Genomic DNA, 72,089 nt, shown 5'->3' with positions numbered 1-72,089 from the left:
ACATGCTTGACTTATCAATGATCTCATATCATCATATATCTCATTAAGCAATCTCATGCTAACACATAATTCAATAAGCAATCTCATGCTATCAAATAATCTCTAAGCAATCTCATGCTATCAATACTCAATATGCAATCTCGTGCAATTATATACTCAATTTGCAATCTCGTGCAATCAATTTGATCATGCAATAAAATGAACATGATGCTTTAGTATAAGTATAGATAGATATACATATACACTCTTTGTAAAAAGAATACTTTCCTATGGAGGTTTCTTAGAGTCACAATGACTCGCTTTCTTTCTCTTGAGTCTCTTGACTCGATTTCTTTCTTTACTCATGAACGAGGTAGGACTTCACCATAAGGTGAATGGACCTATCTGGGTTCGGCATCTAGCCGGCCTAATACTCATCTCACCCGCAGAACCACTCTCTTGGTTCTTTTCTCAAACTCTGTGGAACCAGGTATCGAACTATCAGTGTGCCCCATGACCAGGATTCCAAGCCTGGCGGGCAGTTTCCAACCTAGTAACTCGGGAATATCTACCTCATTACTTCATATCGGATCGCAATGTCCGTTGCTTTCTTTACTTTCTCTTTTCACTGTTTTGTCGGTTCTTCCTGATCTTATCTCTTTTCTTCCGAAAGGACATCGTCCTAACGGTCCTCCAAAACCTCGGATTACTCACGCTAAATACATATAGGTATAGCTCATGCATTCAACTCATGCAACACTTTACTTATGCAAACTTATGCACATAACTCCTCAACAATTTCTCAATGCAACCAGAGAATGACTTTCTAAAATAGATATGAGTCTTTGAAAATAATACTTAGGCTCAATTTGGCCGCTTATTCATTTTAAAACATGATATGCTCAAACATGTACTATATTGTAGCATATACCTCAATTCTCCTTTCACTGTGAATTCTCAACAATTCCATAAACATGCTCATAAATCACAATTTAGCAAATCTTCATTGGCAAACACTTAGCAAGTATTCAACATGTACTTGAACTCAAAATGCTTAACATAATCTCATCTACTGTAATCTAGCATTCAAGGAAATATGCTCTGTACACTTCAACAGTTAATAATCTTGGCAATAATTAGGGATGTCAATTGAACCCGCACCCGACGGGGAACCCGATTCCCCGCCCCTATGGGGACGGGGATGAGGACAGAAATAGGGGATCGGGGATGGGGACAATTTTGAATTCCCGTCGGGGACGGGGGCGGGGATGGGGAGTACTCTCCCCGCCCCGCCCCGTCCTCGATATATATATATATATATATATATATATATATATATATATATATATATATATTGCCACACAACACACACAAATGTAGTACTTTGTATATAATATATATAATTTTAGAAGTATTCTTGTCATTGTATGTCATGCATATTTAAATAAAATGTTTAATTGTAAAATATTGAATACAACTTTGAGTTGGGGATGAATATATATGCGTTATTTATTTAAATATTTTTTAATGTTTAATTTTAATTTTTTTTATAACTTATTAACGGGGGTGGGGATTCCCCGTCCCCGAATAATCCCCGTGGGGATGGGGATGGGGGGAATTTTTCATTCCTCGGCGGGGATGGGGGTGAGGACGGGGAATGGGAAGAAAGTCAGGGACGAGGATGAGGGGTATGTCCCCCGCCCCCAGCCCGCCCCGTTGACATCCCTAACAATAATCTCAACAAGTCATAATAGACATCTAGGCATGCTTTTCTAGCAAAACATAACAAATATGGATCATATTTCATTATCTAACAATCATATAATTGCCATGCTTCTCAAATAAATAGCCAAGACTAAATACTCAACATTTTCCTTCACTGAAAACTTCATAGACAACTTCTATGGCCTTTTTCTTCACAAATTCTAACACATAATGCTCATTTCTACTTCGAATGTAATGAAATCAATTTCTACTCGTGCGTCGTCATGACCTCGAGTGTCCGAGCCTCAAGGGCCCGCGAGTCCCGGTTTGAAACGACACGTAGTTGAGCCACAAGGGCCTGGCCACTGCACAGACCTTGCCTGGCGGGGCTTGAGGAGCCCCGCCGCCTGGAACCGCCAAGCGGCGGCCTAGGGCCACGGCTCTAGCATAGAGCCGTGCCTGTAACACCCCGTGTTATGATCCCTAAAATCAATTAAATCATTTAATCAATTACCCAAAAGAAAGAATTAAATCACAAGAATTAATTAGGAAAGGCCCACCATAGTCCACGGGCCCTTATCCCTAAACCCAATCCTTAGTCCCAAAAGAAATAGAATTAGCAAGCCTATAATATTAGTTCCTAACTAGGACTCCTAAATATATAAATAGGGGACTTAAGAGGCACCTAGAGCCCCCCACCACAATAAACGTCCCACCACCCCAAAGAGCTCCAAGAATTCCCTTAGAAGAAATCAAGAAAGCAAGAAAGCTTAAAGAAAGACCCTTCATAGCCGAGGAATTAATTAAGGCTAAGAGGTAACCCATGTCTCAACAAAACCTATTTTCATAGCTATGATTCCCCTCTTAGGATTTCCCCATATTATTGTGTATTGATTATTTGTGATATTATTATTGATGATTGGTGGGATGATTCCATGGGTGATTTTGATGAGGAGAAGTTCTTGATAATTATGGTGTTCTTGATGACTATATGACGTTCTTGATAATTACATGGTGTTCTTGATGTTCTTAATGATTATATGAGGTTCTTGATAGTTATATGATATTCCTACCGAATCTTGATTTTGAAAGATGAATTGTGTTCTTGTTGATTTAAAAATAATTAGAACCCTAGGTTATATCGTGGAATTTGTATGGTATTATTCTTGGTATATTTGGGCGGGATTTCGCATGATTGGGTGTTTATTATGTTTAGAAAAGCATGACAGGTTATGTACCGTTTGTTTCTTGATTTCGATCCGTTAATTGTCTACGTGTGTTATCAATTGCGTTTGAAAGTGTCTGAGCATGGTTTCGGGTTCCACAAAGGTTCCCGGGGCGTTTTTGGTGAAAAGAGTCAGTGGGGGGTAGGTGGGGGTAGGGGACCCGCCACCTACCCGCGGCCAAAAAGAGGAGCTCCGGCAGCGGGCAGCCGGCGGGCGTGCAGCTGCCCGTCGGGCACCCGCTGCCCGGAACAGTAAATACCGGCGGGTGAACCCCACCCACCGGCTACCCGCTGGAAATTCCCACCCTTCGGGACCCTGGCTTCCCCGTTTGATGTTCCCCCGACCCCCGTGGTGTCCCAACGGACTCCGTCTATTGTGCCTTTGTCTAGTTTGATTTTCGGGTACCGTTCATAGGTCGTATGAGTCTTGTATATTGCATGCTAGTTGAATTGGTATCCCGTTGGCCTAGGTGAAAGAAGTATGAACCCCTTAGGACTATTCTTAGTATGTGAAGGATCATGCATAGGTTTTGTTATACGTTTCTCCCCCCCCCCCCCCCCCCCCTTCCCAATGTGTTAATGTGGGTTGCATGTGCTTGCTATGTGTTATGTGTGCATGTTACCCCGATTTGGTTGAGATCAATCGGGCTATACGGGCAGTCGGGTGGGCTGAGAACCATACCGGCTGTTAACCAGGCTGGTAAAGACCGGTCAGGTATATAAATATTATATAGGACTAAGGTCTACTATACGGGCAGTTGAATGGGTTGAGAACCATCTCAACTGTTAACCAGGCTGGTAGAGACCGGTCAGGTATATAAATATTATATAGGACAAAGGTCCACTATACGGGCAGTTGAATGGGTTGAGAACCATCCCAACTGTTAACCAGGCTGGTAAAGACCGGTCAGGTATATAAATATTATATAGAGCTGCGGCTCATCGATCGGTTGCAATCGACCCCTCCGTAGTGTGAGACGGGGCAGGGTGCTGCGGGGTCGTGTCAGAGCTATATGCGCTGACCCTCATGTATAGGCATGCGATTGGTCCTGTGGCGCCAACAAAGTGTGCTATATGATGAGATAAGAAGGATTGAGGTGGCGACTGTTATAGGGCTCTTGCTAGTGATGCTTAATTGTGATTATTGGTTGTGCTTACCTATAACTGTGCCCTATGTGAGAATTGTATATGCTTGATTATGACTGTTGATTGTGTGTGCCCCTATTTGTCGAGTCGGTTCCCTGATTTGAAAGCTAGAGTCTCTTAGGATATATTTTCACGCTTCGAAATGACTTTTCGTATATCTATGTATATAACTATATGTATTGTATTTCAACGCGTTGGAGTGGGTTACCAGCATCTCTCGCTGAACAGATATATTTGGCTTTCAGGCACAGAAGAATAAGTCACTAGAGCGCGCTAGAACTTGGAGTGTAGAAGTAGATAGTTTCCTTTTCGGCCTGCGTGCCATGCTTATGCGTTTACATTATTGAGGATATTAGTTAGTTAGCCTGTGCACCTGAGTTCTCTAGCTCAGGTGTGGCATAGCACCCCGTACTCTTGTATTATGTTTTGGGATTTAATGAGATTTCACCTTTATTTTATAAGTTTTAAATGTCTTGAAAATCTGGGGTGTTACAGTGCCCTAAGGCCGCTCCTCCATGGGCCTAGCTAACGGCTCCTCCCTAGGGCCGTTGGCTAGCTCCGTGCCTCATCTGGTGCACACTGTGTTGTGCACCAGTGAGCTTCTTCTTCATCTGTAAGGCAAAAACAAGCCAAATAACACTCCCAAATCATCAACAACACATCATAGATCAACAATAGATCATTTACTAGCTCAAACACAACATTATTCTAGTATTTCTACTCATTTCAAACACAAAACAATACTTCACAGAGTCTAAAATAGCTTTGGGAGTCCATGAGGTTATACCTTTGTAGATTCCTCCTCTTGGCTGGGATTCCACCTTCTTCCCAAGCTAGCTACACCCTCCTTCACCTCCTAAACAACTCAAACAAACCAAAACAACAACCTTAAGACTAAGTTCCCAGAGAAAGAAGCTAAGAGGAATAAGATTAGAATGGAGAAAGATGAATTGATGGAAATGAAGGCTGAAATCTTACTGTGATGTTTCTTGTTCTTGCAGAGCTGAAAAATGTGGGAAGCAAAGTGTGGAATCAGGAAGAAGAATGAGGCTATTATCCCTTTTATATGGGTGCAAAATCCTAGGAAGATCTCCCATGATTGGTGGATGGCAAAATAGTAAAAAGACTTGGCTAAAAGATGAAATCAGATAAAGGTTGTAAGTTTGTGGTCTACCATGCTTCATGAACCAAGGTTAGAATCAGGATTTAAAATAGTTTGGGGTTGAAAATGAATTTCCCAATAATGACTTCTAGATAAACTCTTGTTTTACGCTTCTAAGATTCCTCCCGGTTTCACTCAGAATTATTTTTCAGTTCAAAACTTGGTACGCAATGTACTCAAAAAAAAAAAAATAGGATTTTAGATTTAATTCAAGTCTTGGTGTTGAATTTATTTAAAAGTGGCTCAAAATAATTTATTCAAACACCGATTTCATTGCAAAAAAAATTTTATAGAGTGAAAAGTGGCTATTTTGAAATTTCTTAAAACCAAAATTATAAAATTAAATTTTGGGTTGTCACACAATGACAGGTTATTTTCATCATGTGGTTCCACAAAAAAATGTCTACATCAAGAACATGTGAGAGGGAGTAAAAGTTGGGAGTATAAAATTGGTGTACACCAAGTATTTTTCGAGTAATTATAGTTAAATTGAAAATCAAGAATAAAAATTGGTAAATGTCAATGGACCATTCATAGAATTAAGGGTTCGTTTGAAAACTTAGAAAATGACTTCCAGGCCAGTGTTTGGGTACTCATGAAAAACAAAGTCAAAGGAAAATATTCATTTTGGTCAACGGAAAAAGGTCCAATTTGGCAGAAAATATCTTCCTAATTTTATAGTTGGGAGATATTTTTCAGATTCTTTATTTTCCATCTCTATTCCCTTTTTTTTTCTTTTTCTTTTTTTAAAGTTAATTTCTGGATTATTATTATTACCACCACACCACAACTAACCCACAACATCATCGCCACCACCACCACCACTACTACCACACAACAACGATGACCACCAGCACTATCACCAATACCACCATCGTCACCGTCACCACTACCACCAACATCACCACAACTCAAAATATTTTTTAAAACATATATTTGTTTACTTCAGAGTTATTATACTTAGCAATTTATATATTTTTTTTAATAATAAGTTACGAATTAAAAATTACTTATTTACATCTTTTTATTATAATTTTTGTTAATCTTTATAAGTTATTAACTATATGAATTTAACTTATAAATTTAATTTAATATAAATAAAATCATAATATGAGTACAAGGGCACCATGTTTTAATTCTTAAAAATAATTATTGTTGTCATTATTAAAATAATTAATATTTGATAATAAATAATTTTATAATAAATTTTTTATTCATTTTTGAAAAATAAACCAAATAGAATTTTTTTATTTTTTATTTTTTATTTTTTACTTTCATTCAAACAAAAAAAAAAAAAACAAACAAACAAATTATTTTTTTAAACTTTCAACTAAATACCAAAAAATAATTTATTTATTTTTTCAGAAATGGGTTATTTTCTAGACCCTAAGTTACTACTCCAAGTCTATCAGGATATTATGGCAGCTAGTCCATCAACTTACAATAATAATCAATTTCAAAAACTGATCACTGTAGGTCAATTATTAAGTCATTATTATATGTTTATCAACTCATTAATCATTATTATACATCTATCAAGACATATCTGTAGATTTATTTAATTACTATTACCAGTGCATCAACTCACTAATAAAGGTTAATCAAGTCACTAATACATGTTTATTAAATCACTACTATTTTTGAAATGATAATTAGAAATATATTAATATGAGTGCCGTTTAAAATATTTTAAACGATATATATTTTAGAATAATGGGCAAATAGATTACTCCATTACACACAATGCAATTGGGTCATCCAATTTTTATTTTTTATTTTTTATTTTTTATTTTTTATTTTTAAAAGTGCAACTGACCACTAGAAAAGTTAAATTTGTGTAATCAGACAAAAAATAACATTCTTTTTTCTCAAACATTGTTATGCCCTAGATCAGTAACATTTCTATCTTGTTTTTTTAAAAAAATGACTCTCACTCTTAATCTTCAAGTTGTATAGCATAATAATGAATTTAGTCTTTTAAGTTATGTGTCTCAAGGTGGTTAAACTTACTATTTTTTCTTCAAAACAACCAAGTAAATTATGGCTTAAAACAGAATTTAACCTCATATATTCTTTTTCTAATCCAAATTGCACTTCAAATTCACAATTTATGATATGTTTAGTATGATGGAATTACAATTCCATTCATATACTAAATTCTATGGAATTTCTATTCCAATATTTGGTTGGACGCAATTCCCTCCAACTATGAAGTTACAAGTCCTAGCCCCCCACTCCCTCGGAATTGCAATTCTGTAATAAATTACAATTTTACCGTTTCTTGATCATCATCATACAAGGATATTTTAGTCTTTATTCACTTCTTTCTTTTCAATTTTCAACAATTATATTCATGTGTACTAAATAATGAAATTTGAATTTTCATCTTATTCTTTTCTCACGAAATTATAATTTCTTTCCCCTTAATTTTCCCCTTCCAACCAAATGCCCCATTAGTGATCAGGAATGCAAAGCATTTCACCTCACTTGAAAAATTTGGTTTAGTAGCTAGAAGTGAGTTGGCATCTAAGTTTTAATCACTAAGTCATAAATTTTAAGTGTGATTTGAAGGGAGAAGGAAACTAATGCTATCATTATCCTTGTAAGTGAACTCCTTTCAAGATGATATGAAAATGGTATTCACTTTTGAAAATGAGAAAATATTGCAGGAATAAAAATAACCTAAGAGATAACATTTCATTATTACCCTTAGTTAAGTATGATTTCTAAAAAGTAAGATAAATTTTAACTGACTCATTATTAGAGAAATTAAAACTGACATTTCATTGACAATCTGAGGACTAAAAATTATGACACTTAAAACACAAACTAAATTTACAATTTTTTTTGCCAAGAACTTGTGGTCTAGTGACACCAAGTTACACTCTCATATGTGAGGTTGTGGGTTTGAGTCTCAGTGTAGTTACGAACAGATTCTAATAGAGTCAGTAGTACTTAAAAAATTTACTATTTTCTATCTCTCAAGGACCCCAAAAAAATCTCTTTAAAAATTGTTTAATATATTTCCATTTTTATTTCGTATTTTTGTCCTAGATTTATAGGTGTCAATTCATTTTTAGTCTTTCTTTATCATAACATCTCCATTTGGTTATAATATTATTATTGCATGATCATTTTTGGTCCTCCATCAACAAAATCGTTGAAATGTCGTTAAATACAAGGACATTTTGATCTTTTTTATACAAAGTGGGTTAACCCGTTATATTTTTATTTTTTATTTTTTATTTTTTATTTTTTATTTTTGAAAAAAAATCATAATTGAAGACCTAAATTCCCTTGTATTTTATGATATTTAAATGTTTTTATTGATAAAGGACCAAAAATGGTTATGCCACAATGAGGATGTTTTGAAAAAAAAATAATAATAAAGTGAATTGACACCGATAAATTTATGACAAAAAATAGAATTATATATATATATTTTTAAAGCACAAGAAAAGGAAAAAGTAGCAAACCTCATTTATGTATATATGCATGTGATATGTTGATGCTAGTGAGCCACTGATAGAATGAAATGAAGGTGTGGCAATAATGAGTGAAGTGAAATGGTTCACCAAATTATTCAATATTATTATATTCTTAATTGCAGTGATTTCTTGGCCTATAAGGTGGGAACAGCTCAGTATATACAAATGGGTGGGTGCATGCAAAGTTGCCAACGCAATCATCTCTATGCATCCTGGAAAATGACATAATTCAAATTGACTACAATATAATATAATACCATTTGAATTTTGAATGTATTATTTCTGGTGGTCAGCAATTAAAGCCCCCAATTAAAAATCTTTGGCACAAATTTCCACTAGACTTATTCTTAATTTCTTGGGAAAATGGTCAAATAGGCCCTCGAACTTTAGCTTAAAAGTCAATTAGGCCCCTAAACTTTTTAACGGTGCAATACACTCATCAACAATTCATTTAGGTGCAATGAAGCCCAAAAATAAGTTAATGACCTGCTATCACAGGTTATTAGGGTTCAGGCCACCTTCCGGCGAAATTTTCGGCAAAAAAAAAAAAAAAAAAAAAAGTGACCGACGAAATCTCTAGCAAAAAAGTGACCCCCGGTGACAGTTCGTTAGTCGCCGGTCACTTTTTTTTTTGCCGGAAATTTCACCGATCACTTTTTGTTTGCCGGAAGGTGGCCTGAATCCTAATGACCTATGATAGCAGGTCATTAATTTGTTTTTGGGCTCATTGCACCTGAATGAATTGTTGATGAGTGTAATTGCACCTTTAAAAAGTTTAGGGATCTAATTGACTTTTAAGCTAAAGCTCGAGAGTCTATTTGACCCTTTTCCCTAATTTCTTATACATGGCTTTGGATTTAATATGTGTTTATTGATTAAATTCTTCTCTTTTTTTTTCTAAAAAAAAATAGAAAATTGGAAAAGGGAAAATAAGAAAATGTGTATTGATAAGTTTTTATTTCTAATTGAAAAATGAAAATTTGAAGTAAATGTAATACCTCATTTTAATTGTCTTGTTTAATAATTATTGGTTGAATCAATTATTTTTTTTCACTTATTTTATTTAATGTTTTTAATAATTTTTTAAATTCAACTTTTTGTATTTAACTAGACTCAGAGTATTAAATTATATTTTAAAATTCTTAAATGATTAATATTTTTTAAAATAATGAATAGAAATATAAGATTTGTTAATAAGTAGGAAGAACATCATCATTTTATTTTACATTATTTATAAATTTTAGTGTGTTATTGATGGGGTTATTGGGCAACCCTACTATACGTATAATATGGATACTAGTCAAGTTTTTGGTTTCTTCCTAGTCTCATATCCTTATATTTCTCCGGTCTTGAAAGTGTTAGACTATGCTTTTATTATATATTTTATTATGTAACTTATAATGTATAGTTGTGTAGCTCAGTTAGAGATCTAGTCTTAAGCTTATTAGATAGCTCTCTCTCCTCAGAGTATAATTGTAATCTGAATTCAGTTATTGAATGAATCGATCACTTCCACTCTCATTTGGTATCAGTTAGCCAATAGGAATCCTGTGATTCAATCCTGTTTGGTTTTCTCTCTCCCTCTTTCGATAATGTCACAGAGCTCGGAGCGTACCCTCACCACCACCACCGTCTCCTCCCCAAACACCAACCCCAATTCCCTACCTAGTGCGCACCATTTTGTGTCACTAAAACTCAGCCACCGAAATTACCTGTACTGGCGAACCCAAATTATTCTGTTCCTACATGGTCAACGCTTGCTTGGATTCATCGATGGAACTCGGCCATGCCCGTCGCCGATGCTAGAGCTTCCCGCCGGCGACTCCTCTGACGGCGCTGCTTCCACAACGACCAATCCGGCTCATGAAGCGTGGATAGAACAGGATGCCTCCATCCTTTCGTTACTAATCTCCTCGATCTCTGAGGAAGTAATGTACCTCACACTTGGTCAGACCACGTCTCGTGGAGTGTGGCTTGCAGCGGAGACAACCCTCGGTTCTTCATCGCAGGTTCATTGTCTTAATCTGATGGGGCAGTTCCAGTCGTTGAGGCAAGGAGACGCCTCCACGCAGGAGTATCTCGGCCGAGCGCAACACTTGGTTGAGGATCTTGCCCTCGCTGGCTGGACGATGACACTGTCGGAGCGAAATTTGTACGTTTTCCGGGGGTTGCGGACGGAGTTCCGGTCTATGGCAGCCTCCCTGGCGATCACTGGTACGCCGGTGACAATCCCGCAGCTGGCCGACTACTTGCAGGCTCAGCAGTTCATCCATGAGGATGATTTTCCGGTGCAGCAGTCGGGAACGACGAGTGGATTACCCTCGGCGTTGTACGCTGGTCGTGGCAGACGGCAGTCCAGCGATGGCAATCAGCGCGGTGGACAGTCCCGGGGTAGAGGCGGCCGTGGAGGAAACCAGCGCGGGGCCGCAGTGGACGTGGAGGCAACCAACGCGGTGGCGTTCGCTGTCAGATCTGCTGCTCTCAGGGGCATTCTGCCGCCTTCTGTTACAAGCATTATTCCGAGCCTCAACCTTCCCAGGCGCATGTAGCAGTCACGAGTGACGGAGGAGCACCGACGGTGACATCTTGGCTGCCGGACACGGGAGCCGGCAGCCTCTGCACATGCAACTCCAGATTCTGACGTCCTTGGGCAGTCAACGGAATATCACGGCGATGATGTTCTAAGAGTGGGTAATGGCTCAGGTTTGGCGATCTCGCGTGTTGGTCATGCAGTAATTCCTTCGGTTTCTAAATCTTTAAAACTGTCTAATATTTTACATGTCCCTGAACTTTCTGTCTCGTTATTATCGGTCAATCGTTTTACGAAAGATAATAATTGTTATTTTGAGTTTCATCCCAGTTTTTTCGTTGTGAAGGACTGCACCACGCAGACGGTACTTCTTAAAGGACTAAGTTTCGGGGGCTTGTACTCGTTGTCAATTCCGAAGTCTCATTACGCGTTCGTCTCGGCTCGTGCCTCTTCCGTTGTCTGGCACCAGAGTCTCGGTCACCCACATGGTCAAGCCTTGTAGCGTATCTTGCGGGATTGCCCGGTTGAGTCAAATAAAAGTATAATGCCCAAATTATGTAATCCTTGTCAACTTGGAAAATCGTCCCGTTTCCCTTTAGATAGGGTCCTTAATTCAAGTAATAATGTACTCGATCTCATTTACACTGATATTTGGGGCCCTTCGCCAGATATCTATAAAATATTCAAGCTTTTTCGGGCGATGGTAGAACGTACCTTTTCACGTTCTATCAAGTCCATTCAGTCTGATTTTGGGGGGTGGGGGGAGGGGGGGGAGGAATATAAAAAATTACACAAACTCTTCTCATCCTTAGGGATCATACACAGGCAATCGTGTGCCTATACACACGAACAAAACGGCCGTGTTGAGCGCTGGCATCGGCATATTGTCGAGACCGGCTTAGCTTTGATGGCACAGGCGTCTATCCCGCACCGTTATTGGGATCACACTTTTGAAACAGCCACTTTTCTTATCAATCGCTTACCGTCTGCCTCTCTCCAGTTTGATACACCACACTACCGCCTTTATCATGAGCCACCCAATTACACATGGCTGCGTGTGTTTGGTTGTCTGTGTTTTCCTTATCTACGCCCATATAACCGACATAAATTCGAGTACCGATCAAGCCCGTGTGTCTTCTTAGGTTATCCACCATCTTTTAGAGGTTACCGCTGCATGAGTTTACACACCGGGAAAATCTATATCTATCGCCATGTCCGCTTTGATGAAACTAACTTTCCTTTTGCAACAGTTGGTTCTTTACAGGCAAGTGGTGATCTACCCGGGCCCAGTACACCATGGGCCTCTAGCCCCGTTGCTCATCACGGTGGCGAAGCCGTCCCGGCTCTACCTCCGCCTGACACTTTGGTTGAGCCTCCGGCTCATGCACCTACCCGGCGTAGACCACGGGTCCGGCCACAAGAACAGGCACATGTTATGCGCCTTCGCCACCAGACGCACGGCTCCGACGAGCAGTTTCATGCTCTTACTGCGACTATCGCCGATCCTACTTGCTACTCGCAGGCAGTCGAGCATTCCCACTGGCGAGATGCCATGGATCAAGAATTCAATGCGCTGCTGCACAATAGTACGTGGCAACTGGTTATCGCCACATCAAACATGAACATTGTAGGATGCAAGTGGGTTTTTCGCACTAAGCGAAATGCCGATGGAACAGTCGAGCGCTACAAGGCTCGGTTAGTAGCCAAAGGTTTCAATCAAGTAGCTGGCGAGGACTTCTTTGAGACGTTCAGTCTGGTGGTCAAACCCACCACAGTCCGGATTTTGTTATCACTAGCCGTGTCTCGCGGGTGGACTCTACGACAGTTAGATGTCCACAACGCCTTTCTTAATGGCCACCTGTCCGAGACTGTCTATATGCGGCAACCACCAGGGTATGAGGACCCTGATCGCCCCACTCACGTCTGCCACTTGCAGCGTTCTTTATATGGTTTGAAGCAGGCGCCACGGGCCTGGTTCAAACGTCTGCATGATTTTTTACTTCACACAGGTTTTTTAGCTTCGAAGAGTAATGTCTCCCTGTTCCACTACTTGGATGGGGATTCAAGAGTTTTTCTTCTTGTCTACGTTGATGACATCATCATGCTTGGGGATGATGCTATCCTTATTGATCGTCTGCTTAGTAAACTGGCTACAGTCTTCAAGATCAGGGATCTCGGTACACCCACATTCTTTTGGGGTATAGAGACGTTGAGCATTCCCAAGGGCATGCTTCTTACTCATCGTCATTACATGCGTGACATCTTACAGCGAGCAGGTATGACCGACTGTAAACCTCTTGCTACTCCAGCGTCGGTCTCCCAGCCGGTCAGTCAGTTCTCCGATTTGTTTGGTAATCCGACACAGTATAGGCGTCTCGCTGGGGCACTTCAGTATCTTACCATTACTCGCCCAGACCTATCATACTCTGTCAACCGCCTCTGTCAATTTATGCATTCGCCTACTGAAGAACATTGGGGTCTACTGAAGCGTGTGCTCCGCTACATACGGGGTACTTTGGACTATGGTCTCCGCATCTCCGCTTCAGCGTCCTCCGATATTCATGCTTATTCGGACTCTGACTGGGCCGGCTGTTCTGTCGATCGGAAGTCCACTAGTGGGTATGTCGTGTTCTTAGGGTCGAATCTGGTCTCCTGGGTCTCCCGCAAGCAACGCACCGTGGCACGCTCTTCTACAGAGGCTGAATACAAGGGTTTAGCTGATGTCTGCGCTGAAGTCACCTGGATTGTGTCGTTACTACGTGAACTTCACTTGGGTCCGACGTCTCCACCGACACTATGGTGTGATAATCTAGGGGCCACATATCTCTGCGCAAATCCGGTGTTTCATGCACGCACCAAACACGTCGAGGTTGATTATCATTTTGTACGGGATAAGGTATTTGCTGGGGATTTCCAGGTTCTTTTTGTGTCTACTAAAGATCAACTAGTGGATATATTCACGAAACCACTTCCACCTTGGTTTGGGGTTCTTCGTAGCAAGCTCAATGTGATTTCACATCCACCTTGTGCTTGAGGGGGAGTGTTAGACTATGCTTTTATTATATATTTTATTATGTAACTTATAATGTATAGTTGTGTAGCTCAGTTAGAGATCTAGTCTTAAGCCTATTAGATCGCTCTCTCTCCTCAGAGTATAATTGTAATCTGAATTCAGTTATTGAATGAATCGATCACTTCCACTCTCATCAAAAGAGAGGTTGGCTAGGTGCTAGGCTTTAGCAAAAGAGTTGTAGCGTATCTAGTCAGAAGAGATTTTGGCTTGATTTTCATTGTCTACTTCATTGTGTTGACAATTCTTGCACAACAGGAAGTGGGGGACTAGTGATGGGTTATAGGGCAACCCTACTTGCCTGATAAGATGAATATTGTATATATGCTTATGGTTTCTTCCTAACCTTGATATCAATAGACTTCTCAACCTCAATACCAGTAGACTTTCCAACCTTGATATATTAGTATACTTCTCGATCTTGATATAAGTAGTCTTTCGACCATCGCCATTACCTAGGTTAATTTTCGTCATCACTTCACCAGGCATCACATTAACATCTTACACGTTTCGTAACCTACTTGAGTGTCCAATCAATGAATGCCACCTCAACTATGCTAGCAACTTGCCATCATTATATCGCCTTATCACTTAGTATAAATAAGACATCCTACCTAGTGCAAGAGGAGTTTTTTTTTCCTCACAACTTGTATTGTAATGGTTAATTAGTATTATCTTATAATGATTTAATTTACATATGAAGTAATCTGTAAAAAAAAAAAATATATAAAGAAATGGGATCCATAATCGCCTCTCCCGAGACTCGAACCCATCACCTCCCACATAGGGGAGCAACTTTTATTTCTTTTAGTAATAATAAGAACATCCTCAATAGTTGTAGTTTTTGAGGAATTGTTGCAGGTCTAGGAAAGAGAAGATTGAAAGGAAGGAAAAAGGTTAAAAAAAATCCGAAAAATAAAATTAAAAAAAAAAAAAAAGTGTCAGGATAACGCTCCTATCGGGTGCGTGGAGCCCGGCTAGGAACGCCTGGAGCGCATAACGCACACCAGAGAGAGTTTTGTTGATTGCAATGGGGCTCACATATCTAATAAAAACCTAAGTTTCAATGTAAAGATTAAGTTTATTCTCTCTTTCACCTCAGATTCCTACCTGCAACAAACCAAGCAAAATCTCTCTATTAGAGATGCTCTAAACTATTATTAAGAATTCAACGCGGAGGTTTTTGAATTTGAACGCAACAATAATAAAGAATCTCTTGACTTTAATCAACTCTTGGACCAATTCAAAATGGTCCATTTCTTGACCCCAAAAAACACGATACATTGCGTGATTATGACTTTGGCAGTTCTGGGCGGCTCTTAAAATCACCAACAATATTGAACAGTTGACCACCCCAGCCCAGCTCACCATTCAACAATCGTTAATACACTGAACCATGATCCAAAATGATGCAATTTTTTTTTAATGAAAAGAGACCGTAATCATTACATTCTATGCAGCATTTAGTTTTTTTTTTTTTTTGGGTGATATTATAATGAAACTACATTGTATATAAAATGAAAGTGAATAAAATATAACATATTGATGAGTGTATATTGTTAAATGAAATTGAATTCGAATTAAAATGATACTTTAGTGATGCTGTAATGAAACTACAGTATGTATAAAATGAAACTGAATAACATGTCTCACATATTGAGTGCATATTGTCAAATGAAACTATAGTTGAATAATAAAGATATTTTAGTAGTGCTATAATATAATGAAATTACATTGTGTATAAAATGAAACTGAATAGCAATTCTCATATATTGATTGTATATTGTCAAATGAAATTACAATTGAATTAAAATGATACTTTAGTAGTTCTGTAATGAAACTACATTATGTATAAAATGAAACTGAATAATGAACGGGATTTCTACATGGGCCATAACAAAATTTTCCGTCTACCATTGTTAACGGAAAAAATTTCAAACGACGTCGTTTTTCTACCTGGTCCACGCTGCTACGTGGACCACAGTCCACAATAAAATTTGTCACCATTCAAACTGCCCTTAAATTTCAAATGTTATATCACGAGCCATAATCCACCTTACAAAATGCCTCCTAATCCAAAACGATATACCATTTCGTAACTTATATAAACGGTCCCCTTAGTGGCACTATTTTTTTTTTCACACAATCAAAAACAACATTGATATGTACTACAAATATCTAATATGTTAACTACATGTGAAAGTGGGATGATGACCACAAATCAAGAAAGACTTTGCCTAACAATAAACAAGATGCCAGGAGGAGATAAAAGGAAGATAATAGTACATTATTAGTACTAGCTTAGTGGGATGAACACAGATCAGTTCTAGCTTTATCAGTATAATAACACAACCATCATTGTTTGGATTACAGTGAAAAATTTAGGGAATGGAAGCTGAACTGTGGCTTACAAGCTTGAGAGCTCAGCTGGCAGGCTAAAGCCACAGACTCTTTCATTGACTCAGGTCCACAGATAAACACTCCTGTATATGAACCCCTGGATTCATTTGTAAACTCTGCAAAGATATCTGCAAGTTCATAATATTTGGATGTTAGCATTTTTAACACTATGCAATGCTATTGTTAGGATCTCAAGCGCTTACCCTTATGCCAAAGTTATAGCTGGTGGTGAAGACGGAGCTTTATTTCTTTATATCGTTACATTTTCGAGAGGCAAAGTGTTGGACTTGCCCCTTCAGGCCTCCGCCCAATAATCCCCTAGTTACCTGGTGCTAGACTTTGCTCTTCATGTAGTAAAAATTTTGTACAGTTAAGGCTGGCAGGTGTTGGGTGGAGGCCGGTAAAAGGCCAAGTCTAGCAAGTGGCTATGGGGATTGTTTGACGAAGGGCTGCCTCTAGAAAATGTGACGGGTATAAGGAAATAAAGTTGTGCATTCGTTGTAAGCTATAACTATTGACCGATAAGCGTTTGATCCTAACAGCTAAAGAAACGAAAATTTGGAAATGGGAACCTTGGAAATTTGGCCTTGCTCCAAAATGGATTTCAAGTTCCTGATCATGGCTTCTGTTCGTTTCTGTTAACCGCGGTTTCAACGCTATACTTTCTTTGTCTGCGAGTGGTAGCATATCTTTTCTAAGGCATTTCCATCTCCTGACAGCAGCTATTAGAGCGACGCAGAGCAAAGCCATAGCGAAAGAGCATAAAAGGAAGAGATCAATTACTGAAGAGGGAGTTTCGTCCTTTGATGACTTCTTACCAGTGTGAAGAAAAACATGGTTGAAGGAAGCAAGGAATAGCATAAAAAGAATGGATGCAGTTGCAGCAATGGCTGCCATCCAGTACAAATTCTCAGGTCCATATGGCAAGTAGCCTGAGAACTTGGACTCAAAGTTTCTCAGTTGTGTTACAGATACCTCATGATCAAGCATTTCCAGCAAGGTTTGATTAGTCTGCTTTTCTTGGGTCACATAAACTTTTAGTTTCAAATGGATTCTCAGCTTAGAATCGAGTAGTCGAGACAGAACCGGGTTTAACATACAAACATCTTGGGATCTTTTAGTTGCAAAGATTATCTGTACTCTTCCAGGGAACACATTTCTGTCACCAGAGGCAATTTCTTGTAGTATGCTTAAAATTGGAGTAATCCCAATTCCTCCTGCAACTAGAACTAGGCTATTGTATCTGCATAGAATCATCAGATCATATTGGGGTTGGCTCTGATACCAAATTGAAGCATGTGTTCCATCTCAACTAAAAGAATAAGCCGATAGTTGGATTGCACATTTATGTTTATATATTATATATATGCTCAACATGTTTTACCTCAGAAACTCCAGCGTTGCAGGCCCGTAAGGGCCTTCTACTGCAACCGGGATGAGCAGGGGTTGATTAGCTTCTGAATCTGTGGGTGCAGAAGTGATGAGGTTATAGAGAGAGCTTCCCCACCATCCTTCACATTTGATCATAATTGACATTGTGTGATCATCAACACTGGAGCTAGAAGTCAGGCTAAAGGGGTGCCACTGAAACTCAGAAATGCTTGGGATCTTCACAAATATTACGCTTGTAGGTGTATATTTCAGTCCTGAAAGTATATACATATATATATATAGTAACTATATAACTACATTCTTCTCAAGAATCAAAAATGTTGTTTCTGAATATCAAATGGATGGGTTCTATCTCAACTAAAAATTTGAACTAACAGTGAGACAGCACATTTGTGTGTGTGGAGGCTAGTGAAAGGCAAGTTCAGCACCAAGTGGCTAGGAAATTGTTGAGCGAAGGCTTGAAAGGTCAAGCTCTGCATTCTGTCTCTCAAAATTGCACCTTTGTTACTAGCTATAGCTTTTGGCATAATGGTAGTTAGGTCATGGGTTCAAGTCCATTAATTAGGGCATTCACAACAGTGGATTTTAAGTGATTTTTCAATTCCTAAAAATTTGAAATTGGTTTTTCAACAAATGGGAGTGGTTTTTTTATGGTTTTCATAACATAAGGGGTTAATTTTTGTATCTATAGTGGGACACACCAAGAAAGAAAAAAAAGCAAAGTTGCCTCGCGTGAGGCGCAAATCTCGCACCCAACCGGGCGTGTAAATTTTTACTTTCCCTTCCTTTTTTTTTTTATGTTTTGATTTTTTTTTTCCATTTTCCCTTCTCTCCATCTTCTCTTTCCTAGTAACACCTGCAAAAACTTCTCAAAGGCTGGCAGGTGCTGGGGGACTAGGGGGAATTGGAAATTGTTGGACAAAAGTCGATAAATGACCAAGTCCGGCACCAAGTGGTTAGGATTGTTGGGATTTGCACTATAACTTTTGGCGTTATAACAAGTGCTTGATCCTAACAAGTAACAACATTTATTATTTATATAACATACTTGGATCTTTTGGTAGAATCAGCTCTATGGCCTTGGAAGGGAAGATTCGAGCAGAAAGAATGCGTGTGTGTGGTCTTGACTCAATGATCCGGAGGAGCTTGTCTATGGCGAAGAGAAAAATCCCAGGAAAAACCATGTAAAAGTGTCTGTCTCCACCATGGAACAGGAAAAACACCAAGAAAACTATGTACAAATGGTGTGTGTAATAGAAAACCTCAAAACATTTCCTTCTTATCTGTGGAAGTGATGTGACCCAAATAATTAAACCTGTAACCAGTGTGATCTCGCCAGCAAGGTATATCCTCCCCACCTTTTGCCACCTCCACATCTGCTTATTTGCCATAGAGAATGACTGAGTGTTGTAGGTAAAAAGTCATATTTTCTAACTATTTATGAGTTATGAGTTGATACCTGATTTAGTTTTTAACTATAGTTGTTTTTATTCATTTAGTTTTGAAAGTCTTTTTGTGCTTAAATGAATTTTGGATTTCAATGATTTTACCTAATTGAGTCATCGGCAGTTAGAATTAAAGATTAAATCAAGAAAAATTATTATATTCAAGGATTAAAGCATATAAAACGACTATAATCGATAACTAAATTGGATATTAATAGAGAAGAAATTACTAAGCTATCCTAACAGAGCACTCAATTACGTAAAACTATCGAAGTTCAGACCCAATTAAGCACAAAAAGACTTTGAAGACTAAATCTAGAAAATTCATTATAGTCTAGTACTAAATTGAGTATTAACTCAATTAGGTAAGTGTTCGATTTCTTAGAAAGAAAATGAGTTACTACCCAATTTAGTCATCGATTATAGTGGTTTTTCTGGATTTAGTCCTAAACGTATTTTTGTGTTTAATTGGATCTTGGACTTTGATAATTTTACCTAATTGAGTCGTCTGTTAGGATAGTTTGATAATTTTCTCTCTATTAATATTCAATTTAGTCATCGACTATAGTTATTTTACTCAATTTACTCATTGACTATAGTGCTATTTCTCGATTTAGTTCTTGATTCTAACCGCTAAATATTCAATTAGGTAAAACAATCAAAGTATAAGACCCATTAAACACACACAAAATACTTAGAACTAATTTGAGAAAAATCATTATAATCAACACTAAATTGAGTATTAACTTGAAAATACATTAGTGATTGAAGATATGGACAGACTGAGTACCTACCTCTTCTTGAATGTGATGTTTGATGCCCCATATGAAGAAAGTGCCTGCACCGTGCAACGTGGCAAAGACTATCATTGCAGTGCCAAGCCAGGTGTGGTATCTCACTGAAACTTCAAACTGGAGACCCAGCAACCGGAACACAGCCATCCTTCTCAACACAGGAAGAAGGAGAAGGGCTAAGCAGGCCTCTGTCAGTAAACCAAACCGTGTAGCCACTCTCAACATTCTGTATTGCCATCTGAAAATTGCACAAAATAGTCAGTCTTGGGACATAATCACTGATGGTGCTGTGTTCGATGGAGGCTCGTGAAGGGCCAAATCCAACACCATCAGATTATTAGGGAATTGTTGGGCAAAGGTCTGAAAGATCAAGTTCAACACTCTGCCTTTTAAGCGTTTGATCCTAACATATATTGGTTGTAGTTTGACAGTGTTCTTCATGGTGCAGTGTTGGGCAGAGTTCGGTAAAGAGCTAAATTAGCACCAGGTTGTTAGGGAATTATTGAGCAGAGGCCTGAAGGATCAAGTCAAGCACTTTGTTTTTTGAAAATAAGGTTACGTCTTTGCTATTAAGTCTTTCCTAACATGATGCTGGTTGTAGTTTGACAGTGTTCTTTATGGTGTTGTGTTGGGTAGAGCCCGGTGAAGGGCCAAGTGCAGCACTAGGTTGTTCGAGAATTGTTGGGCAAAGGCCTAGAGAGCCAAGTCCAGCATCTTTAATTTTAGCATAGTGGTAAGTGTTTGATTCTAACATGATGCTGGTTGTAGTTTGATAGTGTTCTTCTGATCTACTTACACTGCCAGCTTGAAATCTTTGGTTTGAACCGTTTTCCTGAAATCATTAGAAATGCGAGTGTAGAAAGTCCATGCCAGAAAGATGATGAAGAGAGACACACCAAGGATTTCAATCCCAGATAAGATGCCAAGAGAACTCTTCACAATCAAAGGATTGCTGAGAAAGGCTAAACATCTCCTTTCTTGCCTGGAGATTCCTTCCTTCTGCTTCTGCTTCTTCTGTTCCAAGTAAACGAAACCGACTATGGCGAAAGCAATGACAGGAAACGTGTAGACAGCGAAACAAAGGCCTGCACGAGACAAAGCCGTAACGCGTTTATGCATCAAATAGGCATAAAATTTAGCTAACATAACATTGGATATATTCCATTTACCATTATAGCCAAAAACAGAAGCTGATGCTTTTTCTTCTGCTGCCTTCCAAGTTCTTGTCCATACTTGTGTTGGCTTGAGAATCCAGAGAGAAACCCAACCAGTAGATACCAAGATAAGAAGAAGTTTTAGAATAAGAAGACTGGCTTTAGCCATTTATTATGACTGAATTGAATTATACTTTTTTTATGAGTCTATGGTTCAATTCAGACAAATTGTGTTTATATAATGCACAAAAATGAGTTACTGCAGCCTGGACAAAGATATGGTTAGGCTGCTTCTTTGGGTCAACAACTTATTAAGTTGTACTTATTTCCATCAAGAACGTGGCATTAAAATCACAGCTTATTAGCACAGAATTTTAATGCTAATCCCAGAATCATGGTGGCAGACTGGCACCTGTCATATAACTCACTCATTGGATTTAGTATAAGCAATATGCATGGTTAGCAGCAAATCCAAGAACCAAGTGGTGGATATATGGTCCATCCCCACTAGCTTTACCTTTTCCTTTAGTTTCAGTATGGAAGATTGGGTCCGCACGAGCAGTTTAGTTAATTTCTGGGTGATAGATTCTGAGTAAAGACGTAAGATCTAGTTCTGACAGTTACAATATGGAGTTATATCTAATGTGATTCTTACTTAATAAACTATAGAGTCACGTGATTTACTACCTCTACAAATCCTGTCCTATTAGCACGGAGTATGGAATCCGAAATAAGAGATAATGAATTTTGCCTTTTATTGACAATAAGAAGAGATTGGATCATATCAATATGTCATTCAACCAAACATATAACTCTGTACAATGTATTTGTGGGACTGGATGATCAGGCTGATGGGCCCATAAAGTTGTCATAAAGCACAATGCATTGGTGTCATGCATGCTAATCAGCTGCTCAAAAGGATATATACAAAAAGAAATTTCTTCTTGTCCTTTCTTTACTTGTCAGGATTGAAGTGGACCAAAAGAGGGTATATTATGGCCCTGTTTGGTAAAATGGCTGTTAGCTGATAGCTGTTTGCTGTTAGCTGATTGTGCTAATTAGAAGGTATAAATACTTGAAAATATTAGTTGATTGTAGAAAAGTGTTTGGTAAATTAGCTGTTAGCTGATAGCTGTTAGGTATAATTTTGTTTCTCAAAAAACTAATTGAAAAAGTTGTTAGGAGTAACTTTTTTAATTTTAGCCTTTTGGAGTTGCAAAAAGCTAATTAACCAAACATTTATATTGATATTTTAACTAAAGTAAACAATTAATAGTGGTCAAATAAGCCAAAATTGGCCTATAGGCTAATTTTTTACCAAACAGGGCCTATATGTGGAAAAAGCTTATAACCTTTGGAGTGATGCACCCAATATATTCTCAATATGGACTAAAGTGTATATAAAAAAAAAAAACTATAGGTGAGTCTAATTTTGATTATATTGGGAATAATAAGTTCAATTTTTCACAAACTCTTGAGTTGTTCCGTACTTTGTATTTTGTTGATCCAATTATTTTCTTAGTCTCTTTCAGTTTAACAAGAAGTTTCAAGTTCGAAAGCAAAGCAGTGATATGCTTATAGTTGCTTTATGAAAGGGGTTGGGAGATGAAAAAGACACGTGTGGCATATATCAACTAAGATGTTTATTCAAGCCTAAAGTAGAGCAATGCCAGTAATACCGAAAGTTTGCAGATTCACTGTCAAATTAAAGATGCTTAATTATTCCCCCACCCCCCTCTCTTTCTGCACCATGCCATGCTCCATAATGATGTCTTGATCAATCTTTGACCATAAGCAAGCTTCAACTAACAGTCACACAAATCAAATAGGGTTTTGAATGTGAATATAATGTGATATAAGCTAAGATTCCTCTAATGAGATAAAGATTGCCAAAGCAACCCACTAACTTCAAGCTAGGTCAATTGAGGGTTTGATTTCTAGGCCGAGCCATCCTAGAATTATAAGCTTCAAATTTTTTATACTCCGTAACTAATATTGAATACACGACTTTATTCAAATGACAAGATGTTTGATTAGCCTCTTTAGGCAAATTTTTATATGGACCATTAAAAAAATATACATTTTAAATACATTAAAGGTACATTATTTGTGTACTGAATATACATTATTTTATAATACATAGAATAATATACATTTAGTACTCAAATAATATACTTTCAGTACACAAATAATGTACCTTTAGTATATTAAAAAGGCAAATGGTCAAATAGGCCGTCGAACTTCACCTGAAAAGTCAATTAGGTCCCTAAACATTTTAAAGTTGCAATTAAACCCATCAACATTGTATTTTGGTGTAATGAAACCCAAAAATCAGTTAGTGACCTGTGATAGCATGTTAATAGGATTCTGACGACAATCCGATGCTATTTTTAACAACAAAATGATCTATGACCGTCGAACCGTCGCTGATCACCATTCATGGTCCACACAGGATCCATGGAATAATGATTGGGACCTTCAATCTTCCACCCAACAATCCTCTTTTAGTATTTGCTAACATTAAGTCACAGTATGTCTTTAATGGAATTTGAGCCTATGAGTGGGAAACCTCTATCGAAAAATTCCCTCATGTAGTCTCAGTATCAACTACTCATGATTTGATACCAGTTATCATATCATACAACTAAGTCAAAAGTTAGAGTTGCGCTACTAATAGAATAACAACTTTATTTTCTTATATTTTGTAATAGTTAAAGTCATATTCCAATGGCATGATACTGAACTAGTATAAACTTCCTAAGCCTAACAGTAAACACCCATTGTGATAGCAAATTATGGGCCACACAATTGTGTGAACCATAAATATCAGGTACATTTTTAATATATTAAAAGTACATTATTTTTGTATTAAAGGTACATTATATAAAAGAATGTACCCTTAGTATATTAAAAATGTACTTTCAAAAAATGTACCTTATGTACATAAATAATGTACCCTTAGTATATTATAAATGTACTTTTTATTTATGGTCCACACAATTGTATGGACCATGCTCCATGCAATAATGATTGCATTGTGATGGCAAATTATGCTGCGCATTCGTATGCACCATGCAAAAACGACGCATGTTTTGATGCAAAACGACGTCGTTTTTGCATCCGGATGCACCATGCATATATGGTGCATATAGATGCATAGCATAACGATCCCATTGCAATGCAATCGTTATGCGTTGGACCCGTGTCCAGCATACTTGCTGGACACGGGTAACAGTGCCGTTAGGCACTGTTATCTCCTTTTTTTTTTTTTTTTTTTTTAAATTTCAAACAGCTTCGTTATAGGAGTATATGTTCATAATTTTATTACTATATTATTAATAACTGTACATTCATAACTCCATAACTGTACGTTCATAACTCTATAACTGTACATTCATAACTCCATAATTGTACATTCATAACTCCATAACTGTACATTCATAACTCTATAATTATACATTCATAATTTTCGAAGCTCTATGTTCACAATTTTAGAGTTCTATGTTCATAATTTTATTACTATATGTTCATAATTGTAAGTTCATAATGTTAGAGCTCTTTGTTCATAATTCGATCAATAACTGTACATTCATAATTCCATAACTGTAGATTCATAATCTCATAACTGTAGATTCATAACTCAATAACTGTACATTCATAACTCCATAACTGTACATTCATAATCTTCGAAGCCCTATATTCACAATTTTAAAGCTCCATGGTCATAATTTTATCACTATATATGTTCATAATTGTAAGTTCATAATGTTAGAGCTCTGTGTTCATAATTTCATAATTGCATAACTGTACATTCATAACGGCATAACTGTACATTCATAATCCAAAAAAAAAAAAAATAACGCCGTTAACAGCAAAACGCGCGCGATTTTTTTTTTTTAACTAAATGACGCGTTTTTTTTTTAAAAACGACGTCGTTTTGGGCCCGTGTCCACAATTCACTGTGGACACGGGTCCAGGGCATAATTTGCCATTGCAATGGGATTGGGCTTAGAGCATCCACACCAAAGGTGAATGAGGAGTTAATGTCAGATTAAAAAACTTGGATGGAGATAATAAGAGATGTGGAGTGGAGATAATGGAGGAAAGAATCCTCCTGCAAATACACAAATAATGTCAGAAAAAGATAAAATAAAATAAAAATAAGCAACACAGGACACCGCCTGTGGCCACACGGGCGCGTGCAGTGCACGCGCCTGACGCTTCAAATTTTTTTTTTTTTTTTTTTTTTTTTTTTCTCCCCTCCCACTTTCTCTTTCCTAATCACTCTTACATTATCCTCCAATTCTCCCCAACTGATGTGGATGCTCTTAAGGCCGGTCCGAATAACCCCAATTTATTATTATTTTTGAATGTCCCAATTTATTATTTATTATTCCAAATAAAAGAAAGAGCATACAAATTTGTGTTTTGCAGAAAACTAGAGATGGCACTTTGAATATGACATCTCCAGAAGGCAGCAAATGTTGAGAAAGAGGAATAACTTTTGCTCCATCTATCTATCTGCTTCTTTTTGTTCCTTTCTAAGCCAGCTATAATCTTCCCATTACTGAACTTGCCAGTGCAGCCAGCCAGCATCTACTCTGATCTTTTTCTGATCACTCACCCACTCTGATCTGATCTAAATTCCTTTTCCTATTTCATCCTGGCAGAGATAAAAGGATGAAGTAGTAAAGGCAACCAGAAAACCAAATTAAAGGAAAAAGATGTCAGGGGAAATAGTGGAAATTGGAGAAGACAGCTCCGAGAGTGCAGAAAGTCATCATCATCACCAAGATGTTTATGTTGCAGTTGGGAAGAATGATGAACATGTTGTTCAATGGGCAATCGACCATTTCGCCTCCCCGCGCCCGGGAACACGCATTTTCCTTCTGCATATCTTCCCTTCCCTCTCCTACATATCTACACCAGGTATGTTAAATCGCGAGCCGCCCCGTCAATTCTCACTCTTTGCCATTACATTTTGCATACAAGAGGTTTTCAATCACCTCTGAACGCTCAAGTTTCTAAAGTTCTCAGTCACATTCGAACTTCCACACTCTCACTGAAACAAGCTAGACTTTAGAGTGATTGGTTAAATTAATTAACTTAGAAAGGCTTTAAGCTTTAGGCTTTAGGGTGTGTTAGGATCAAACGCTTACCACTTAACTTGTAGCGAAGACGCAACTTTATTTTCTTATAAACTAGCATCACATTTTCTAGAGACAATATGTTGGACTTGACCCTTAACTGACCTCCCCTAACAATCTCTTAGCCACCAATTGATGGATTTGTGCAAAAATATTTAGCGGTCTTCAATTAACAACAATTTATTAATTATTGTAGCTGGGAAATTGTCAAGAAGCCATTTGAGCAAAGAGCAGATGCAAGTGTTTGTAAATGAAGAGAGCAACAGGAGGAAGAGTCTCTTGGAAAAATACATTCGCCAATGCAATGATGCCAAGGTTAGTCCAACAAATGCATACATCATGGAAATTCTAATATATCCTAAAGTATTGTGCTTTATATTATTTAAATATATTGTACTTTTTAAAAACAATTTTTTTCATTTTAAAAAATTCAGATTCCAGTTGATACAATGCTTGTGGAGAGCAATGCACCGTCCAAAGCAATATTAGATTTGATTGCGGTTGTTAACATCACCAATCTTATCATTGGGATGCGGAAACACTCATCTTATAAGAGGTAACTCAATACAATTTTTTTTTTTTTTTTGTAATTAATTAGTAATTAGTGATGGGTGGATGTGGGGATGATTACGGTTTGGTTCAATCGAATCAAACATTATAGAAATCAAATCAGAACCGAAATCATACAGACAGTTTAGTCAGGATTTAGAATCGGGTCTCAAAAGGTTCATGTTTCAATTTATTAAAATAAAAAATTGAAACTATCGGTTCTAATTCCAAACCAAAAAAAAAAAAAAAAAAAAAAAAAGGAGAGATAATATTGGGCCAGTATAGCCCATCAGTACTGATGGACTGAGTTGGACTTTACATTATTACTATGCAAGTCAAGTCAAATTAACTGGCAAATTATATCATGCACCGCGTCAGACATTACAGTGTGGCTAAATATTAACACTGTCAAAATGATGTTATTTTATTTAATGAAAAGAAACAGAATTTTTGCAAAAAATAACTCTGTTCTTTAATTTCATTTTGTATACACTGCAGTTTCAGTTCAACACAACTACAGTTTCATTTCGATATAACTACAGTTTCATTCAATATTTATACATTCAAATATGTGAAAATGTTGTTTAATTTTATTTTATATACACTATAATTTCATTAAAACACAACTACATGATCATTTCAATATAATTACAGCTTCATTGTCCAATATACACTCAAATATGTGAAATGTTATTCAGTTTCATTTTATATATACTGTAGTTTCATTTCACCACAACTACAGTATCATTTTGATATAACTGTAGTTTCATTTGATAATATAAAAATAATACGTGAGACAGTGACAGTTTAGACACACTGTAGTGTCTGACGTGCGGTGCATGATTAATCATGCACCGTGGTGCATGATATAACAACCGAAATTAGCTTTGCCCATGAAAGTAGGCAAATTATGTTGTGCAACCATGTGCACCATGCATAGTGCACACGGTTGCAAAAACGACGTCGTTTTGACTAAAAATGCGCGTTTGATTTTTTTTTTTTTTTTAAATCAGTTTTAATTCCCGTCAACAGCATTATGTTGTGCATAATTTGAACTATATATCCAGAATGAATGAACTAAATATCCAGCATGAATGAAAAAAAAAAAATCAGTTCCGATTTTCGTCAACGGCGTTATGTTGTGCATAATTTGAACTAAATATCCAGAATAAATGAAAAAAAAAATCAGTTTCGATTTCCGTCATAATTTGAACTATATATCCAGAATGAATGAACTAAATATCCAGAAATTTTTTTTAAGTCAGACGTCAAAACGACGTCGTTTTTGCACATGGTTGTACAGCATAACGACTCATGAAAGTACAACAATTATATCGTGAATCATAGTCCACAAAGTTTTATGGACCATTGTCCAAAAATAGTGTCGTTTCTTTAAGTAAAGAAATGACAGTCATTACAATTAAGGGAGCGCGTATTTTTGGTGTCTTAATTACCAAATGAAACTACAGTGTATTTAAACTGATATTGTCTCACGTATTATTTTTATATTATCAAATGAAACTACAATTGAATTGAAATGAAATTGCTGTATATACAAATTGAAACTGAATAATAATTTCACATATTTGAAATTTGAGTGTATATTGTCCAACGAAACTGTAGTTACATCAAAATGATACTGGAATTGTGTTGAAATGAAACTGCAGTGTATATAAAATGAAACTGAATAACATTTCACATATTTGAGTGTATATTGTGCAATGAAACTGTAGTTATATCGAAATGATAATGTAGTTGTGTTGTAATGAAATTATAGTATATATAAAATGAAACTGAATAACAGTTTCACATATTTGAGTGTATAATATCGAATGAAACTGTAGTTATATCGAAATGAAACTGTAGTTGTGTTGAAATAAAACTGCAGTGTATACAAAATGAAACTTAATATGTTATACAATCAAAGTTACTTTTTGCGGATGACGTGAAACATGTGCCGTTTCTTTTCATTAAGAGAAACAACACCGTTTTGATACCTAGACCACAATGCATTATGTACCGCGGTCCACAGTATAATCTGCCATGAAAGTAGCAATCATTATTCGATAGACCATGGTCCACACATTTGTGTGAACCATAAATAAAAAGTACATTTTTAATATACTAAAAATACATTATTTGGATACACAAAGTTGAATGTACATGATTTTTTTTTATTATCAAATAATATACATTTAGTACACAAATAATGTATTTTTAGTATGTTAAAAATGTATATTGTACTCATAGTCTACACAGTTATGTGGACCGTGGTACACACAATAATTTGGCCTGAAAGTAGTGGGTTGCTGCATTGCTGCTACTATGGCAAATTATTCTGTGGACTTGGGTCTACCCTGCAAGGTGGGCCCGCGTCCAAAGATACGGCAAATTATGATGTGCAATCGTGTGCACCATGTTCTATGTTCATAATTACTGAATTATATGTTCATAATTATAAAGCTATATATTCATAATTTTTTAACTTCATATTCATAATTATTGAACTCTATATTCACAATTACAGAACTCTATGTTCATAATTATAGAGCTATATATTCATAATTTTCAATGTTCATATTCCCAATTGTTGAACTCTATATTCACAAATCACATAACTATATGTTCATAATTTGATAACTATACAGTTTAGAAATTATGAATCTACAGTATAGAAATTATGAATCTACAGTACAGATATTATGAATCTGCAGTATAAAAATTATGAATCTATTGTATAGAAATTATTAATCTACTGTATTTAAATTATGAATCTACGGTTTAAAAATTATGAATCTACAGTATAGATTTTATGAATATATACAGTATAGAAACTATGAATCTACAGTATAAAAATTATGATTTGGAACCGTGCGCAACTTGCATGGTGCACACGGTTGCACATCATAACGTTCTCAAAGATATACAATTTACATACCAAATGTTCATAATTTACCTTTTAAAAATTCACAAATTATGATGACACATATTATATTCATATATAAATTTTCAAAACTTAAAAACACAATTTATATTCTAGAAGTTTACAATTCCAATACTAAAAATACACAATTTAGGACCAGGGTTCACCTTGCAGGGTGGACCTTGGTCCATGGTACAACAGTTGTGCTAAATTGAGCTAGTCCAATTTTAAACGATTTGGTTCATATATATCTTTTTATTAGGATTTTGGATAATTTTATGTAATATTGGATGTAAAAATGTTATATTTTGTGTCATCAACATAAGATAATTGTAAACAAGAAGATATAAATTTTTAAAATTAATTTCCCTTTTCCTCTTTTGGTTTAGGCCCGTGTGGAAAGGACAAGGAATAGGAGAATATATTGAGAAGAATGCACCAGATTTTTGTGAGGTCACCATTGTTTGTGAAGGTAAGAAAATGATGAATGGAAAAGTGCAATCGGAGAACTTCCCTTCATCACTTGGGCCTCAACGGCGGCCGGAGATTACTACCCGAAACTCGGAGAGAAAATTCTTTGAATGTGTATGCTTTTCAAGCAAGTTCAATTGAAAATTATTAGAGCAAATGTTTATAAGTTTAACGACATTCTCATATGTGATGACGATGAGAATATAATTGTGTTGTATTTAATAATAATGTCTGAGAGTACAGGGAGCGGATATATATAGATGCTAGATAGAGTCCTAGTCTAACACGAATAATATAGTCTTAGTCTAATATGAATAATATAGTCCTAATACCCCCCCCCCCCCCCCCCCCCCTCAAGCATAAGGTTGGCTAGCCAAAATATTGAGCTTGTCACGGAGAGAGTTAAAATGAAGAGACGATAGAGACTTTGTGAAAATATCCGCTAGTTGATCCTTGGTTGAAATAAAGTGCACTTCTAACTCCTTTTTGGCTACTTTATCGCGAACAAAATGATAGTCAATCTCAATGTGCTTCGTGCGGGCATGAAACACTGGATTGGCACATAAATAAGTAGCTCCCAAATTATCACACCATAGTCGAGGAGGAAACGTAGGAGGGATGCCGATTTCGTGTAACAAAGAAACGAGCCATGTAACTTCTGCAGATACATCAGCGAGTCCCTTGTATTCTGCTTCAGTCGAAGAACGTGCCACAGTGCGTTGCTTCCGAAAAACCCAAGATATAAGATTACTGCCCAAGAACACAGCAAAGCCACTAGTAGATTTGCGATCATTCGGATCGCCAACCCAATCTAAGTCAGAATAGGCGTGAATATCCATAGATGTAGACCGAGAAATACGCAGGCCAAGATCTAGGGTGCCGTTGACATACCGCAGGACTCTCTTTAGAGAGGGCCAGTCTATAGTAGTGGGAGCATGCATATGTTGACACAAGAGATTAACAGCATAAGATAGATCCAGATGAGTTACCGTAAGATACTAGAGAGCACCAGCAAGACTCCTGTATTGTGTTGGATCGACATAGGGAACGGCCACGTCGTCTGTGATTTTCGCAGAAGAGACAGGCGTGATTACTGGCTTGCAGTCCACCATGCCAGCACGTTTGAGAATATCCTTCATGTACCGTTGTTGGGATAAAAGCATACCGCCAGATAACGGGACAGTTTCTATTCCGATCCCAAGAATAAAGAAGGCACACCCATATCACGAACCTTAAATTCAAGTGCTAATTTATCAATAAGAGCAGTAACACGATATGAGTCAGAACCCATAATTAAAATGTCATCAACATACACCAAGAGATAAAGATAAATATTGTCACGAGAATAGATAAAAAGAGACACATCCGTCTTAGAAGGCGAGAAGCCCACAGAGACAAGAAAATCATGTAACCTTGTGAACCATGCACGTGGAGTCTGTTTGAGACCGTATAGAGATTTTTTAAGCAAACATACATGATTAGGTAACGACTTATCCTCATAACCAGGTAGCTGTCGCATGTAAACAGTCACAGCTAGCTCGCCATTTAAAAAGGCATTGTGAATATCCAACTGGCGAATAGACCACCCACGAGATATGGCTAAAGATAAGAGAAGACGAACCGTAGTGGGCTTAACCACAGGACTAATGGTCTCAAAAAAGTCCTCTCCAGCAACCTGATTAAAACCCTTGGCTACTAACCTGGCTTTATGAAGGTCTATTGAACTATCGGCCTTCCGTTTGGTTCTGAAAACCCACTTGCAACCAACAACATTCATACCTGGTTGAGATGGAACGAGACGCCACGTATGATTATGGACCAAGCCATTGAACTCCGCATCCATTGCATCACGCCACTCAGAAAACTTGACTGTCTGAGAGTAACAGGTAGGCTCAGGCAATATAGTGGAAATAGTGGTTAAGGCAATATGTTTATGCAAGCCGGAGCTGATATGAACCTAGTCCAAGATTCAAATAAGATGGAATATTGTCCCAAGAATGCTCTCAAAAGTAAAGATAGAGATGGATCAAAATACCTTAAACCTCACGAGAAACCCTTTGTCTCGAATCCTCAAAGGCTTAGAAGAATCCCATTGTAGCTTCAAGTACCTCGATGATTCAATCTTCAATCAACTAGAGTCGGATCTAGTTTCCTTCGACTCAAGAACGAGTCCACGAACCTAAATCTAAGGTTGAAGAAAGGAAGATTGATTCGAGTCCACGAATAGCCACTAATTGAGTCCACAATTAGCCATTAGGTTTCTTACACAAGTGTAAAGAAAAACTTAAGAATTTTATTGAATTAAAGCCTCCTCAAAACTGATATGGATGTGCCATATTTATAGGTATAGGGCAGCATTGTAATCCTAAATACAATGGGAAAAAGAGTCCTAAACCTAATCTAGAAAACAAGTAAATATAGTCCTATTTAGAAAGGGATTTAATGAATCCTTTTCTAAATACAAAAAGAGTCCTAAACCTAATCTAGCAAGCAAGTAAATATAGTCCTATTTAGAAAGGGATTTAAGGAATCCTTTCTACATACAAACTAGTGTTTTCTCTTTAATTCCAAACAATTTAAAATAATGATGACCACAAATAATAAAGCTGATTTGGGCCTTGGATATTGTGAGTGGCCCAATTTGTACTTTTAATGGATCTTCATTATGTTGGGCCGCATCATCCTCCCCTTCTTGAAAAATGATTCGACCTCAAATCTTCTAAACATTGTCTTCGATCTGTGACATCACTTGAAACGGGCCACTTATAATATTTTCCTCTATCGAATGGAATTTTTATTAGACTTTCTTGTTTCTTCCACCATTGATGCTTTAAGGATGTAGTTATGGGCCTTGTGATGAGCCCACTATTTACCCTTACTGGATTCCATGTGTACTGGTTCCTATTATTCTCCCATTCTTGAAAAGGATTAGTCATCAAATCTAAATCTTCAATGAAAGACAAAGTAGCAAGCTCACTTTCTGTTTTATCACGCTCATGGAACTTTTTCTTGGGATGCTTGACACGAGTCGCTCCAATCATCATCCTACAATCAACAAGTAAGGCAATTAAGTCTAATGACACGTCATGGAATTTAAACATTCTGGATGGTAATAATTCAACAAAATGAGACATATTAAATCTAGGCATCTTGTTTGGATTGTCAACAAGCACAAAATCTTTCCTCCTAGAGCTTAAGGTAAAATCAAACAGAAAATTCATGGAAATATCAAGTAATGATTTAGATGTATTATGGTGGTAAGTAGCACAATTCTGAACATAAGATTCTACATCTTTTTTCTTCATTGGCCAATGAAAATATCCATGCAAAACATCATCACTCTTCGGAAAATCAAAATGTCCCTTATGTGAATCAACAATTAAATCATTGCCCAAAACAAAGCAAAAAGTGTCAATCCCATTGACTTTGAACCAAAACCCCTTGTGCAAGTAGTATTTGCCATAAGAAGTTTTCAAATGTGCCTTATAACTTCCAAGTGATTCCTTATCTCTATCAAATAAAGTTTTAGTAAAATCAAAATTAAGGAATCTTGGATGTATGGAGGCAAACAAATTTCTAACACATCTAGCAAGTAGGTCATTAATAGAAACATGGCAAACAAATCTAGAGAATTTTAATGCATGCTTTTGAAATAAAAGTGAGTAAATAGTTACTCCCCTTCTTTTCTCTTGCTTATTATCCTTTTTTGTTAGCAAGCGAGGCTGCACTTTGATAGCTCTGGCTGGTTCTTTCCATTGTACCACTGATAGCGGTTCCTTTGTTTGGCTACAATCTAAGTTAGAGGACTGGAGTGGTGACTCCAATTCTAAACGTGGAGGTTCCAGTTTGTTCTCTTTGATTTCTTCTTTCTTCAAGGCTGGTTTGAGAGCTTGCTTCGATCTCAGTTGAATTTCTTCTACTTGTTTTGGAAGTAGAGGCTTAAGCACATGTATAAATCTATTATAGGTGACATTGCATGTGTTGTTGAGTGCATTATAATAAAAATGTCTATCATGTTGCCATGACCTTCCAAGTGAAACATGTGCAGTATGCATTGGCACAATATCACATAGACCCTCATCATAATACTTGCCAATACAAAAAGGAATAATAACTTGTTTAGTCACTCTCACATCCCCTGAATTAATAAGATTGTATGGTTGGGGGTGATTGATAAGAGGTAACTTAAGGTAGTCCACCATGGCTGCACTAGCTAAATTCATACAACGGTTCTGAATTGATGACGATAATGCATCCCTTTCCATGAATGTTTCCCCTAGTATAGAGTGGCAGTTGCACTCGCTTAGGGTGGTGCTCTAGATTAGTCATTCGAGTGCTTAAACCTTCCATGGCAAAGGCTAGAACATCTATTTTCTGCTCTAATCTCTTACGTGTGTTTGGAACCTCTTCAGCCATCTGTTGATGAGAAACAAAATCTAAAAACAAGAAGATATGCGAGTATTCATGTTAGTGAAACCAAAAAGTTGGCTCGCTCCCTCACTATTCTCAGCTCGCAGGTAAGAGGTGGATTATATGGCTCTGGGGGTGCACTACACACTCTTACAAACACACACTCCACTCGTGTATCGCTCAAGGTGGCAAATACTCTCACAAGCCTTTTTCCGTAAAGGAAAATTCTAGTCCGGAACTCAAGTTGATATGGATTCAACCTCAAAGTTCAAGAAAACGTACCTTGGAAAACTTCACAAGCCTTTGAGAGTAAGGTGTATCGCGAGGTAGGTAATAAAATTGAGAGCAAGAAGCAAAGAAAAAGGACAATACAAGCAAAGAAACTAAGCAAGATTTGAAAGAAAAAAGGGAAGCAAAGAAAGAAGTATGGCAGAAAGATATGCAGGACCAATATCAGAAGATAGACACAAATAGAATGTAATAGGGGTGCAAGTGTACCACAACCAAATAAGAATATATCAAAAACTCCTTCCGAACTTATACTTTTCCCCTTCCTTATCCCTCCAAAATTCTCATACCAACCAGATTCTTTCCCCAACCTTATTCTTCTTCTTTATTGCTTTCTCTTTTTTTTTTTCAGCTTTCTTGATTTTTTTTTGATAAGTAACCTCCAAATAACTACTGTAAATATCAACAAAAATTTTAGACCAAGAAGATCTACACAACCCCTTCAAAACATAATCAAGAATTTCATGAATCACCCAGAAAAATAGAAACAATGCCTTGAATTTGAAGATCAATATCTCAATGACCAGAAGGAATTAGATAGTGTATAATATATCAAACGAACGCCCCAGAAGATATCTACAACATATCAAAATTTCATAGAAATCGGACAAGTAGATCTCGAGATATAGTTCATTCTCTGAAACTGGTCACAGAATGTGGAAATCTGGACAGGGTATAATTGCGTCGTGATTGCGCGTAAATGCGCTTTTGATATAGGTAAGGAAGAGATGGGGTTGTTTTCTTGACAGAATTATGGGTAATATGGTGCTTAGGAGGTGTGAGGTCTCGTTGATATGGAACAGGAAAAAGGGAAAACTATTTCGGGATAGTTTTTCAAGAAACAAAAGAACATGTATCAAGATTCAAGAACACAATAAGAGTTATACTTGCATCCTGTTGGTGTGCTTTTGTTGTGCGTAAAGAGTTAGATTGTGTCAAACGTTTGTGATTAAGCGTAATTCCTGTAGCATCGTAATGGCGCCAAGAAGCAGCATTTAGATTCGGGGCATTCATGGAGTGGATTTTCCAGTCATCGGGACACATCAAATTCAAGGAAGCACGCAAAGCCAAGGCAAGAGAAAAGATGAAGAAGACACGAAACAAGTAGAGAAGGAGTCAAGACTCAGCCATCACGATCAAGTCAAGGGTTTTCGAGGTAACCAAGGCACGGGGGACGGGAAAGATCGCCCAAGTCAAGGCTCAAGTGTAGAGAGGAAGAATAAGACTAGGGAGAGTCACTACTATCGCATGAAGTACGAGAAGGATCATCCAAGAATCAACTGTAGTGGGAACCCAATAAGGTGCTTCAAGTGCGGAAGGTTGGGCATCGAGCCTATGAATGCTACGCAAATTAAACAAGGAACGCCTTAAGTCAGGGACCTAACGAGAGTGGACGTCAGCTAAAGAGAATATCTTATCGTAACCAGTCTGGAAACAAGAATGACAAGGGTGGAAAAAGGGGCAATCACGACAGTATCAAGAACAAGGGAAGTGGGAAGGAAAACCAAGACCAAAGTAGCGGTGGTGGTAATCAGTTGATAGTGAAGAGACCTTTAAAAGCTAAACTCAAAGAGCAAAAGTTAAACCATAAACATAGAGAATTGAAACTTAAGATTGGGTTACTCAAAGGTAAGGCAGTCCCTTCTATCTATAAGAAGATAAGGAAGAGATGAGCTAAGAGTTGTGAACTCCGAAAATAGTAAAGTTTAAGATTCTGGCTAACAACCTCAATCCTTGAGATATGATGGGATAGGAATAACGTTGTACATAAGTCATAAGATCCTATGAAGTGTGAAGAACTAAGGAATGAATTAAGTAAGGAAAGACAAGTAAAAGAATGGAGATTTAGGAATGATAAGATGTGTGAGAACTCAAGGGAGAATTATAGTAATTAGAATAAAACAAGAGATAGTTGAATTCATGATAGAATGATGGAATGATTAGAGACTAAGTTGGGTAGGAGTAAACCTTAAGGATTAGTTCGATTGTTGAGCTTCTTGAATAAGAATGAGACTTTGCATAGAAGAATTTCGAAAGAATGTATCGTTGGTTAGGAAGGGAAAGGAACTATTGCCAAGAATTTTGTTTGAAAGGAGGTGGCAAAGATTAGTAAGAAAGGAGAAACCAAAGTTGAAGTTTATTGAAACATAAGAAATCTTGGAAAAGATTGGAGAAAAGGAGAGAACTGTGGGTTGGCAATGCCAACTAGAGTGAGCAAGTATTTAAAAAATAGTAAGGAGTATGAACTTAGTTATCGTGTGTGAATTCTCTTTGAGTAGAGAAAGTAAACAAGACTAATAAGAGGTAACCAATAATTGGTAAAGTAGCGAGGATAGTTAAGACCTTACGTTAATGGAGGCGTAACACTCTAAGAATTTCATGCAGAAGTATAGAAGTTCAAAGTATTGAAATTGAAGAAGTGGTAAGAACATAAGAACAAGTGAAGTAACAAAGCAATTTTGAGTTAGTGAGTTCTAGTAGTTAGATTGAGCTTAGCGCCTTAGTTGTTTGGGTGCTTGTTTGGAGCTCAGAGATTCCATTTATTCCTAGCATTCCAAGAGAACTTCTAAACCAATTCTTGAAATTCTTGCCATCTTTTTGAAAGCTTCCTTTTTGAGAAAATCCGTCCGTTCTTTCTAAGTTTCGGGACGAAACTTCTTTTAAGGGGGATATAGTGTAACAACCCAAAATTTTATTTTATAAATCCAATTTTAAGAAATTCCAAAATAGCCATTTTCACTCCATTAAAAATTTTTACGATCAATTAGTGTTTGAATAAATTATTTTTGTCATATTTTAAACCAATTCGACACCAAAATTGATTCTATTCGAAATTCCTAAATTTTTGGGTACTTCGCGTACCAAGATTTAAATCGAAAAATTTATCTGAGTGAGACCGGGAGAATTTAGAAAGACTTTAAACAAGTATTCATCTAAATAGTTTCTTGAGAAAATTCATTTTTAACCCCAAAGTATTTAAAATAGCATTTCTAGTCTATGGTTTATATTGCATGGTAGACCACTAGACATCCAAAATCCCTTTCCTGATTCATCTTCTAGCTTATGAAATTACTCTTTTGCCCTCATCCAATCATTTGCTTTCTCCCTAGAGTTTTGTACCCTATAAAAGCCACCATATCTCTCCATTGTTTCCTGATCTCGTTTCCCTTGCCTCTCCAAGCCAAGTCTGATAGAAGAAAACATTCACAATAAGCTATTCTCCATCCATCATTCCTTCATTTTGCTTTTTGAGTTATTTCCTTTAGCTTTCCAATCTCTGAGATACTTAGGCCTAGCTTTTGTGGTTGCTTTGAGGTGCTTAGGTGGTGAAAGGAAGTATTGTTTGAGTAGAGTGGAGGTTGAGATCCACACAAGGAAGAAGATCAAGGGAAGAAGTCTACAAGAGGTATAACCCCATGGATTTCTCTTTAAAAATTTGGCTTTGTAAAGCCTTAGCTTTGAGTAGAAATGAGTGGAAACTATGAGATTTTATTGTGTTTATGTTTAGAAGTGATTTAGTATTTGTTTGTGAGTTGTTGAGATTATTTTGGGCTTGTTTGGATTGGATTTTGCAGATGAAAAACCTTCTGGTGCACAACACAGTGTGCACCAGATCAGAGTCACGGCCCTAGAGGAGGGTCGCCGCCTAGTCCCGGTGGAGTAACGGGGCTCATGGGGCGGACCATGAGGAGTCCCGCCCCAGGTCCCTGAGTATTGTTCTGATGAGATTTTGTGCAGTGGCCGGGCCCTTGTGGCTCAGCTACGTGTCGTTTCGGGCCGAGTGTTACGGGCCCTTGTGGCTCAGCTCTTCGGGACCGTCTTGACGCACGTTTTGGCTTTGATTTTGTTGAATTTGGATCTAAAATGAGTATGTTATGAAGGAAAATGTGAAGCAATACTACACAGAGTATATATTTTGCTATGTACTGTATATGAGGAATTGTTATCTTTGTGATTTGTTTGATAGTTTTATTAAGTATAGAAGCATGATCATTTGAGAATGTGATTCACTTTTATAGCATGATTAAATTGCATTATTTGATCCAAGAGAATAGAAGTATATTTGTTGAAGTGAAATGTATAGAAGTTGCCTATTTGCAAATCAAGCATGACATTATATTTTGAATACTTCATGGTATTTTATACATGATTTAGAAGCATGTTATAGAGCATTTTGGCATTTCACATATGTCATATTTCAAAAATGCATAAGGGCCAACGTGAGCCCGATTATTATTTTCAAAAATCATGAGCATGTGTATAGCATTCTTTGATGCATTTGAGAAGTAGAAAAGTTGTTGCATGCATAAGATTGATGCATGAGAGATATATTATGTATTATCTATATTGGTGAGGTTTTGGAGGATACCGTTTTGACTATGTCCTCTCGGGAGATATTTATGGACATTACTGTCCCAGATTTATGTAACGCGGCGTATTCCCACATTACGAGGTTGGAAACTTCCCGCCAGGCTTGGAATCCTGGTAGGGGATGTGCACACTGAAAGTTCGATACCTGATTCCACAGCGCGCGAACCATGAGATTAGTTCCGTAAACGGTAGAAGATATCGGGTCGGATTTACGTCATTCCCGATGGGGGCAACTCACGCTATGGTGAAACCCTGAGCCGTCTACGAGCGAAAAGAAAATGAAAGTGAGTAGATTCTCACGAGAAATAAAGCGAGTCTAGATAGACTCAAGAGAAAGGAAGTGAGTAGATTCTCACGAGAAAGAAAGCGAGTCTAGATAGACTCAAGAGAAAGAAATTGAGTAGATACTCAAGAGAAAGAAAGTGAGTAGAGACTCACTAGACCTCCACAGAAAGTACTCTATTTTTACAACGAGTGTATATATATATATATATATATATATATATATATATATATATATATATATATATATATATATATATATATATATATATATATATGCATGAGTATATTGTTGCATGAGATTGCATATGAGAATGAGTATATTGTTACACTAGATTACATATGAGTATGAGTATATAGTTGCACGAGATTGCATATGAGTATGAGTATATCGTTGCACGAGATTGCATATGAGCATGAGTATTTTGTTGCACAAAATTGCATTCTAGTAAAGTATCGCATGAGATTACATAATGTGAATGTTGATTTATAATCGTTTGTGGTATTAGAAGTCTTGTTTATGAAAGCATGAGTATACCCGTTATATGGTTTATTAGCATGATCCTATCTGTACGTATGGATTGTTTGATAAGTTATTTGAGAAAATATAATGTTGTGAACCTAAGTGAATAGTCTTATGTATATGAGCATGCTAGTTGATATTATAGGGTCCAAGCATCTAGAAAGTGCATGATAGATCTAAAGATATTTATGAGATGAGTTTGTTGTATACCTGTGAAATCAAATGTTTTCAAAGTATACTCTATAGTATTTTACAGGGTTGAGTGTGGTTATACTTAGCTTCGTGCTAACGGGTGTTTTCCTATTTGTCTATGTGTTGCTTGCAAAACCCTTTTCAGGTGGGCCCAGCTTTCGAGAGTGATCGAGTTAGACTAGTCTAGTAGTTCTAGATGTCTAAACTCTAGTTGTTGATGATTTTGTCTATGGATTTTAGACTTTTGTTGATATTATGGTTTTGAGGATGATGTAAACTTTTGGGGTGACGTTTTTCCCCCTTATGATTTCAGTATTTAGTATGGATGCCAGACATTTATTTTATTTCTAGTTCTACCCCTTAGCCTGTGCAATCACCACGGAGTGGTGGTTGTGGCGGTGACATTCTCACTAGTTATCTTTTTAGCTTTTATTTCCGCTGCTTAGTTTATGTTTATTGTGGTTTAGAATCGTAATTAAGATTAAGAAAAAGTGGGGTGTTACAGTTGGAATCACCATTATCACCATAGACGGCCACATTAGCCTGAAAACCCAGAACTCCTGAATAACGCCAAAAATAGTTGGCTCCCGTGTGACCAAAACGTTTACAAATTTGACAAGGATCATCATAGCGCCAAAAACAATTAGCTCCCGTGTGACCAAAACGTTTACAAATTTGACAAGGATCATCATAGCACAAAAAACAATTGGCTCCCGTGTGACCAAAACGTTTACAAATATGACACGGATCATCATAACGCCGAAAAAAATTGGCTCCGTCGTTTTGGTTGCTTTTCATATTCAGAGGCGAAAATTGATTCGGAATGCAACAATTTGGAATACTTCCCACCACTGCAAGTACAATTGTGTAGCTACAATTCTTGAATTCTTTCTATCAATTGAAGTGCTCATTTTTCAATTCTTTTGTTTATTTGCACGTCTTGAGAAGGAAAGGCAGTGATGGACGACAGCGGAAAATTCTAGAGAAAAAAACTTTAGACAAAAACCCTAGCTAACTGATACCAGATGAGAATATAATTGTGTTGTATTCAATAATAATGTCTGAGAGTACAGGGAGCGGATATATATAGATGCTAGATAGAGTCCTAGTTCAATACGAATAATATAGTCCTAGTCTAATATGAATAATATAGTCCTAATAATGAGAATTTAAAGTAACCAAAATATTTGATACTAACGAACATAATTTTAATTGAAATTTTTACGATGCTATGATTTTAAAATAGACAACATTTTATTTGAGAGCAATTATACCATATACATTTTATTAGAATTTATTATAAACATTGAAATGTACTAAAAAAAACCAAAAAAGGAATTTTAAAATTAAAAAAAAAAATCAAAAAACAATTTTTTTTAAGTATCATAATAAAATAGCTAAAAAAAATTATGAATGTTATCGAGGACCTTGTGGACAATTGATACTAAGTTGCTCCCCTATGTGCGAGGTGATAGGCTCAAGCCTCGGTAAAGGCGATACCGAGGCGATTATGGCTGACCGTTTTGTTAGAATAATAATTATTATTATTATTCTATGGTTCATTATAATTTATTGTGGCTCATAATTAAATATCTATTTATAATTTAATAATGAGATAATACTATGATTGATCAGTTAAGAAGATAATATTGCAGTTTCAACTGCATATCATCAGGTTTACGTTGATGGAACGTAATATTAATTATATTTCATTCTGAGGCTCTGGTCATCTCCCCAACCTCTCTGAAACTAAAACTCTCTCCATCAAAGAATTAGATTAAGTGAATGTTAAAGGTCTGGAGGGAGAAATCAAGTTTACAACTCAAGCAACTACGGGAAAACAATGGAGCCAGGTATGTTCCCAGAACGCTATTTAAATACAGTATGTGAAAGGCATATGTTCTGAAGATCTTATGTTTTAGAATTAACTTACATGTGGTATCATGAGCCTGGTTGTAGAACATGTGTTTTTTTTCCATATATTATGATGAAAGGTTATTCGTATGTATGTACTGATGTTTTCTGCCTATATAAAATATCCCTTATGTTTACATGCTGATTTCGAATGTTTCGTATATTAGTACTGCATACATATATGTTTCGTGTATATATATATATATATATATATATATATATATATATATATATATGTTAAGGGTATATATATGTACTTGCATTACCTACAGTACTACAAAGTCTTTTTTCTACACTGCAAACATGCGTACTGCATATATACGTAAGCCTTAAATATATACATATGCAGACATCCTTTTTTATTTTTGGCTTCCATTGTTGCGATTTGTTGCTGCGTTTTCGTATGTTTATATATTAATATATATATATATATATATATATATATATATATATATATATATATATATATATATATATATATATATATATATATATATATATATAAAGTATTTCGTATGTGCAGTGTTTGATAGTATGCATTGGATTTGTTGTTTGTACGCGTACTCTCTGTATTGGTTATATAAAAGAATAGAAAGCATGCATGTGATGATTGGAATGAAGTTTTGATACTGCATAGTCTCTCGTAATTATGGTATTACTGCATATGTCCATAATGATAATCATTACTGTGTATCATACTTCATGTTTGCGTATCATCATTGTTGCTTTTTATTTATATGCATAGTCAATGTTTAAGTTTTCGTATGTGCTGGACCAATAGTGAGTTTTGTTAAACAAATGATGCATATATATATATATATATATATATATATATATATATATATATATATATGGTTGAGTTCAAATGAGGACAACAATATATAAAGGACTGTGAGGACAAATAATGGGCACACAACAAATTACTATCAGGCACAAAATTTAATACATAATGGCACACAAGAATACATGTAAACATCAGGTTTCGAACCCAAGCTCTATTAATTAACAAATGTATGTACGCGACATACAAACTGTGGCACACGACTACATTCGGCCATGCACACGACGTACAGGCTAATGGCACACACTATATATGTCCTCACAGTCCTCTATAATATACTTGTCCTCATTTGAACGCAAGTATATATATATATATATATATATATATATATATATATATATATATATATATATATATATATATATATATATATATATATATATATATATATATATATATATATATAAAATGTTTAAGTGTTCTACAGTAATATGCAGTGATATACGAATTTTTTTGTATCATGCATTTGATGTGTTTAAAGTTTAAACATAGGATGGATTACAGTATAAAGGATTATGCATATATAGGATTAATGGAGTATCTGATACTGTGTGCACATGTTTATAATAATTGTGTTTGGCGCATGGTTTTTAAAGCATGAGAAATCATGGTGCATGTGTTTATCGCTTCCGCCATATTACTGCATATTAATTTGTATAATTAATTATATGTTAATTAATTATGTGATAATTATGTATGTAGATTAATTATGATTCTTTGTAGCCAACATGATTTGGATGGTGGTTTAGAACCTCGTCCCTTAAACTTGGCTTGCATATTAGTGATAATTATGTATGTGGATATTTTATGATATTATTTATTATATTATATCCACTTAACTTGATATCTAATTATGATTAATTTGTTAGTCACCAAAGTGGCCAAATTATAAAGTTTTAATAGATATCAAATTTAAATAAAATTCAATTACCCATGATTATGTGATGCTTATAATGAGATGACATGGTTTGTCTTGTTGGGTAAATTGAAGTTTTGTAATTTTGAAATATTTAAGAGTCACCCAAAGGTTGATCAATTATTTCACAATTATAAACATAATAGTGGTTAATTATTTATATTTGATTGGGTTGTTTAGCATATCCAAAGATAGCAAACAAGTCTAGTCGTAATATACTTAATGACCAATTATATGAATTTTTTTAGCATCGTATTATGTTTAAAGTTATATGTTGTTGGATCACCCAAAGGAGACCTTCAATGTATTTGATTGTTTATGATTATGTTGAGCTTAGCAACAAAATTAAGGTCCATGGAAATGGACGTGAGTGATACTTTCCGTGTACAATTCATTTTAAACTCTATGCCTCTCGAGTATGAGACATTCCAAGTGAATTAAAATTCCATTAAAGATAAGTGGAATGTGTTCGAATTGCATAAAATGTTAACTCGAGAGGGAACAAGGCTTAAGAGACAAGGAATTCACTCAATTAATCTCATGAGTCAGTCAAGAGTTGGTAAGAAGTTTGGAAAGAAGAATCGTAAGGGTAAGAAAGGACCAACAAAAACTAATGAGTCCTCTTCTCAAATCCACAAAAGGACCATAAGAATGACAAGTGTCATTTCTGTAAGAAATCTGGACATTTTCAGAAAGATTGCCTTAAGCGTAAGGCATGGTTCGAAAAGAAAGGTATACATTATATATTAGTATGTTTCGAATCAAATTTAACTAAAGTTCCTTATAATACTTGGTGGATTGATTCTGGTTTCACTACTCATGTTTCGAATACTATGCATGGATTCCTTATGACCCAAACCATAAAGCCAAATGAAAATTTTGTGTTTATGGGGAATCGAATCAAAGCTCCAGTAGAAGCCATTGGAACTTATTGTTTAATTTTAGATACTGGAAATCATTTGGATTTGTTTGAAACTCTTTATGTTCCTTCAGTTTCTAGGAATTTAATTTCTTTGTCAAAACTGGACTCTTTTGGTTTTTCCACTAAATTCGGAAATGGTTGTTTCAGTTTATTCAAGCAAATTTATTTCATTGGTTCTGGTATTCTTTCTGATGGTTTGTACAAACTAAAGCTTGACAAACTTTTTGCTGAAACTCTTTTAACCTTGTATCATTGTATTGGAACTAAACGAAGTTTAGTGGATGAAAGATCAGCTTACTTGTAGCATATCTAAGGAAGGGATTCAAAGACTTGTAAAGAATGAAATCCTTCCTGAATTAGATTTTACTGATCTTGGTATTTGTGTGGATTGTATTAAAGGAAAATATTCAAACCACGCAAATAAGAATGCAGCCACAAGAAGCACACGGCTCCTTGACATTATACATACTGAATTTGTGGACCTTTTGATGTCCCAAAATTCGGAAAAGAAAATATCATCACATTTATTGATGATTTTTTCACGTTATGGTTATGTCTATTTGTTGCATAAAAAAATCTCAATCAATAAATGCCTTAGAAGTATTTGTGAATGAGGTCGAAAGACAAATGGACAAAAAGGTGAAAATTATAAAAGATCTGATAGGGGTGGTGAGTATTATGGAAAGTATAATGAAAGTGGACAATACACTGGTCCATTTGCTAAATTTCTTGAAAGAAGTGGTATTTGTGCTCAATACACAATGCCCCGGTACACCACAACAAAATGGTGTTGCAGAAAGGCATAATCGTACGTTATTGTAAATAGTTAGGATATGATGCGTTATTCTTCTTTACCCTTATCATTATAAACATATGCTTTAAAAACGCCGCTTATTTATTAAACAGGGTTCCTAGTAAGGCAGTTTCAAAAACACCATTTGAACTGTGGACAGGAAGGAAACCTAGTTTAAGGCACCTTCATGTTTGGGGATGCTCGGTGGAGATACGCATTTATAATCCACATGAAAAGAAACTGGATTCAAGAATAACTAGTGGATTTTTCATTGGTTATCCAGATAAATCTAAAGGGTATAGATTCTATTGTCCTAACCATACTACTAGAATTGTTGAAACTGGGAATGCTAAGTTCATTGAGAATGATAACATAAGTGGGTGCGTTGAACCACGAAAGGTGGAACTTAAAGAAATTACGTTGAAAAATTCTCCGATATCTTCTTCTCAATTTGTTGTTCGTGTGCGTCAAATTACTCTACCTGGAGTTACTCAAATTGCTCAGCCTGCAACGGTTGAACAATTTAATCACATGCCTGAACAACAAATTAATGATCAATCACTCCATGTTGAAGTTAACAATTAACCCACAAATGATATTCCTACTGAAGTAGCATTAAGAAGATCTCAAAGACAAAGGAGATCAGCTATATCTTATGATTATATGGTTTATCTTCAAGAATCAAATTTTGATATTGGAATTGATGAAGATCTAGTTTCATTTTCACAAGCTATAAATAGTTCTAGTTCTTCTAAATCAGTTGAAGCCATGGAAGATGAGTTAAAATCAATGGAACATAATGAAGTATGGGATCTTGTTGAATTGCCTGAAGGTTGTAAGCCTGTTGGCTGTAAATGGGTTTTTAAGACCAAACACGACTCAAATGGCAATATTTAACGATACAAGGCCAGACGTGTTGCCAAAGGTTTTACTCAAAAGGATGGTATTGATTTAAATGAAACATTTTCACCTGTTTCAAAGAAAGATTCATTTAGAATAATTATGACACTAGTAGCTCATTATGACTTAGAGTTAGGGAAAGGATGTGAAAATTGTCTTTATGTATGGAAATTTAGAGGAAGAAATTTACATGAAGCATCCTGAGGGTTTTTTCAATTGAAGGAAAGGAACACATGGTGTGTAAACTTAACAGATTGATATACGGACTTAGACAAGCTTCCCGACAATGGTATCTTAAGTTTAATGATACTGTAACGACCTTTGGATTTAGGGAAAACACTGTTGATCGGTGTATATATCTAAAGGTCAGTGGGAGCAAGTTTATATTTTTGATTTTGTATGTCGATGACATTTTGCTTGCTACTAATGAACTTGGTTTAATGTACGAGACTAAGCATTTTCTTTCTAAGAATTTTGAAATGAAAGATATGGGTGAGGCATCCTTTGTGATTGGAATTGAAAATATTTCGTAATAGATCACAAGGAGTGTTAGGATTGTCTCAGAAAGCATATATCAACAAAGTCTTAGAAAGATTTAGAATGTGGAGTTTGTGCTATGTTTTGTGGCAAAAAATCATGGATTATGGTTGCGGAATTTTATTTCGAGACTTGGAATTGTCGATAGTATTGCGAAGCTTTAGAAATCATCACGAGAATTCCTTCAAAATCGGCAAGAATGGATGAGACTTTAGCTTGGAAAGAAAAGATCAACGGAAATCTTAGAGTCAAGCAGAGCCAAAACTAAAGAAAAAAAGGATCGCCAGTTCATCCTTACGTCATAATCAAGTCTCAAACAGGAATAATCGCTCGAAGTCGAGAACCCTTAACCCTATTCTAGCCAAACTCCTTTCCTTCCCTTGTCTATCGAATACCATTTCATTGGGAAATCCACTCTACCGTTCCAAACCTCATTCTTGATTCCTTATTTCAAATGATACCATACAAGGTGGCAACCTTATTTCCTAAATTGCAACTTTGAAAACCTTGATCCCACTTCCCAAATTACCTTGTCCGCATGTTTGAAACCCAAACCATCCACTCTCTTTATCCTTTTAACCCAATCGTTCCTAAAAACTCAGTATACATAGATATATAATTATATATATTTACCCCGTAGAACACTTTCTCTATATGACCACCGTACTGATTTTGACTCGTTATCCCCGTAATGATTTCTAAAGCTTCAGGGACGAAGCTTCCTGTAAGGGGGGAGGATGTAACACCCCATGTTATGGCCTTCAATCCCGGATTAATTATTTAATTAATTCCGTTAATAATAATTAAAAAGGATTTAATTTGGTTAGGATTCTCTTTAATTAATTAATGTGGTCCACCATGGATTGTGGACCCTTGTCTAAACTAGAGTCTTAAGCCTATTAGGAATATAGAGAGTAAACCTTTTACTAGTCAGATTCTAATTAGGAATCCTAGACCTATATATCTATTAGGAATAAAGAAAGTAGGCCTTTATTATTCAGATTATGATTAGGATTCCTGATTCTATAAATAGGGGATTAGAAAGCAATTAGAACCCTTACCAACCATAGTTATATTACACGAAAATATTCCCGGGAGATTCCCCACCACCAAGCCTAGGGAGATCAATCGGATGGAAATCTTAGAGAAGAACCTTAATAGCCAAGGGAGGATTAATTAAGGCTAAGAGGTAACCCATGTCTCAACAAAACTTATTTTCCATGCTATAATCTCCTTCATTGGCTCCTTCGATATATGCTTCTGTGTTTGCATCTTGATAAGGCTTTTCTTGAGATTGCTATGATGATTATGAGATAATCTTGATGTTTGTGAGATAATCTCGATATTTATGGGATGATCTTGATATTTATGTGTTGATCTTGATGCTTATGTGATAATCTTGATGTTCTTGATTTTAAGATAAATTATGATCTTGTACTTTAATTATGACTAGAGCCCTAGGGGAAAAATGTGGATTTCATATTGTGATATTCTTGGTATGTTTGGGTGGGATTTTGCATGTTCGGGTATTGAGTCTGGTTATGTTTAGAAGTCATGTTAGGATGTGTTTAATGTGATTCTTGGTTTTAATCCATTACTTGATTACGTGGTGTCGTCGTTTGTATTTAAATGTGTTTGGACATGGTTTCGGGTTCCACGAGGGATCCCGGGACTGAATTATTACATAAGAGTCAGTGGGGGGTAGGTGGGGGTAGGGGTACCCGCCACCTACCCGCTGCCCCATGAGGCCGTCCGGCAGCGGGCAGAAGTCTGCCCGCCGGGCACCCACTGCCTCGTGATGTGCCGCCACCCGCTGGAATTCTAGTGTGGAACGTGGTGGTTTTTCACGTTTGATGTTTCCCCGTGTCCCGTGGTGTCCCATTGGACCCCGTTGTCGTGCCTAAGTCGAGTTTGATGTTTCGGGTACCGTGCGTAGGATAAGAGAGTCTTGTATATTGCATGCTAGTCGAATTGGTATCCCATTGGCCTAGGAAAAAGGTGCATGAACCCCTTAGGCGTATCTCTAGTAATGTGGTTGACCACGCATAAGTTATATATGTATGATTTCCCCCTCCTTATGTGTTAATGTGGGTTACATGTGCTTGGCTATGTGTTATTTGTGCATGATACCCCAATTGGTTGCGATCAATTGGCTATACAGGCAGTTGGATGGGTTGAGAACCATCGGCTGTTAATCCGGTCGGTTGCGATCGGACGGGTATATAAATATATATATAGGGCTGCGGTCCATAATCTGGTTGCGATCAGACATACATACTATTCGGGTTGCGGTCCACCGTTTGGTTGCGATCAAACGTTATAAATGAGCTGCGGTTCATTGATAGGTTGCAATCAATCCCCTTGTGCTGAGGTACAAGGCAGGGTGTTTCGGGGCCGTGTCAGAGCTATATGCGCTGACCCTCATGTATGGGCATGCGATTGGTCCTGCGGCACCACCAAATGTGTTTATGTGTTTGAGATAATGATTGAATACTGATACGATTGATATGACTTAGTCTTGTGACCTTAGTGTGTATGCTAGTATCTCTATGTGCATAATTATACTTGATGAATGCATCTACCCTTGCTTGATTGAGTCTATTCTCGATTTTAAATTAGAGTCTCATAAGTATATATGTATTCCGGCTTCAAAATGGTTTTCCTTATATACATATCTACCTATATTGTATTTTAACGCGTTGGAGTGGGTTACCAGCATTATTCCCTGAACAGATATATTTGGCTTTCAGGCACAAGATGAGTAGCTCCAGAGCGCGCTAGTTGAACCCGTGGACCTAGCTAGATTAGTTCTTTTATCGGTCTGCGTGCCCCGAGGTTGTACTAGATATTGATTTGAGGATTTCTGTTGTTTGGATAGTTTAGCCTGTGCATCTGAGTTCTCCAGCTCAGATGTGGCATAGCACCCTAACAATTATGTTTAGTTATGCTCTGTTTGGGATTTGATAATAGAATTGCCTTTATTTCATAAGTATTAAAAGTTTGAAAATTTAGGGGTGTTACAATGGGCGTTATTGGAAACTGTTAACATTATGTTAAGGTTGTGTTTTGATATATTTGATACTTAGAGCTCAATATAGCGTTGTTTCTGTATTCAGTATCCTGTTTAGTTTATGAAGTATATATACATGAATGTTTTACGTTGATATAAACAGGATTTGTCTTTGACAAAGACATTATTGTGGACCATCATGAAAAAGTTCATTATGAATCATATTCAGTTTGAAATTAATATTGTGATACATGGAAGGGACTGCGTTAAATTAGTGACGTATTACCGCCATGATTCTTATTAATTTCTAACTTAACGATGACTTATGTTCTGACCAATATAACAAAGGAATTAACTTATAATATGCATATTATGTTTCAAGTTCATTATTAAATTTATGACTTATGAGCCAAGTGGGAGAATGTTAGAATAATTATTATTATTATTATTCTATGGTTCATTATAATTTATTGTGGCTCATAATTAAATATCTATTTATAATTTAATAATGAGATAATCTTGTGATTGATCAGTTAAAAAGATAAGATTGCAGTTTCAACTGCATATCATCAGGTTTACGTTGATGGAACGTAATATTAATTATATTTCATTCTGAGACTCTGGTCCTCTCCCCAACCTCTCTAAAACTAAAACTCTCTCCATCAGAGAATTAGATTAAGTGAATGTTAAAGGTCTGGAGGGAGAAATCAAGTTTCCAACTCAAGCAACTACAGGAAAACAATGGAGCCAGGTATGTTCCGAGAATGCTATTTAAATACAGTATGTGAAAGGCATGTATTCTGAAGATCTTATGTTTTAGAATTAACTTACACGTTTCGGACTCTCGATTATGTTTTAATTATCAAATTGGTCCTCAACTATCAATTTTGACCAATTAAATTCTCAATTATTGATTTTGTAACTGATTTAGTTCTCCGTCATTACAAACTTGGTCATCAATCAGTTTGATGGAGGACCAAATTCGCTACTAAATCAACAGTTGATGATTTAATTGATCAAAATTGATAGTCGATGACCAATTTGATAATTACAACATAGTTAGGTGACCAAAACGGTCGTTAATTCGTCTTGATGAATACATTTTGACCTTCATATGAGAGTGTCGAGTGATGGGACAAGCAAACTGGCCATGCACTGCTAGTTTGGATAGTTTGCCACAATTTCAGTATTTTAGCCATATCTTTCTTATATTAAGTCAAATTGATGTGATTTAAGAATCTATAGAAAACTAAGAGAACTCTCTATACCTAAAAGTTGTTCTTAGTGCATAATTGCATTGCGATTTGAGTTCAAATTGAGTTGTGATGTCAGTTGGAATGACACCCTTATTGCTTTGATTCCCAAAGTTAAACATCCAGAGTTCATTACACATTTTAGGCCAATTAGCCTATGTAATGTCAAATACAAGATCATCACTAAGGTCATCACCAACAGGTTAAAGAATCTCATGACCAAAGTGGTAGGAGAAGAGCAAAGCAGTTTTGTCCCGCAAAGACAAATCACGGATAACATAGTGGTGTACCAAGAGTTGCTACATACGATGAGGACAAGGAGAAGTGGAATTAAAGCAATGGCTCTAAAGATAGACTTGGAAAAGGCATATGACAGACTTTCATGGGACTTTTTGAAGGATACACTCCAAGAACTCGGAATCAATGATCACTGGATAAGCATCATCATGCAATGCGTTAGAACATCGAGATTGGTTATCCTGTGGAAAGGATCGCAGCTTGATTGGATTACCCCTACACGTGGTCTTAGGTAGGGAGACCCTATCTCCCCGTACCTATTTGTTTTGTGCATGGAGCGTTTAAGCCAATTAATAAAAAAGGAGAGACAGTCCAAGAAATGGAAAGGGATGAAACTATCGAGACAGAGACCCGAACTCACCCACCTCTTTTTTTGCAGATGATATGGTTTTAATAGCGGAGGCCTCCGTTCAACAAATGAAGGTGGTCAACCACTACCTTAAAAGATTTAAGGAAATGTCAGGGCAAAGAGTCAGCATACAAAAATCTCAAATCCACTTTGGTAAAAATGTAGAAGCTACCCTCACACAAGATATTACGAAAGAGGCAGGGTTTGTGTGCACAGAAGACCTCAGGCGATACCTCGGTGTTCCTTCAATCCACGGGAGAGTTACGACAAGCACTTTCAGCCCACTTATTGAAAAGATTGATTTGCGTTTGGAAGGTTGGAAAGGGCGCAATCTAACGCTTGCGGGGCGAGCAACTCTTGCTCAAAGTGTCCTTAACGCTCTGCCATATTACATGATGCAAGCTATGTACCTCCCAAAGGGAGTTTGTGATACCATTGAAAGGAGGATTAGACAATTTGTTTGGAGAGGTGGCATGCACCTTGTGAAATGGGATGCTGTTACGTTACCTAAAGAACAAGGAGGACTAGGCCTTCGCAAGCTGAAGGAAATGAACCTTGCATTTTTAACAAAAATAGGGTGGAGGATGCAAAGGAAGAGAGATAGTTTGTGGGCGAGGGTGCTGCTTGACAAATACATGCATGGAAAACTTGAAAGAAGCGAGTTCGCGAAAAAGACAAGCAGCTCTAACCTTTGGAGAGGGATGTGCGAGGCCTACCCAATCCTTTTACGTGGGGAATACTGGAATGAAGACAGCAAGCAACTGTACTGGAAATCGAAACCTAATGGATGCTGCTCGGTCACCACAGCGTATGATAGCGTTGAACAGGGAGAAGGACGAGCAGGACAGGACATGGAGGGCTCTCTGGAAGCTTAAGGTACCTAGGAAGATTAACCATTTCCAGTGGATCTTGAAACATAAAAAACTTATGACCAACGTGGAAAGAAGAAGACGGGGATTCACTATGGATGCAAGATGCTCAAACTGCTTGGCGCAGGAAAAGGATATTCTACATTGCCTTAGGGACTGCAGCAAGGCAAAACAACTCTGGGAAGTTTTCTTACCCCATGGGGCTCAACACTGGTTTTATTTGTTGGACATTTATACTTGGTTTGCTCGTAATGTAATAGGTCGCAAAGAAGACGAATGGGGCGTGACATTTGCGATTGTAGCTTGGTGGATTTGGAAGTGGCGCTGCAACAAGGTGTTCAACGAGGATACCTAGAGCCTGTGGAGAAGAATCGAATGGATAAAAGAGCAAAAGGAGGCTACGATGAAGGTTTTTGAGCGGCAGAAGTACACATCAGTGACAAGGAATGTTGGAATGGAACGTAGAAGATTGAAGGATGACTAGTCAAGACTCTATACGGATGCAGCTTTCTCAATAGAGAGCCACATGACGGGGTGTGGCAGGGTTCTTCGTAACCATGCAGGACACTGGATCAGAGGCTTCAGTTGCATGACCAAGACCACTTCGGCTGTTGAAGCAGAATTGTGGGCAATTTACTTGGGCATCAAGTGGGCTTGGGAACTTGGCGAGAGGAAAGTGCATATCCTAAGCGACTCACAACAAGCGGTTAACTGGATAAACGGGGATCCCGACCTTCTGGACCATTGCGATACGCCGGTCAAATGGTGTAAAGAGTGGCTAGGGAAGGACTGGACAGTCACCGTTGAGCATATCCCCCGAGAGAGAAACAGGGTTGCGGACGAGTTAGCAAAAGTTGCGCCGAGGGAGCACTACGAGTGGATGGATTTCATTTATCCACCGATGGTGGTTCGTGATCTCATGAGAATGGAGGGTGCGTTCGATCTGAGCACCACCTGTGATTGATTAGTATATTTGGGTAACCCCCTTTTCTTCCCAAAAAAAAAAAATTTGAGTTGTGATGTCATATTTAAATATGTACAATTGATATATCATTAATTATATGACCAAGGTAAACTACTAATCTGAAGATTTATTTGTAAGAGAAAATTGTAATTTATCCCCCTCCATAATATGTTAATTATCAATATCACCTCTGAATTATTAGTGGTGTAAATGTTGCCCCTCAATTTTTAAAATAGTACATATATTGCCCCTCCCGTACCGTACGGAATGGACAGTATGTACCGTTTTGAAAATTGAGGGGCAACATTTACACTTGGGATGGACAATATATGTATCGTTTTGAAAATTGAAGGGTAACATTTACACTACTAATAATTCAGGAGTGACATTGATAATTGACATATTATAGAAAGATATAAATTACAATTTTCACTATTTGTAATATATTAAAAGTGACTGTCAATGTATAATTAGAATTTGAGCCCAAATTGAATTATGATGTCATATTTAATTATGTATAACTGGGCTGGAAAGAAAAATAATTTGGAGCTCTAGGTGACCAAGAAAGGAGCGAAAAAGGACTTTTAATGGGTTTAGGCCTTAGGGTCCACGAAGTGCAAGAAAGGTCCAAGAAGAGCAATCACTATTGTATGGACCATGGTCCATATAAGTTGTGTAGACCATATTTTGTATACTGTAAAATAATGTGCATTCAGTATAAAAATTATGTATATTGTATTTAGGGGATGTACATTATTTTTGTACTGAGTATATATTATATTGTATAATGTACATTCAATATAAAAATAATGTACATTTAGTATACTAAAAATGTACATTTTTTATGATCCACATAACACTGTGTGGACCATGGTCCACACAATAATTTACCCAAGAAGAGTGCTTAATTTCGAAGATAAATCATGTGCCTTCCATGTGGCAAATTATGCTATGGACCCTTGTCCACCATGCACATGATAGACATACTGTACATTCATAATTTTTATTTTGTACAAATTTCTATACTGTAGATTCATAATTTCTAAACTGTAGATCCATAATTTCTATATTGCACATTCATAATTTATGTACTGTATGAATCTACATTATAAATTTTATGAATCTACAGTATAGAAATTATGAATCTATAATACAGAATGTGCAGTATATAAATTATGAATCTACAGTACATAAATTATGAATGTGCAGTATAGAAATTATGAATCTACATTATAAATTTTATGAATCTACAATATAGAAATTATGAATCTACAGTATAGAAATTATGAGTTGGTACAGCGTGTCCACCATGCACATGGTGGACACGGGTCCATAGCATAATGCTCCCTTCATTGTACTCTTGGCTATTTATTGTCCATCACCATGCCATTATGGGAACCAACTATGAATAACAAATATGAATTTTATGTATAATATAATTGCACGAATGAGATAATGTCAAACGTTTATTTTTAAATAAGTACTTCAAAGTATATCAATGCAAGATTATATAAGAGATATATAGGTAATTGAATGTTGAATTTGTTTATTTAAATCGATAAACTTTTTAAAGAAAAACGATTAATATTATTAACAACAAATAGCCCGATAGGTGGCGAAGCCCCGAAGATCATACAAAAGAGCCAGTTTGGCCTTTACGGGCAAAGAATTAAGAGAACAAAAAATAGAGGGCGAGTTAACACTAAGACCCATCGTCCCAAGAGCATCGACAACCTGTTTAGCCTCCCAATAAACATGCCTTATCGAAGAACCCCACGACGAGAGGCATGAGCGAATGAAGAGAATAGATTCCTTAATCTTTAACGGAATCCTCGCCGTCCTAGAGGAAACAATATGAGTGAGAGTGAGAGAATCAACTTCAACAAAAGAAGGCAACATAACCATTGTATCACACCATTGAAGAGCATAATGCAAATCTAAGGCTTCGGCCTCAAGAGCCGAGGAAGCTGACTGACAAAAACAGAGCCCAACAACAATCTGTCCACGAGAGTCCCTGAGGCAAGCCTCGCCCGTCGCGCCATTGGTTGAGAATAGAGAATCCGTATTTAGCTTTAATCTTCCTGATGGCGACGCAAACCATTTGACCCAAATCGTTGCCTTCCGAGGCGGTGCAACAAACTTGACAATCAAACCTTCAAAAAGAATAAAGGAGTCTAATGCACCCCGGCAGCGAACAGACGGAGAGAAGGAGGTGAGCAAGGATTCACGCTTGATCCTTTTAATTATTCATGGAGAAGAGAAGGAAATTCCATCGTAGAGGCATTTATTATATGCAACTCATAAAAACCAAAACACCAGGCAGGGCATTAAACGCGCCGAACAGCCAACTGTAGAGCCAGAAGCAGAAATAAGCCACCAGGCGTGACACACAGCCCGAATAGAGCTAGCATTTCACAAAAACAAACCAAAAATCCTGCCGAAGTGATTCTAGACCCCCTGAATGCGGCAGCAATGCAGGAGACAGTGCTCTAAGCTCGCACTCACACTAAGACAGAATGGATAAATTGAAGGCAGACAAAAACCAAAGTGCTCAATAACACCAGGGAACGAAAACAGCATCCTCAACAGCTTACGCATGAAAATTGACACCGTAGCAGGTATCCCCCCCCCCCCCCCCCCCCCAATGCAATCAGATTTGAGCCCCGCTCTTGGTCGGAGAGAGCCATAAGTCGAAGAAAAAAGAGAAGTTACCAAAAGGGGATAGCGTCCAAACAAGATCACCTGCTGCATGGGTGACAATATCCTCAACGAAATCCTACACCCGTTGCATGCGTCTCCAAGTAAGCAAATCAGAAGTCCTGGATAATCCCTCAGAATAACGAGCATGTATAAAAGTGCACCACAAGGAACCCCCTTGCAAGTAATTAAAATATATTTAAATCGACAATTCAAAATATATGAATGCAAGATAATATAGGAGAAATTGATTATAATTGTCATTAAAATAAATGTTTGCAAATTTGTAATATCGCTCGTCTGAATACTTAGTCTAAATAAATAGTAGAATTAATTACCGTTTTGGTCCCTCGACTATGGTGAAAGTACCAAATTGGTCATGACTATCAATTTTGGCAAATTAAGTCCTCAACTATTGATTTTGTATCCGATTTGGTCATCCGTTAGTTTGGTTGTTAATTTGCCGTCTCTTTCAAGTACCAATTTGGTACTTTTGCCATAATCGAGGGACCAAAACAGTAATTAACTCATATTTATTTGTATATAAAATATAAAATTGTTTAGTTGCAGTACTTCCATTTTTTTTTTTGGAGTTGAATCTAATAACTCCAATTTTTTTCCCTAAAATATATTTTTTTCAATTTTATAATTTCATTTAATTTCAACACATTTTTCTTCGAACTCCGTATAAAGATTATCTACGGAGAGAAAAATTATAGAATTTTATTAGTGTTTCAATCCAAGACATCATGTGATTCCTATCCTATTTATTAAGGATGTATTCCAATCAATTATTTTAGGTATATTATATTGTGGACACTGATCTAAAACGATATCTACATCTACATCTACAAGGTGCACTACACCAAAACACTAAAATTGCAATGAACCACCAAGAAAATTATAATGAGATCACTAACATTATTCCAAAAGGCTGAACCTCAACCTTAAGGGCCCCCCACACCCCGGCCCGGCAGAGCATTTTGGGAGGATGTAAATCATGGTGACTCAACTGAACATGAACCATAGAGGCTAGACCGGTGCTCACTGCGCACAAGGAGCCCCCCTCACTTCGAGAGGTTGCTTCCACACTACCGCTGGTGAGACTCGATCCCTGGTCATTATTCCAAAGTTTCACCTCTATGACCTGAGCTACCCATGCGGGCATGAGATCACTAACATGTATCCCCAACGTCTTGGTGATACATGTTAGGGATCTCATTATAATTTTTCCGGTGATTCACTGTGATTTTAGTGTCTTGAATTTTCAGTATATGTTTAACAATTATGTCAATTTTGATTGGGATGAGATTTGAACATAAGATCTTCTTTATGAAAATTAATGAGTAAGTTAAGAATAATAAATAATTAACGGAATAATCCGTTACTAAAATTTACACTTACGAATTGTAAGGTATTTAAGAAAAGTAATAAATGATATAATAGAGAATAGAGTAAGAAAAATAAAAAAAAAATAATATGAACCCATTCATTTCAACAAACAATTACACTACTAAAATACTCTCTTTATTTTACTTATTAATTTTTTTTGGTGAGTTTTAATCAGAATGACCAAAATTGATAAAAACTAAATAGTTAAAATAATAAATTTACAATTTTAAAAGTTATAAATTAAAATTAATAAGATCTCACTAGTCAAGATCAAGAAATTAACTCTTACTTTGTATATTTCATATTTGTACATTGGTGGCAGCGGCACTGGCATATTCTAGTGGTAGTTTTTAAGGGTTACTGAGGACATAAACGTAATTGGACGCAATCATCGCAAAACCCTCAATTCCCCTCTCTATAAATTTGTCAAAACCCTAGCCAGTCTCTTTCTTCCTCCGCCGTTCCCTTCCCCTTTCCCCGTCTGCTCGAAGCTCCGGAGATCCAGAAATGACGACCCGCTTTAAGAAGAACAGGAAGAAGCGCGGTCACGTGAGCGCCGGGCACGGCCGTATCGGCAAGCACAGGAAGCACCCTGGAGGTCGCGGTAACGCCGGAGGCATGCACCACCACCGCATCCTCTTCGACAAATACCATCCTGGTTACTTCGGGAAGGTGGGTATGCGCTATTTCCACAAGCTGAGGAACAAGTTCTTTTGCCCCACCGTGAACATTGACAAGATCTGGTCTCTGCTCCCGCCGGAAGTTCAAGAAAAGGCGGCCAAGAACAAGGACTCCGCCCCTCTGATCGACGTCACCCAGTTCGGGTACTTTAAGGTCCTGGGTAAGGGTGTCTTGCCGCCGTCGCAGCCCGTGGTGGTCAAGGCCAAGCTCATCTCCAAGATTGCTGAGAAGAAGATCAAGGAGGCTGGTGGTGCCGTCGTGCTCACGGCTTAGGTTTATTTCTGTTTGTTTTATTTTCACTGATTTATTAATAGTGACTGGATTTTTGGATATTTGAGTTTTATATAAATTGTTCTGAGATATTACTGCTATTACTATTGCGTTTCATTATGTTTTGAAGTGGCCCAGTTTTGATTTGTTGGATTGTTATTATTATTATTATTGCTATGAAAGTGTTGGTTGCAGGTTTTATTGCTATTCTATTGGTCTACGGCAATTGAAGGCCTGTTGAAAAATGAATTTGATTCATTTGCTATTATTAAAGTTTGGAATTGGACTTAAATTTGTCATTTTTTGCTGTAGTTTGCAGTATTTTGGTTGTTTTTGTGATCACAGTGTTGATTAGTGTGTCTATGTGATGTCAAAATGAATGGTTTATCTGAAAACATTGTTTTGTTAATTTATGCTGAAGTTTTTGTTTTGTTAATTTATGCTGAAGTCTGTCTCATTTTTGTGATCCTATTCTTGTTTTTCTGTTGGGTTTAGGTCAAATTTAGTTTTGTTAATCTTTCTTTTGCAGCTATGTGTCTTTGGATAAATGGGAAGGTGTTTTTACTGTGATGGACCTATAATTAAAGGGACAGTGATTATTGCAGTTGTTCATGGAACTATGACTAAGCCCTTACTGCATACTAGGCCTGGACAAAGAAAGCTTTATTGTTTTATACAATGCAACATGAATGAGATATTGTTTGTAGTTCTACTATGTATGCATACAAATTCTACTCGGTCCCTTTTACTTTCTGATGTGGCAAACAAGAATATGCTATTTCATTGTGGTAGAAAATGAGTACTTGTATTTTCCTTTTGTTTACGAGTGAAGTTATGCATTGATGTTATTATTGGTTTTAACCTTGGATCCATTGCCAGCCCTACATTTTCATCTTCCTGTTGTTTCAGCCCTACTAACTGGGCTTCTATTGCATTTCTCAGTTGGAGTATTTTCTGTGCTTAGCATTTCTAAGTTGCATCACTGCTTTTAGTCGGTATTTTCTCCCATATGTGTTCATACATTAGTTTGAATCTGAAGATTTGTTAAAGATTTTTTGTCAGCAGCTCTTAATCTCTGTGATAGTAAGTTACTTGTCTTACTGGAATTTCTCTTGTATTGCCTAAACTGTTGTCTTTAATCCCAGTTTTATTGGTTTACATAATTACATGTTCTTTTTTGATTCTGAGTTTCCTTGTCTAATTATTGTGGGGGTGTTCTGCAAATAGCTGTTAGCGAATTGGGTTAGTGGGTGTAACTATTTGATTAGCTGGTTGTGAAAAGATGTTTGGTAAATTAATTGGTAGTTGATAGCTGATTATATGTAAAATTTATTTTCTAAAAAAGCTGATTAACCAAACATTCATATTAGCTATTTAATTAAGTTAAACAGTTAATAGTGCTAGTAAGTTACTATGTTATTAAACAAGGCTTATGTCACCTTCTGTGTGGCTAGATGATTCTGTAGTAAAATATATATGAAACTGAATTTTATGTTGAGCATATAATGTAAAGGACTATGCTTAGTGTCCCTATATTATCCCTCACAAACTTGTCATTAGCTAATGTGGTAAGTTTTAATTGGTAAGATATGAAATAAAAAGGGAAAAAAAGGAAAATTAAATCAATTAAAACTTGTCATATTTGAGAGTGACAAGTTTTTGAGTGGTAAATATAGGGGTACTGATTATTTTTGTAATTTAAATATAAACTTTGGTTTTTAATTAAGATGGAATACATGTTTTAATTTGGTACATAGTGAATCTTGGGTTTGAATATTACTACGTACGTTTTATGTGTTACTTGGAGCTTTCAGCCCTTGAAATGGTTGTCCAGGTCTACCTGATTAATTTTTGTTCGCTTTGAGAGGTTGGGAGCTGGCCGGGGGGAAGAATCGAACTTGAGTTATATTTCAAAATTCTCTCCCACGAAGAGAGTTCATTTACTATCTGAGCTACCACCTTGGGTTGTGTGAGCATATAATATACAGAACTATTAGTTTAAATTTTAGTTGAGTTGAACCCATGCTTTAATTTTTTTTTGAACCTTAGATGATGAGTGTAGTTTTATGGAATATATTGGTGTTAATTGGATTTGCCCTTTGAGTTTAAGGGAACAACATATTGTGTCTAACGACTAACTAGAGGCATAAGAAAGAATGTGCGAAGTTAACCGAGTTTATAGTTTTTTTGGGAGTTAATTACCAAAATGGTCCCTTGATTATAGCAAAATTATTAATTTGGTTCTTGACTACTTTTTTTAACCAATTAAGTCCCTCAACTTTAAAAATTTTAACCAATTTGGTCCTCCGTTAGTTTGACCGTCAGTCAACCGTTAACTTGGGACCAAATTGGTAATTTCGCTATAGTCAAGGGACCATTTTGGTAATTAACTTTAGGGGTGGGTAATTCGGTTTAGTTTTCTCGAATCGACTGAACCGAATCGAAGTAATATACCGAACGATATTGGATTCTTGTATACCGAACGGTTCGATAAAGAACCCGATCCGATCCGATCTGAATTGTTCGGTACAAAATTGAACTGAATCAAATATCGTTTGATTTTTTTTAAATATAATAATAATAATAATAATAATAATAATAATAAAATAAAAATAAATAAATAATAAATCCAAGTCACTTGTTGCTTGCTCTGCCGTTCAGCTCATATTCTCACGGGTATCTCTCGTAAATGTTTTATTTGATTTTTTTATGGTTTGTTATCAAAAGTTCTATATTATGTATTATGATGTTTACATAGTCCATATCCAAAGTCTAATATATAACAAAATAGCAATCCAAAGTTCAAATGGTATTTGGTTCGGTTAAGTTTTTACCGAACAATTTAGTTCGATTCGAGTTTTTACCGAACCGTTCGATATACAAGAATCTATTACCGTTCGGTTGTTCGGTATATTACCGAATCTAACTAGTTTGGTACGGTTCGGTTCGAGAAAACTGAACCGAATCGCCGACCCTTAAAGTTAATTACCAAAATGATCCCTTGACTATAGCGAATTACCAATTTGGTCCCAAGTTAACGGTTGACTAACGGTCAAACAAACGGAGGCCAAATTGGTTAAGATTTTTAAAATTGAGGGACTTAATTGGTCAAAAAAAATAGTCAAGGACCAAATTGGTAATTTCACTATAGTCAAGGGACCATTTCGGTAATTAACTCTTTTTTTGCTTCTTACTTTCTTTAGTCCTTAACTAATCATCATCTATATACTTTTTTTCTCAACTATTTACTTCAATATAACCTATATTGAAATTGATATACCAGGACTATGTGGTCCAATGGTACCGGGTTGGATTTCCATTTGAAAGATTATGAGTTCGAGTCTTAGGTGGATGTGTTATTGGTTCTTTGTGTTTCAGTAGGTTGAGAAAGAAAAAATTGTTGAAATTGATATATCACTGACCCAATCGGATTCGATGTTGAGGTTACTTTTATCATTAAAAGTGGATCCTTCTTCTCATTATTAAATTTGTAAATCATTCACTATTTTCTCTATGAGTCATGCTATACACCCTTTAATTTATTTTTCATACATTTTTTTCATTGACTTGACATAATTTGATTGGTTTATTATTATTATTTTTAATTAGTGATTGGTTAGCATATTTAGAGCATCTACATAGTAGAGTTTCACAAGTTTTTACACGAATTTTAAGAAAAATAAGATGACATGGAGGAATGATAATATGAAGAGAGAAGAAAAACAAACCTCCTGCAAAGTATTTGGACATTGCAGGTTTGTGAATCCCAACATTTGAATTAATGAGATATTGATGCTTTTGATTATAAACATAAAAATTTCGTCAATAATTAATTATTATAATACTTTATAGACTATACGGCTTGTATTATTTATTTATTTATTTATTAATTTTAAATTATTTTAATATTAAATATTAAATATCATTATTAGATACTTTGCGCATCGCATATGTAAAGGCTAGTCGTGCAAAATTTTGAATTAGGTTAAAATTGTTATCTGTTTGTTAATCTTCACTTGTCACATGTCAGCTATTTATTGGACATTACACATACCTAATTTGCTGGCAAATGTGAAACACGAATAAATATTCATTTTTAATAGAGTTTGTTACCAAAATGATCCCTCGACTATTGCGAAATTATCAATTTGATTCTTGACAATATTTTTTACTCAATTAAGTTCTTGACTTTGAAAATGTTAACCATTTTAGTCCTTTGTTAAAATTCTATCCATATACCGTTAAATCTAAGGACAAAAATGTAATTTCATTTATGTTATTTATTAAAATTTTTCTTTCTTTCTCATCTTTCCACGTAAAGCTCCTAGGAACAAAATTTTCAGATCCAAATGGGGCCTGGAAGTGTTGTATACCTACCTCTTTTTTTTTTTCAAAAAAAGTGCAGAGTTAATCTAATAAAAATGAGGACCAAAACTCATCCTCCTTTCCTCTCACCACTGCTTCCTTCTTCCCTGCGACTAATACTCCCATCATCACGGAGTGAAGTTTTTTTTTTCGAAGCGTTTATAGATCGGCGACGCTGCGGCGGCGGATCTTTCGACTCAGAATGGCAATGCCTGATGCGCTCGATCGATCACATGGCAGTGATGGAAGAAATGAAAAGGAATCAGAGTTTGAGATCTCAGAGGAGGAAAGGAAGAATAGAATTGGGATGTTGAAGATGAAGGCCTATGAAATGAGGAATTCTCTTAAGAATAAAAGCAGGTCAAGAAGTGATTTTGGAGCTTCTGTTTTGTTGGAGGATGGTCATGTTCTTGGTAACTGTTACCAACGCAAACTGTTTGAAGTCGTTGATGAAAGGCGGTAGCTGTACTTGTACTGAACATGGAGGTTGTTTGAGGTCAGACAAAGGGCCATGGAACCCATCAGAGAACCAGTAGTGAAGAATCAAGATCTGAAGCTACGGAAAGAAGACATTATTTCTAACCTATCTGCTGCTAAGTCCAAAACCTGTTTGCGAATTTGTAGCAAGAATGCAAGTAATCTAGTATGAAGAAGATGAAAATTTATAACAACTAGAAAATGTGACTTTCTGTCAAAAAATAAAAAAATAAAAAAATAGTAGAAATTCTCTGCAAAGAAGAATGATCCAAATTACCAAACTCAAAAGTTGAAAACAAAAAAGTGTCATCTCAACATTTGTTTTTCAAGGATCATTTGACCTAATTAGTTTTTTTAAGACTGAAAAATGGGCATCCCTCAACAAATTAAATTAAATATAACCAAAACTTTCTAAAAACTCTCATTTAACTGCTGTCCTGTTTCAACTTTCTTTTTCTGCCACAAGCCGGTCCAAAGCACTGTCAGCATCCCTGAGCACGAACAAAGCCGCAAAGAGCAAAAGTGGTGTAATTTCCCACATACACACCGTACCATTCTCATTCAAATGCCCAATGTTAATATGAACAGAGGCATGATCCTTTGAGGTAATCAGCCTATTCGTTGCAGAGCATTTCCTGAGAATGTAAAGATCCATGTTTTGTTCCTCATCATTCTGCATCTCGATAAGCTTTCTTAAGCCTCAACAAACAACGAGCATTAATATGTCGCCGGAAAAAAAGTTGCAGGGCAGATGGAGAGCTGTATACCTACCTATTTTGGAAGTGGGATCCCATTCAATGGTTCCGGCGAAATTTATTTCCATCGCTTTAACCTATCCTTCGGCAGCGGGGAGTGGAGGACTTATAGGAATCGTTACGCTTGTTGGTGGCAGATTGAAAAAGCGGCTTCGATTTCTACGAGTTCTAGATCAGTGAAAGGATGATCCCAATCGTCTAAACCAGGCATCGATGAAGGGAGTGGAAAGACTAGGAAGAAAGAAAAGTTTTAATAAATAAAATATATGAAATTACCTCTTTATCCTTAAATTTAACCGTTTATGAATGAAATTTTAACGGAGGATCAAAATGATTAATATTTTTAAAGTCAAAGATTTAATTGGGTAAGAAAAATTGTCAAGGACTAAATTGGTAATTTTGCAATAGTCGAGGGACCATTTCGGTAATAAACTCTTTTTAATATATTGAAGGTACAATGTTCATTATTTAGAGCATCTCCAATTGAGCACTAAATCGACAAAAATTCACACCATTCTGCTATCCCATCATTTTTTGGAGCTCTAACTGGCGTTTCTTTAAGGCAAAACGTCAAATATTTTGGCGTGGATGAATAGTGCCGCGCCATATATATGGCGCGGCACTGTTCATCCACGCCAAATATGGGATGGGGCAGAAATTGACCTTTTTGCCCTTGTTCCTTTTTATACTTCTAAATATATCCTTTAATTATTTTATATGCATTTTTTTTTATTTTATTAAATACTTATATTTAATGTTTGTATTATTAAATATAAATTATAGGTTCAAGTGCCAAATAGCACCATGAACCAACTACGAAATGTCATCCCGCACCCTAAACTTATATAAGTGTTTATTCGATTCTCAAACCAAAAAAATTTATTCACCTAGCATTTTTTACAGGTTACCCTCAAGTTAAAGGTTATAAGTTGGTGATGTGGCGCTGACTTGGGTGCGACGTGTCGTATTTAGTATATGTGGCAGAGACGTGTATTGATGTGGCATCCATTCATCTCTTTAATGTAATAATATAGGCGAAATAAACCTAAAAATCATAATCGAAAGCCCTTTGAATGTCTGAAAATCTCCTTCTCAAAATCAGAATCGCAATCCCAAAATGAAACCTAAACAGCCTTCCCCCAGCTCAAAGGGTGGACCAACATAATGAACAAGAAAATTGAAGAACTTGTCCAATAGAAGGAACATTAGATCCGCCAGTGATTTCGAAAATCACAAATACCCCTTCCTTTAACGTCGAGGATCATGAACAAGCCTTTCACGGTTAATTTCAAGGCGCTTAGCATCAAATAATTTGACGGTGTAGGAGACTCGCAGGAACACATCATGACTAAATAGGTCGCCATGATATTAATGGGGTCCACAGAAACAGTTCTTTGAAGAATTTTCTTCTCGACCTTGAGGTGTCCGGCCCAATGATAGTTCATGAATCTAACACGAGGATCTATCAATTTATTCCATGATTTGGCGGTCAGGTTCACCACCCACTTTATAAATTAAAGGAAGATCATGGAACATTTCTCCTATCTAGCCACGATTAGACAAAATTATAATGAATCTCTCACCGAGTTCATGACTAGATGACATGCAGAAGTAGCAAAAGTCGACGGGATGGACGCCAATTCTGCCATCACCATGTTTATTGAGGCCTTAAGAGCTAGAGACTTGTACAAAAATCTCAGGAGAAAGACCTTGACTAACTAGTAATTACATAGCCATGATGGCTAAAGCCAACCAGTACGCCGAAGCTGAGGAAACAAATTGGGCCATGAGAGTTGGGTTGCTTGGAGAAGAAAAACCTATAGAAGAAATAAAAAGGTGTCAAAAAGACCTACATAATTACACTTGAAGCGGAACATGAGGGTCATGGGAGCAGGGCCGCTGATACCAATCAAGCCCTCAAGATTACTCCAACCGATGCCCACGACATCGATACCTTTGACACCATTAATTGCGTAGCCAAGCGAGGTGCTAGCCTATACCGAGGAGTACAACATAGTGCAACTAGAGTCGTCAAAATGAGTTTAGCCCGCCGGGCTTTCCCGCCCCGTCTCACCAAAAGGGCGGGATGAGCTCGTGTTTTAAAAACCCGTATAAAAACAGGTTTTTTTGCTCGCCGCGAGCTAAGCTCCAGCCCACCTTTTTATTTATTTATTATTTATTTATTTTTTAAGTTCTAAATCCTAATCCTAATCTTAAATGACTAAATTCCTAAAATAAAAATAAAAATATAAAATAAAACTGAAACTAAAAAGTAAAAACTAAAACTCTAAAACTCTAAAGCCCTAAGCGGAACTCCCTAGTCCCTATAATATATTTCAATATTTGAGTAGTTGTTTTTAAATTTATTAGATATGTGATGATAAGTGTTTTAAGTAGATAACAATTAAGTTATTAACATAGACACATTATAGTTTAGACTTTAGGGACACATGGTAAATAAATATTAAAAAAAATGATGGGCTTTGGCGGGAGCCCGCGGGCCTAAGGGCGGCGGGACGAGTTGCCCCTACCTAGGCCCATATTAAAAACGGGCTTTTTAGCCCGCCCCGCCGAAAGGCAGGCTTTGGCGGGCCCCGCTCCATCAACCCGCATTGATAACTCTAAGTGCAACTACTACCACCATCCGCCACAGAGCTTTCTAGATTTGATAAGTTTAGGTATTGTCGATTCCGCAGACGGCATATTAGTTGCATCAGGTGCAATATATTAAAATTCGAGTTATTTATCAAAATATTGTCACTCTTTATATCCCCTTACTTTAAATCCTTTATAATTTTCTAGATGAATGACAAAATTTTACTCCCAATTCTTTATTAAGAGTAAGTTCTCATACGATCTTTTTCTTATATATATATATATATATATATTCTTTAAAAAGTTGATTATTAAATAAATATAAATGTTATTTTTTAAAGATATTGGGCTGTGCCTTTGCAGTAAATCTGTAATCAATTAAGGAAGCATGCCTGCATCCATCAAGTGTAAAGCATAAACAAGAATACAATTTTTTTTTTTTTTTTTTTTTTTTGGTAACTCTTACTGAGTTAGTTAAACAATTGATTTGATAATTATAATATTTCAATTTTGACTTCATGTGAATAACGTAAGCTAATTTACTTTATTGTGGTTCTTTGACCTAACATCAGTTTCACCTAAAGCACTTCTAGGTACTTAGGTAGTATTTGTAGGCTAGCAAATAATACAAATTTTTGTTGGAAAATATTAGCAAAATTGATTTAATTTTTTGTATTATTTAATATTTTTTGTAAACATGCCTAAACAAATAAAACTAAAGGGACAACTGGAGGAAGATGAAGAATAGCACGTAGATCACGACGTAGGTGGACGAAATTCTCAATTATTGATACACATAAATGATTTGGGAGTCTGTCTCAAAATCCAGATGGTGGGATTCCAATAAATAAATAGATAGGCTTATTTATGCAAAAATCCAAAACTGTGCTTCGTCACAGTTATATTCAAATCTTTAAAATTTTGTGATTTTTTTTTTTTTTTTTTTTTTTTTTAATTTTGTGTTTTGTGCCAATGAGCAAATTATTGTGTGGACTATGATCCACGCAGTGCTGTGTGGACCATAACAAAAAGTATATATATATTACTTATAAGGATAAGGAAACAATTATTACTTATAAGGCCATCGAACTGCACACGATAATGCAATTAGACCACTGAATCTAAAAATTAACAATTGGGTCCCTAAATTAACCAATTTTAAATAATTCTTCCAATTTGCAAGTTTCCAACAAGTCAACAGGTCATCCTCCCAAATTAATTATTTTTTAAAAATAAATTTTAAAAATTAATTATTTAAATGAAAAAAAAAAGCAAAACAAAAACAAAAACCAGGACTCCAGCCGGAGACGAAGAAACCTTCTTTGTCTCCACGGCGGGGACGAAGAGTTTCATCGTCTCTGGCCATGGAGACGAAGAGAGTTTCTTCGTCTCCATGGCCAGAGATGAAGAAACTCTTCGTTTCCGGCCGTGGAGACGAAGAGTTTCTTCGTCTCCAAGGCCAGAGACCAAGAAACCTTCTTCGTCTCCGCCCATGGAGACGAAGAAACTCTTTGTCCCCGGTCGTGGAGACAAAGAAGGTTTATTTGGCTCTGGCCGGAGTTTTTTTCTTTATTATTATTATTATTATTTATTTATTTAAATGACTAATTTTTGAAATTTAGTTTTTAAAAATTAATTAATTTGGGAGAATGACATGTTGGAAACTTGCAAATTGGAAAAATTGTTTGAAATTGGTTAGTTTAGGGATCCAATGGTTGGTTTTTTAGATGACCTAATTGCATTATCGTGTGCAGTTTGATGATTCAAAAGTATTAAGAAAATAGAGAGATGTCCAAAGCTGGAGCAGCACACAAATTTCAAACCTCTAACCTCCAAGTTAAAATAACATAAACACATTCCTACCCTTTCTTTATAAAACCTTTTAAGTTTAATTGAAAACTTTTAGTTTTTATTTCTAAACTAGTTAGGTAAAAATTAAATATTGGGCCTCTAAAATTTGGGGCCATGTACTGTAGTTCAGCTTGCATAGCCCAAAATCTAGCCCCGACTCTGATCTATATCTATCCTAAAATAAGTGGCGTATTTGACATAGTTTTTAAGGAATTCACTCTCTAGCTAGTTTATTTTTCACAATTGTTTCCGAACTGTACGTCAATGTAGTTCTTAGTTTTCAGTTTCAACTAATTTGATTATCGAATTGTTTAAAATTTCGTCAATTAAACTCTTATGAGGGACCAAAATAAAATGGTGATTTTCCTATTTTTAAAATTTCAATTTGATTCTCGAAGGGTTTAATTGACGAAATTTTAAACAATTCGAGAATCAAATTTGTTGAAATTTAAAACTATGAACTACATTAACAGTTGAGAAACAATTGAATGACCAAAATGGTGATTTCTCCTTTTCACAAAATTAGAAATAAAATTAAGTTTGAATAATCAAGGTGTGGGAATCACATATATTCTGCTAGCTATTGCTCTTCGATCTACGCCAACGAGGGAACCTATATACTATACAAATCAAATTATTTACAAATTTTAATTGTATACACTAGCGCTAACTTACATCCATTTTTCAATGTGTATGGGACAAAAAAAATACTTAAAGTCGTCCTTCCAACTCTATTTTCCAAATTCAAATGGATATACTTTGATCGAAAACCAATTTCTCATTTACATATTATCTATTTTGAGTGTAAATATATCAAATTAAACCCCTCACTTAAGAGAATCCAAATCACCATTGACGTGACCCAAATTTGAAGTGAACCCCCATAAAAATGATAACACAAAATGACCACTTTAAATAATGTCAATTTTAGTTAATTTTTCCAACATTAGTTTCTTGAGGTACCAATTAGGGATATCAATCCGACCAGTCTGTACAGCCTTGGGCTAGCCCGATCATGTTGTCGTGTTTATCGGTTCGTGCTAATCATTTTTTTGTAGGGTTCAAAACTAATCTTGGACTAACCGTAAAACCTCAGGCTGTCAAGCTTATCCGAGGAGATTAACTAAAACTTTTACATTTTGAAATTAACATTATAAACTTTCAATTTTAATAAACTAATGCATTTACACAAATAAATATAAACTTCTACATCATCGATCAATCTAAACCCCCATTTCCAAATTCTAACTATAATTAATTAATATACTTACACTATAATATAATATTTATAGTAAGTTTTTAATTTTTCATTATTTATTTTTATAAAAATATTTTATCTTTTCTTTTTATATATAATAAAGCAGAATCTAGCAACATAATTTTCCCTCCAAAGTGTGAATGCATTTTGATAGAAACAAGATTAGCAAGTATGAATGCATTAATTGTGTGGGTAGATGTATTTATACATAATTTTTTGAAGTTATTATGTGTATTTATGTTTTATAAATTATATTTTATTATTATAACTCTATCTCTATCTCTATCTCTCTATATATATTAAAGCATAATGAAGTATGGAAAAAAGTTTATTGTGTTCAAATTTATTGGTAAAGTTTTATATTTAATATAATTTGTGTATATATTCATTTAAACCTCAATTATAATTAATTTGACTCCACATATATGAAGTGGAGAAATTAGAGATAAAATAAATATAGTTCTTACATAAATAATCTTTTTCAAATTAATAATTTTTTTGTGGAGATTTTTGACAAATATCACATGTTATTTTATTTACAAGTTTTATTTAAATACGTTAATTATATTTTTTTTTTGAAAATGAATACGTTAATTATATAATTAAAGTAGTTGTTTCAAATTCAAATTCCTTTAAAAAAAATCAAAATCAAATAATAATACAAGTAACAGTCAACTTTAAAGTCAACATAATAATAGTATACTTAAATTTTTAAAAATATTAAATATTACATTGTATAGTTATACTTACATTTTTAATCAAACTAATTCTGAGCTCAAGAACTCAAATACATTTTTTTTTTTTCACAACCATTACTTTCTTTGCTAATTTAGAGGATGTCAAAAATTTAATTGGTAAATTTGTTAAATTAATAATAGTTCGTGTATCACACGGGACAATTACTAGTTTTGTAATATATTTATTAAAATTTTATTTAAAATTGAATAAAAAAAATACTAAAGATGAGTTTGCAGATAAACTTGATGTATATTTTGTTCTACATAACTTCTGTAACAAAGAATAGCCTTAACTGGCTCAGGTTATCAAGCTAGCCCATTAAATTTTAAGCTAGCACATTCCGAGTTACAATTTGTCAAAGTATTTCTATTTCATTATCAAAATGTGTAGCAAGAATAAATAATTGGGGTATGTTTGGCATGACCCATATCCTCATCATGAACAATGATCCTCTTCTAGACCCGATTCTATCAATTCACATCACTCTGCCCTAGTAGGCTAGGACTAAGTCTATATCTACAATAAAAACCCTAGCTAATTTTATGCATCCTCCCTTTATGCAATTGAACTCATAATAACACGAAGCATCTATAACACAACAAAAAGCTCAATACAAATCCCATAGAAAATCAAACTATTCATTATTTTACTCGCAAAGTAAAAGCACAATGAAATTCCATATTTGAAACCACAAATGAAATTGAAAGAATTGAAATTTAGGTAATGAAAAATTAGCTTTGGTCAATGTAAATTGAAGATACAAGCTAATTGAATTGAAGTAGTAATTGAATTGCAATCTT

At 36.0% G+C, this 72,089-nt stretch overlaps 3 protein-coding genes and 1 pseudogene across 4 annotated transcripts; 2 read left to right on the top strand and 2 right to left on the bottom strand.

Annotated features, from left to right (window-relative positions):
* Positions 1-16,404: 16,404 nt before the first annotated feature.
* LOC109177042 (ferric reduction oxidase 8, mitochondrial) lies at positions 16,405-21,784 on the bottom strand. Of its 2 annotated transcripts, none has more exons than XM_019326380.1 (7): positions 21,505-21,784; positions 21,132-21,420; positions 20,336-20,573; positions 19,145-19,472; positions 18,089-18,356; positions 17,277-17,947; positions 16,405-16,832 (listed from the first exon to the last, which is right to left on the bottom strand). In XM_019326380.1, the coding sequence occupies exons 1-7, from the start codon at positions 21,656-21,658 to the stop codon at positions 16,672-16,674; spliced, it is 2,109 nt and encodes a 702-aa protein (XP_019181925.1). In that variant the 5' UTR covers positions 21,659-21,784; the 3' UTR covers positions 16,405-16,671. The 2 variants fall into 2 exon arrangements, with proteins under 2 accessions (XP_019181925.1, XP_019181926.1); XM_019326381.1 differs by having other exon boundaries at positions 18,089-18,350; positions 21,505-21,781.
* A 4,129-nt stretch (positions 21,785-25,913) lies between these two features.
* On the top strand, positions 25,914-30,774 carry LOC109177025 (U-box domain-containing protein 54-like). The gene is made up of 4 exons (XM_019326368.1): positions 25,914-26,418; positions 26,833-26,951; positions 27,071-27,192; positions 30,498-30,774. The coding sequence occupies exons 1-4, from the start codon at positions 26,214-26,216 to the stop codon at positions 30,718-30,720; spliced, it is 669 nt and encodes a 222-aa protein (XP_019181913.1). The 5' UTR covers positions 25,914-26,213; the 3' UTR covers positions 30,721-30,774.
* A 27,955-nt stretch (positions 30,775-58,729) lies between these two features.
* LOC109177037 (60S ribosomal protein L27a-3-like) lies at positions 58,730-59,370 on the top strand. The gene has a single exon (XM_019326375.1). It carries the CDS (start codon positions 58,807-58,809, stop codon positions 59,251-59,253), a length of 447 nt encoding a protein of 148 aa, XP_019181920.1. The 5' UTR covers positions 58,730-58,806; the 3' UTR covers positions 59,254-59,370.
* A 4,974-nt stretch (positions 59,371-64,344) lies between these two features.
* LOC109177039 lies at positions 64,345-64,848 on the bottom strand (annotated as a pseudogene).
* Positions 64,849-72,089: the final 7,241 nt, after the last annotated feature.

Source organism: Ipomoea nil, unplaced genomic scaffold (assembly GCF_001879475.1).
Source record: "Ipomoea nil cultivar Tokyo-kokei standard unplaced genomic scaffold, Asagao_1.1 scaffold0782, whole genome shotgun sequence".
Lineage (NCBI taxonomy): Eukaryota > Viridiplantae > Streptophyta > Magnoliopsida > Solanales > Convolvulaceae > Ipomoea > Ipomoea nil.
Note: the sequence above shows the minus strand (reverse complement) of the source record. Positions and strands in the feature narration are given on the sequence as shown.

Coding starts and splice junctions, on each gene's coding strand:
- LOC109177025 (XM_019326368.1), top strand. CDS start 26,214: ATGTCAGGGGAAATAGTGGAAATTGGAGAAGACAGCTCCGAGAGTGCA. Junction 26,419..26,832: donor CTCCTACATATCTACACCAG/GTATGTTAAATC, acceptor TAATTATTGTAG/CTGGGAAATTGTCAAGAAGC. Junction 26,952..27,070: donor GCCAATGCAATGATGCCAAG/GTTAGTCCAACA, acceptor TAAAAAATTCAG/ATTCCAGTTGATACAATGCT.
- LOC109177037 (XM_019326375.1), top strand. CDS start 58,807: ATGACGACCCGCTTTAAGAAGAACAGGAAGAAGCGCGGTCACGTGAGC.
- LOC109177042 (XM_019326380.1), bottom strand. CDS start 21,658: ATGGCTAAAGCCAGTCTTCTTATTCTAAAACTTCTTCTTATCTTGGTA. Junction 19,473..20,335: donor AACATCACATTCAAGAAGAG/GTAGGTACTCAG, acceptor GCAAATAAGCAG/ATGTGGAGGTGGCAAAAGGT. Junction 18,357..19,144: donor GATTCTACCAAAAGATCCAA/GTATGTTATATA, acceptor ATATGTATATAC/TTTCAGGACTGAAATATACA.